The sequence below is a fragment of the Aplidium turbinatum genome, chromosome 11 (assembly GCF_918807975.1).
Source record: "Aplidium turbinatum chromosome 11, kaAplTurb1.1, whole genome shotgun sequence".
Lineage (NCBI taxonomy): Eukaryota > Metazoa > Chordata > Ascidiacea > Aplousobranchia > Polyclinidae > Aplidium > Aplidium turbinatum.
Window position 1 is genome coordinate 18,432,353 of NC_137482.1, and position 72,089 is coordinate 18,504,441.

The 72,089-nt window shown below is 37.5% G+C and overlaps 4 protein-coding genes across 4 annotated transcripts; all 4 read right to left on the reverse strand.

Moving 5' to 3' along the window:
* Positions 1 to 7,741: 7,741 nt before the first annotated feature.
* Positions 7,742 to 9,516, reverse strand: LOC145780288 (ribitol-5-phosphate transferase FKTN-like). The gene has a single exon (XM_082591990.1). It carries the CDS (start codon positions 9,514 to 9,516, stop codon positions 7,972 to 7,974), a length of 1,545 nt encoding a protein of 514 aa, XP_082448116.1. The 3' UTR covers positions 7,742 to 7,971.
* An 11,523-nt stretch (positions 9,517 to 21,039) lies between these two features.
* On the reverse strand, positions 21,040 to 27,275 carry LOC145779650 (CCR4-NOT transcription complex subunit 11-like). Its single transcript, XM_082591288.1, has 8 exons — positions 27,094 to 27,275; positions 26,438 to 26,683; positions 24,722 to 24,935; positions 24,095 to 24,292; positions 23,586 to 23,715; positions 22,310 to 22,439; positions 21,547 to 21,654; positions 21,040 to 21,363 (listed from the first exon to the last, which is right to left on the reverse strand). The coding sequence occupies exons 1-8, from the start codon at positions 27,211 to 27,213 to the stop codon at positions 21,175 to 21,177; spliced, it is 1,335 nt and encodes a 444-aa protein (XP_082447414.1). The 5' UTR covers positions 27,214 to 27,275; the 3' UTR covers positions 21,040 to 21,174.
* Positions 27,276 to 28,005: 730 nt separating this feature from the next.
* On the reverse strand, positions 28,006 to 36,377 carry LOC145779648 (uncharacterized). Its single transcript, XM_082591286.1, has 9 exons — positions 36,271 to 36,377; positions 34,693 to 34,901; positions 33,487 to 34,208; positions 32,916 to 33,082; positions 32,429 to 32,513; positions 32,043 to 32,213; positions 31,407 to 31,570; positions 30,952 to 31,155; positions 28,006 to 30,233 (listed from the first exon to the last, which is right to left on the reverse strand). Exons 2-9 carry the CDS (start codon positions 34,861 to 34,863, stop codon positions 28,021 to 28,023), a joined length of 3,897 nt encoding a protein of 1,298 aa, XP_082447412.1. The 5' UTR covers positions 34,864 to 34,901; positions 36,271 to 36,377; the 3' UTR covers positions 28,006 to 28,020.
* A 14,673-nt stretch (positions 36,378 to 51,050) lies between these two features.
* LOC145779902 (uncharacterized) lies at positions 51,051 to 62,891 on the reverse strand. Its single transcript, XM_082591575.1, has 4 exons — positions 62,738 to 62,891; positions 57,237 to 57,380; positions 56,857 to 56,959; positions 51,051 to 53,094 (listed from the first exon to the last, which is right to left on the reverse strand). The coding sequence occupies exons 1-4, from the start codon at positions 62,869 to 62,871 to the stop codon at positions 51,886 to 51,888; spliced, it is 1,590 nt and encodes a 529-aa protein (XP_082447701.1). The 5' UTR covers positions 62,872 to 62,891; the 3' UTR covers positions 51,051 to 51,885.
* Positions 62,892 to 72,089: the final 9,198 nt, after the last annotated feature.

The window sequence follows — 72,089 nt, forward strand, 5'->3', positions numbered from 1 at the left end:
TTAGTGGGAATAAAAATATTTGATTGAGGTAGGCTAGGTCGCATAGGTAAATGAGAAAGGTTATACTGTATTTAGCATAATTTTACCCAGGGATATCTAGAGAAGGGGATATGAAGGCTCGCAGCGATTGCCTTATTCTCGTGACACTACCAGCAGGGGCGCCGGAACGATTTTTGACTGGGGGGGCAAGATTACGAAAAAAGGGCACTTTTGTTTACTGAAAGGGCAATTTTTTTTCAAGTTTTAAGATAAGATATAGCGATAATGCTAATTGTATCAGCTCACTATGTATTGAGTAATGATAGTCTACAAGCGTCCGGTATACAAAGAAGGGCATCATGCTATGTTGTAATGATGTAACCTATTGTCAAGCCTTAAAGCAACCTGCGGCCATGGCCGCTAAGTAGTGCTTGAATGACCGCCGGTGCTACCTCCTCAATCGGCCAAGTTTGGCCGCCGGTCTCTTCTTAGCCAATTATTTAATTTCGCAATAGAATGATCGTGGATTAACTGTCGAAAATATGTAGTATGAAAGAGTGACGCAAAATTAGGTCAGCGCGTCATAACCTCCACTGTTGCATTGTGCGGGAATGTTTGTTATTGATGGAATATATCCATCTGCGATCACCAGCGCTGTAAGTCTTGTTTGTAATTTCCGACGTTTATTTTAACAAAGTCTTAATCCGAAGTGCTAATTTACATCGGCTGGCAATATTGTCGTTTTTATGTCGATTCGATGTTGTCGGACATTGAATCGTTGTTAAAAAGGAGAACTAGGTTAGACTGGTTAGTTTGACATCGGAGGGGAAAACATTTTTTGATCATTGCAAATGCTTCTTTTAGTAATGTCCTTCACATCATTGAAATACTTATTTTATTACCTTGCCGTCATCGTCAACACAAGTCGAACGTTGTTTTTCGTTGCTAAAAAGAATTCTAGGGGAGTGGCGAACTTCTTTAAAATCAGCTACATTGGAGACACTCGTGCGAGTGTCGTTAGATGGTTCCGCAGCAGTAGCGTAGCCAGGATTTTTGAAAGGGGGGTTTTGACCACCCAACGGCGGGGTGTCTGGGGGGCCTCCCCCAGAAAATTTTGAAAAATTACTTTGAATTTGGTGCATTCTGAGAGCATTTTCAACAAAAATGTGGGTACGAATATTCCCGTAAAATGGTGCTGTCCGGTAGCATAGCAAAAGAATAAGATCATGTTTTCTTCAGCACTTTTCGGAAAAAAAGCTAAGTCTCTGTGTTTTCTTGTTGCTAATTCCTGGCTGAGATGTTTGAATGTTTGGTATTGGCAAAACTCGCTCGTTTAATGCAATTTTGTTTAAAATTAGGCAATTTTTTTTTAGACTGAAAGCATCATTCTCAATATCGTGACGTCACACACGTGCCAAAGGGAGGGGATGTAACCCCCAACCCCCCCCCCCCCCTTGGCTACGCCACTGTCCCGCAGTACTGGATTACAATCCCGATAAAGCAGTTATTGCGTGGTGCAACGATTCTATAATTGTAAGACGTCGCCCAGGCCCAGACTTCAATAACGCTAAGTGATTTTAGCATTTGTTGCAAGTTTAATTCTATTTAAGCTTACTTGTGCTATCGTTGTTTTTATTTTGGCCTCCAAGCACACAGATTTGGCCGCCGAGAAGGAGCTCCCAGTAGGCCACGATGGCTGCCGATAAAAAAACGAGGTTTAAGGCCTGTACTGTGTTGCAAAATTTTGTGCAGTAAATATTATTTTGAGGCAAAAATGAAAGATTATAATTAGGCTAAAAGCGAAAAGCAGAAATTGTTATATTGCAAAATGTGCAGTAGCTTACATGACTTTAAAAGGGCACCATTGCCCCCCCCTGCCCTTCCATCTGCAGAAAAATTGAGGGCAGGGGGGGCATTCGCCCCCCCTGCCCCTGACTACCAGGGCGGTAGTTTGTGGTGCTTTAAACATGTGGTTCTTTTCAAAATTGCAGAAAGTTTTGTAGTGCAGCTGGTACAATGAGCTACAGTAAACAGTTAGCAAATGTTACGTAGTGCATATTTAAAGAGTAGCCTACTTGTTTACAAATACAGCTAAAAAGTTACCAGTAAGCTGTTTTTTTTAACAAAGCCTTTGTAGTAGGCTAGATGTAAAGCAAGTATATGGGTAGTTGAATTAACAAGCAACCATGAGCATGCTGTGAATATCCAGGCGTGATGCTAATAGCGCAATGCAAGTTATCATAACAAGATTTATTAAACTACTATCGGTGCCAATTGTCATTTTACGATAAACACAGATTATTTACGATAAACAAAAGCCCTTCTATTGTCAGACGTTATAAAAGCCTTCGTATCCCCTTCTTTAGATATCCCTGATTTTTCCACGCAACTCGATGCGCCTATTGTCATGCAAAAACTACTACAAGATGCAAAAAATGTGATGTCGGTCTGCATGTCAAATGCTTCAAGCAATACCATATTCCGCAATGACTTGTTTCAGTGATATTGTGTTACTTTGCTAATTTTCATCTTCATATTTTTTGAACTTTTATTTTAATAAAATGCTCGATGACAATAATGACATGACAAGACATGAACAAGACATTTCCGATTTATCACTTTGAGCGATAAGTAAAATATAATAACGCTTAAGCATTACGCACAAGAAACTTGTGAAATTTGATAACGGATTTGCCTAGCCGCCGGCACTTGCAGAAACTCATCACTTATTGTTTTAATTAAACAGGTTACATGACAAACTATTATTCCCTTTACGAGGTGTTTTTCTCTTCACTTTCAGTGCGTAAAAACACACACACGTCAGTTTGAGTGCGTAAACACACACAAGCATTCAATGTGATTTTAGTACCAACATAGTTGATGAAGAGTGGAGGTTGGACTTTAGGTTTGCCATTGATATCATGGAAAAGTTGAACGAATTGAATGTAAAACTTCAGGGCAATGGTTTATTTGCACACGAGATGTACGTCCACGTTAAATCATTCCAAATGAAGCTGCCATTGTTCCTCAGACAAGCTGGTAACAACAGGTTTTGTCACTTTCCTTTGCTGCAAGAAGCAAACATTTCTGGTTAACTTGCAGCAAAGTATAAAGTTCAGTTGGATACCTTGGCTATCGAATTCGACAGAAGGTTCCAAGACTTAAAGAACCTGGAACCGCAGTTTAATATGCTCACCTCTCCATTCACTACAGAAGTTTATTCGGCTCCTGAGAATTTACAGCTGGAACTGCTGGACTTGCAAGCAAATAATGACTTGAAAGAGAAGTTAAGTCAGATTCACTGCATGACTTTTACAAGTCATTGTCTGGCGATTTGTTTCCAAACTTAAAACCTTTGCTGCTAAGTTTTTGACACTGTTTGGATCCACATACATATGCGAACAAGCATTTTCTTGTTTAAAAATAAACAAGTCGAAGAACAGGTCTTTGCTGACAGACACCAACTTGCATGGTGTTATGAGGATATCTACCAGCAAACTTGCTCCCAATTTGCAGAAGATTGTGAAAAACTGTGAACAGTTGCACAAGTCTCATTAACTTTTGTGATGATGATTGCATAGCTTTAAACGTAACTGAGTGTGAAATAAAAAAATTGTGTTTAATATGAATATGCGTTTATTTACACACCGGGTAAATTTTCCTACTTTGTAATGAGAGTGTGCGGCCCCCCGGCTGCAACATTTTTTCAAATGTGGCCCTCAGTACAAAAAGTTTGCCCACCCCTGTTATAGTCTATAACCGATCTTGTGTTGTTATTGTGTGTGAATTTTGTCTTTTAAACTGAGTTTGTGACGTAACCGCACGTCTCAAGGCAAGTTTAGTTAATCTACTCATCTAAAGATTTAATGCGTTTAAACAGTAAGTCTCATGTTTTGACGAGAGGGATTTTATTTTTTTACGACAATTACTAAAAACTAACACTTCCAACGAAAAAAGAAAACACAAGAATAAAATAGTTGATCGTGAGGTGGCGCGAAAGACCATGTTTCCGATGTAAAAGCGGCCTCGTATTGCGACACTTTCACAAACCACTTGCCAATTTCTTTCGCTTTGCTTCAAAGGAATCTGTACTGTCTGTGCGCTTACATGTTAATTGTAAAATTCACTCGCGATTGCCCATTGCAGCAAAACAACAAGAGACTTGTTGCATGCATTTCATTGCATTGCAATTTGCAACTCTAAAAATTATTGTTGTCAGGGCCGTCGCTGCAGGGGGCGTGCCCCCTCCCTTGACAACGACCTGTGCACATACGCTTTAGGCACTGAAGAAGAACTGGTTTTAATTTTAGTTTCATTAACTAGGTGGCTAGTAAAAATATTACTTTTCATGGTCTTTCCACTTGTGCGATGATCCGAAATAAAATTTATCGGCGATTAATTATCGGCGATAATCAAATATTGCCTTTGGCGATAACGATAACTGAAAAAATAATTGAGCGATAACGATAGGCGATAAAAATTTATCGTCGATAATGCCCATCACTGGCTATGATAAACCTGTCATCTTCCCATTACCAGAAGTAAGTAAAATAAGCAATATTTTCACCTAGGCTTGTTTAACTGGAGATTAGGTATGTACTTTGAGCACAGTTTACACAATAATAATGTAATATGCAAGACTTTTCAACTGCACCCTGGAGGTAGTATCGTTTGGTGTAATTGCATGTTCCATTTAAAATATCAAGGATTTTTTGTGGCTTCTATGTTGTAAGTTGTTCATTTGATGTGTCAATTTAAATGTTAATTCCTTTGTTTTTCGCCAAGTTTAGTTTTGCAAGTAAACTATGGCTATTGGCGAAAGATCCTGCTTTACAAAAAAACCTAACGACTGTATTATGAGACTACCTCCAGGATGCAGTTGGAAAGTCCTACATATTTTACATTATTATTGCATAAATTGTGCTCAACATACATATCTAATCTTTGGCAAAACAAGCCAAAAATATGTCTAGATACAAATTATGTTGCTTGTTTTACATACTTCTGTAAGTGGGAAAATGACAAGTTTGTCATGGCTATGATAGTAACAATTCAGACTCTTAGAAATTTTCCCAAATAGCAACATATTTGGCCGTGTTTTAGTAGGCCGTGCGCCAAGGTTTTTTTTTTTTTAGATGAAACTATCTGAAAATAATCAGTAGGTATGCAGGAGCTAACCATGTCAAATGTAATTAAATTTATTCCAAAATAAAGATGCAATTGAAAGTTTTGTAGTAGCCTATCCATGAATTTCCCCAACTGTGCAATTACGCATTAGGGATTTTTCCGTAAACCGCGAAATCCTTGCTCTCAATCACGATTTTCGTCGGTATGTTTAAAGTTGTTGCAGTATTCAGCTGAAATTAATTTTTTGTAAAGTAGACGCAAGTAGCTAGAAGTGATTACCACCTACAAAAATATATATACAGAATTAAAGAATGGGTGAAGAAAAATATTCGTGTTTATGAAAAAAATTCGTGGTTAGGAAAATCATTAATACTGTAAAATGGTGCTGTCCGGTGGCATAGCAAAGGATAAGATTATGTTTTCTTTGGCATTTTTCGGATTACTGCATTTTCTGAGTAAATTGCAGGCCCCTAATTTGCGGGCCCTGTGCGATCGCACAGTTCGCACACTCCAAAGACTGGCACTGGTTGTAACGACGGTGAAAACATAGAAAGTATCGCCATCTCAAACGATGCGTTCACAAGCTGTTCCTACCAGGTTACTGTGTGCGGCTACTAAGACTAGGTGTTCACAAACTGTTGTTCCAGACTAGAGTCTAGACCAGTGGTTCCCAACCTTTTTATTGTCACGGACCCCTTTAGACAAATTATTAATTATGCGGACCCCTACCTAAATTTTGCTTGAAACTCAATTAACATACTATTGACTATTGCAAAGAAATTCATTTTTACGCGAGTCAGTTCAATCACAGTACTATTGACTATTGTAATAATTATGCTACTCAACTACTGTTTACGGTGTCATATTGCATTGCCGCTGTGGCTCATGCGGCAAATATCAGGTCAAACAGTTGCTCAAAAAAGAAAATGAATGGATTGTTCAAGAAATGTCAGCAGTGTTTGAATATTAAGGTGGCCCAAAGTGCCATGCCGAAACTTTTTCAACGTAAGCAAATTTATTGAGATGGTTGTTGTTGCTTTTCCTGAACTAAACGACTGAACTGCGGTTGAGTTTTTCACAATGCAACACGCATGTCATCTTCAACGTCTAGGCTACTGTCCAGGTGATTTCGATGCTGTTTTTATTGTAACAAGAGCTGAGAATCCTGCCTCGTAAAGGTTAAGTGGTTATGAATGGTAACAAAACAATAATCGCTTGCTTTGCCAAGAATGAGTAGGTTTGCAGTTGTGAGCACCAAAATTCTTCCACAGTTTTTGAATGAAACTCAATGCCTAATAACTCTTTTGATCTCAAATCAATTAGGTCATCTTTTCTGAGATCGTCATCGCTAATGTTGTTCAAGTCAAAAAGAAAAGGATTTCGAATCCATGTTTCAACTTCGTTCGGCAGGTGTTCTAAATTAAAATAACGTTGAAATGAGATTTGCAGGGTTTCAAGTGTGCGCAAAATTTTTCTCTCATAGAGATCAAAAGAGTAGATTCTCTTTGAGTTTCATCCATCAAGATAAGATCTTCTAACATTGGAAAGTTAGCGTAATTATCTGCTTCCAATCTGCGTTTCCAAATCGGCAACTTGGCTAAAAACGCTTTCAGTTTTTCAGCTGCATCAATTATTGTCACACCTGGTCCTTGAATACCAGGATTAACATTGTTAATATGACCGAAAATATCGGCTAAGTAGGCCATGCCGTATAGAAAACTTTTACTCTCGAATAATTTTGAGAGGGGACTTCCTTTTGCTTTCAAAAGAGTTGATACCTCATTTTTTTAGCTGCTGCAGTTGTTTTAAAACTTCTCTAGATATATAACCAACGTACCTCAGAATGATACAAGTTTAAGTACTCCGTCATCTGACCCTACTTCTTGACAGAGCGCTTTAAAAGTACGGTGGTTTACAGCTCTGCTTTTGATAAAACTAACGACTTTCACGTAATTCGTCAGAATTTCTTTGAGACTTGCTGGTAAAGTTTTTGCTGCTAAGGTGTACCTGTGCAAGAAGCAATGGGTAACAACCACGCGAGGAGCTTCGTTTTTTACTAAAGCAGTAAATCCGGATTTGTTCCCGAGCATAACTGGTGCTCCATCCGTGCATATAGAACAAAGTAGTTTTTTTCTTCCAAAAGTCATCAAGGTAATCACGGACCCCCAAATGCTTTCTCACGGACCCCCAAGGGGTCCGCGAACCCCAGGTTGGGAACCACTGGTCTAGACTAACTTTGGGTAACGATTACTGCTCAATCGGTGTGGCAAAAACTGAGCAAAAATGTGCTTGACTTCACCTTTTCTAATAGTGCCTGCTTGTTCGTATCAACCACAATGTTCGTACCACAATTGTAGCCTACAGGTTCTCAACCACGGCATTTAGACTTTAGAGTAAACTAGGCCATGATTGAACCTACATTGGTTATGCGATGGAAACATTTAACAGATCCAATTGCGCGTAGCCTACCTTTGTACTAGAAAATAAATTCTCCAGTGACCTCACCATGATGTCGCCAATAGCGTTAGCGAAGTCACCTCAAACTCTTTGATTACATAACAAACTAAAATAATGTATACATAGCAGATGCCATGTAAGGCATCGTTGCAACACTCATCATGCCCACAGTCCAACGGTGGAAATTAGCATTTTCCGCAATAAAAAAGTGATGAATGGTTTGAATGTTGCCCGAAAATATGTTTCAAACTGACGAACGTGACAGATGTCACATGATAAAGTGTCACTGTTGTCATATATACAGCACAATGCAATATAAAAATCCGTACCGTATAGCCTACCAAGCAGACACGCTACGTGGACGTAGTTGAATGGGGCTTTCGCCCTTGCTCCAGTAAAGTGAGAAGACTATAGATTTCCAGAAGGTTTCATTGTGGTATTTTGGTACATCTTTGCTGTGGTTGAAACATTGCTTCGCTGTGCAGCTGTTTGAAAACGTTGAATGACTTGTTTGTCACCCAGTCTCCACTTTCCGTTAAGTTGTAGATTTGGAGGGTTCTGATTCCATATCCACGTTTTCATGGGAAATGACCACATCTTTCCATAGTTTGCTTCAATGTACTTTATAGGATTGCATGGAACTCTTACTTTCAGTCCTAAAAATTCAGTCCAACACAATTTAAACTTAGGAAATTTGTACTTGTATTTTTGTCTTGTTTTTACGTCTACTCCACCAATCCAGGCATGATCTACGCCTTCGTAAACAAAAAACATATCCAATTTGTTATGATTGTCTCCAGTGAAACTGAATTCAAGACTGTCGTTCAGTCTTCCAAATTTGTACAACAAATTCAATCCTACTTTTTCCATTTCTTCAATTATTTTCGGATTATAGTCATTAACCCGCACCTCAATGTCAACATCAGTTGTGTGTGGGATGATGTCACACTGTCTGTACCAGCCCAAGCAAGTTCCGCTACTTAAAGAAAACGGGACATTTAAGCGATCTAAGGCTGATTTTGCACTCGATATTAATCTTAAAGCATATACTTTGAATTCCCGTTCCTTTTTTGATAAACTTCCATACTGGTAGTAGTACTTTCGTTTGTATGCTTTAGCTCTACGGTGATTACATTCAATAAAATGAGAAGTTTTATAATCATCCAAAATCGTTGGAATACCACAAGGCAGGTTTAATTGGTAACTATTTACCGTTATTGACAGACATTTTAGGTCATGTGATGCATCAAATATTTGGGCATATGGTCCGATTCTTTCCTTTATTGTTTCTATTCTTTGCCAACTATCATTTGAAGCTGATTGCAGCATGCTTGCAATTGTTTTCCAGTCATCACCTTGCACAGGACCCATCCATCTACTAGTTCCTAAACGTTCATACAAAAATGCTACTCGTATGACATAGTCATCTTTTACTACCCAAAGATAAGTTTGAATCGGTCTAACAGTTATTTTCTTGTTAAAAAACACTGCATCATTGTCTACGGACAGATGAACAGCATATCCGTTAAACATTAAATCATCTAAAAGTGTGTTATTTTTATAAGAAAACTTTGTAGCTTCAATTGCAAATGTTACAACTGTTTTGTTCATAAGGCTGAACGCACACGAAGATTTACACGGACAGGTAATAGTCATCCAAGATTTATTGTCGGAATAAAGAAGTTCAGATAAGATATCAAAATCAAACAGCACCATTGGAACGTGATGCTTTTTGAAAATGGAGAGAAACTGATCTAAGCAACGTTGTTTCTTTGCATCAACTTCCTCATAACTTCCTTCAGAACGAATTTTATTTTCGTAAAATGCACAGCTTATCCAAGATACAACGGCGAAGCAAAACAGAACACACAGCAACTTTTTAGCTTGTTTAATCTGAAGGCCATTAGCACTGTTAACACGTACTGTTGATTCATCAACTTTTTTCTGCATCATTCTAGAAGTTCTTAAGCTTACTGATTAAAATAGTAGCGTACGTAGTTGTCACAACTACATCTGGAATATAGCAAACAGAAATGCGGTTAGAGTTAGACATTTATAAGTTTAACTTCAGAAAAAAGGAATATATATCGGGCTTCCCAAACTGTAGTCCGTAACGACTGCACAGGTGGTCCGCGGCGACATAACAAAAAATTCTAACGTAGGCTATGCATTGTACAGTAAGCTACAAGCACTGTCAAAAAATGCCGATTAAGGCAAAATACAGGTCCAGAGTTAGGCTATCGTGGACTTGACGAGTTTGTTTGTCAATGGCTCCGAAAATTGACAATTGTGCAATAAGACATAACCCATTCCGCCTCATTGGTGTTGTCAGTTTTGTTAATAAATATAATTCAATGTTTTTTTTTAAATTTGTGAGCCAAAACTGAAACTCATGGTTCGAATGCTTCTCTTCGATAGGCCTATTATATAGGCCAGGGCTTCCCAAACTGGGGGTCGCGACCGCCAAGGGGTCGCAGAAACTATAGGCTACCAATTTGCACAAGGTAGTGCATGTTAACACTTCTGTGCGAGATGCTGTGACAGTTATTAACTTTATGAAGAGTCGTGCACTCAATAGGCTGCCCGTATTTTTGAAAATTTATGAAATGAAATGGAATCGGAGTTAAAAATCTCTTTTACTGCATCGTGAAGTGAGGTGACTTTCAAAAGTCAAAGCTTTAAAATTGCTAGCCTTCAATTTATTTCATTGACGCGTACAACACTAGCAAATGTGTAAAGTTTCAATTTTTTACTCAGCCTTCATTATACAGTAGAAATCATATTTTTGTTATGGTAGCCTACACCAATTTATTTTATTATTTTTAGAGGTTGAGCAAAATATTTTTCTCTTTTTATATCTAATAAGTTTACGAATAGCAAGATGAGTTGGATACAAATTGGTTTAGACTAATTTTATTTAACCCCAAATGTTGAATAATTTTAAAAGGATAAAATATGTGAAAATACAACTTTAAAATAGCATTTCTACTGGATTTAAAAAAACATCTGACAACATTAGTCCGTCCTGATAGCTCAGTGGTTACGCGCTCGACTCAAAATCACGCGTGCTGGTTCGGCTCTCGGGGTGTGCGCTTGAGCAACGCATTTCAGGACCGCTTGAATTCAGCAGTACCTTGTGAATGGAATAATACCCCGGAAACAACATTTCAACAATCGCAAACTTCACTCTGCCAATCTCTGTAACCGCCCTGCGTCAAGGGAATAAACTATCAAAGTTTTGTCAGTCCGAGAATAAATATTCAAAATCAAACCAAACCATTTTTTCTCAACGCACCTTCTTGGCAGTTGAGGTAATCTAGTTGGAAATCCCGTTCTTCTGACTACCGGTATCTGGGTTAATTGTTCATTTTGCCAACAAAAGGTTACAAAACCTTCTGTTTGGTGTAACGAGTTTGTGGTGCACCCTTGTATACTCTTTCGTACTAGTGCACCCCATGAATATTTTGGTGCATCCAAGGGGTTGAACTGTGCACACTAATTGAAGAGCACTGATCTAGATACCACAACAGACAGGAAGCAGCGAAAGACTATATCAGTCATCTCGAGTCAGCTGCTTCCCTGTTCTTGATGTGACAAATGTCAAGCATCGGCAAATTACGTTGAAACAAGATAGGCTGATGTTCAGCAAAAAAGAAGAAAAAAAAGAAGTCATGTGCTGCTGCGATCCTTGAGTGAAGTGAAGTCCTGTGGTTTTATTCAAATATAAACTTTATTTCGGGTGTTTAAAAATAATAGAGAAAAAAGAAAACTTTTGAAGTCAATAAACTCTTGTGGCAAGGGCGTTTAAACTGCAGTACAACCAATAAGAGTTCAAGCCAATAAATAGTACAAGCGAACAGCAAAGCAAAAACATTTTCAGTACAGTTTACAAAAATAATTATAATTTAAAAAATGAATAGGCCTGTTGTTCAGTCATAAAAGAAATGGCTGAGTGACTCTCAGTGTGGTGTGTTATGCTGCACGAGTGCACGAAACTAGCTCAATGTGACCGTGTAAATTGAGAAAGAAATTAAATAGAATGTAAATGAGAAATAATTGGGTATAAGCAGATAGCACAATAGGTCAATAATGTTTTCTTCAGATCATCAACAGTATCATAGCCGATGCGGCCTTTGATGAACTAGATGCTCAGTTCGTAAATTTTTCCAGTGTTCCCCTTGTCGCGCAGTGTCCCAAAGTGTTCTTGGTTGGCTGATTGATGTATTGAAATTAGATATAAATGTTGTTCTTTGTCTGCCACGAGCACGTTTCCCGAGAAGGCGGCCGCTTAGAGAGAGATTTTCGAAATCTTCTTTTCTGATAATGTGACCGAGAAATTTGAGTTGCCTTTGAGTTATGTTGTTCAATAGTTCCTTATCTTGATGTACCTGGTTTAAAACTTCTGCATTTGTGATGTGATCAGTATATGAAATCCTGAGCATTCTTCTGTAAAACCACATTTCAGCTGCTTCAATGTTACGCCTAGTTTCTGTGTTGAAGGTCCATGTTTCACAACCGTACTGGAGAACAGACCACACTAACACTTTGAGAAGTCGCACCTTCAGAAGAATAGAAAGCTTGCGATCCAATAGAATAGGTCGTAGTCTATTAAAAGCGTCTTTAGCTAGGCCTATTCTTCTTCGTATCTCTTTCTTACATCGTGCGTCCGCTGTTAAGAGAGAACCAAGATAGTTGAAAGAAGACACCTGTTCAATTGTGTTGCCTCTCTGGTGAAGTACAAAGTGGGGTTCAGGACTTTGTTTGGAGATAGTCATGCATTTTGTTTTTTTGTCATTAATTTCAATTCCATATTTTGCACTGATGTCTGAAGTTTTGTTAATTAGTGTTTGTAAACCATCCGGGGTTTGTAAACCATCCATTCTTCAGATAAAATTTAACAAATCAAGTCCAGGTAAGGTATCATAATCATATCAAAGTTTGAGCCCAAAATAACAATTTATGGCGATTTAAATGCATGTGTCACTCTTCCACTGACGTAAAGCAACAAAATTTAATTTCAATTAAAAAAAGTTCAAACACTTGGCATTGAAATAAAAGCAAAAAAAGAAAAGCAGTTTTGTCGATTTAAGTGAAAATGATTCAAACTTGTCTGGCAGCCTTGCTTAAAAACTCGCAAGGCACGACTGCTGGCCAACGTTCGAAGTTTCGAACTGCGATTTTCATGACAAAAACTAGTAGTCCTAATTTATCATTGAAAACTCTTGAGTTGTTTTAATTAAATTGATTTATATCGATACAACACACACCAAGCCAGAAAAGTTTAAAAAACGACTGAGTTTAAAACAAAGAATTTTAGGACAAACTTTGAACCGATTTGATAATCGGCAGCAAACAAGATGCAATAAAGGCCTTAGGCCTACTAATCGTTGTTTGATAAATTTTGCACTGTAGGCTACTTCAATTGCTTAACTGGGTAATAATGTTAATTCCCTTATCCCGAAACAAAACTTATCTAATTTGGTTATAAACCTTAAAGTTGAAAAAAAATAGAATACCAGTATACGTGATTTTAAAAAAAGCCTTTAACGTAGGCTACTGTTTATATTTCCATGCTGTTTGAAGAATATCCACTGTATCGTTTTTGTTTAGTCTCGCAAGGCCTGGTGCGTTCAAGACCATCAACACTTTTGATACGGTAACGGATCAAGGTCGATCAACATAGCGTCTGTCTTCTTTTTTATTTTATTTAGGCTACTCATATAAATTGTTAAAAAAATTCACTTACCTTTTTTCTCTTTTATTGTTAATTATTATAAGTTCTAATACTGTAAGATGTTGCGACCGTGCTATATTTTAAACTGATTATCCTGGTTTGGTATCATGCACGTTATAACGTCCTCATTTTATCGCTTCTACCTTTTCTAGACCTCTGCTATGCTTGGTTTATATTGTTTTTCGTTGTGTTGATCAGAAATAAAAACAAACTGAACAACCGAACTGGCAACTCTGAGGAGTTTGAAATGTAGCAATCGAATGTAGGTCTACCTGTTGAAACGGCCAAATGACATTATTACGTCACCAAAGAATGAATAATTGTTGTGTCATACAAACGAATTTATTGACACCTGTGAGAAGATATTTCATTTTCTTGATTGTTGTGTCACACAAATCAGGAAAGCTCTGAATTTGATCGATTTTATATTTATTGTAGCCTAAAAGACAGAACCCTTGACCTAGGAGTGACGAAAAAGATTCATACGAGAAAGAAGTTGGTCTGAAGAAGTCCCTCTTTGGAAGCTTAATCCTTAATATTTTCCCTCTTCTCTTTCTTTCAGGAGGGGCTGCAGCCCTATGGCACGGGCCGCAACTGACTGTAAATATATTCGCATCTCTAAAGTCGTTTGGGTGTTTTTGTTTCCCATACAATAAGAAACAGCTGCATTAGGCGGTCCTTTACCTGAGGTCCTCCGTAAAGAAGAAACCAGGGATATCTATAACTACGGGATTGGAAACTCTTTTCAGTGCTTTTCATCAGTAGGGTCAACATATTACTATGACTGCAACAGAAGAATTATTAAAATAAAACACTGTTTGTATCAACTAAAGAATGTGTAAAATTAAAGTTTGCAATAACAATATAAAATGTACACTCACATCAAAACTTATTTGATGTACAGTAGAATTCGCCTATAACGGCTTCGTTTATAACGTCAATTCGCCTATTACGTCACATTTCGCTCGGTCCCGGCAGAATTCCTATCTTTTACATACCGTACATTGTAGTTCGGCTACAACAGCTTCGCCTATAACGTAAATTCGCATGTAACAGCTAACAGCACCCTTTATTGGTCCCCAGACGTCTTTTGTTCGTTTATTACGTCACTTTAAGCCATCACCTTCACCACGAACGGTCAGTCTTTTAATCCAGTTAGCGCTGCTGCCAGTGATGGGCATTATCGGCGATAATTTATCGGCGATAAATTTTTATCGCTTATCGTTATCGCTCAATTATTTTTTCAGTTATCGTTTATCGTTATCGCCAAAGGCAATATTTGATTATCGCCGATAATTAATCGCCGATAAATTTTATTTCGGATCAACACACAAGCGTAAAGAACATGAAAAGTAATATTTTTACTAGCCACCTAGTTCATGAAACTAACATTAAAACCAGTTCTTCTTCAGTGCCTGAAGTGTGTGTGCACAGGTCGTTGTCATGGGAGGGGCACGCCCCCTGCAGCGACGGCCCTGACAACACAATGATTTTTAGAGTTGCAAATTGCAATGCAATGAAATGCATGCAACAAGTCTCTTGTTATTTTTCTGCAATCGGCAATCGCGAGTGAATTTTACAATTAAAATGTAAGTGCACAGGCGGTACAGATTCATTTGAAGCGAAGCGAAAGAAATTGGCAAGTGGTTTATGAAAGTGTCGCAATACGAGGCCGCTTTTACATCGGAAACATGGTCTTTCGCGCCACCATCACTGAAACAAGTCATTGCAGAATATGATATTACTTGAAGCATTTAACATGCAGACCGACATCACACTTTTTGCATCTTGTAGTAGTTTTTGCATGACAATAGGCGCATCGAGTTGCGTGGTAAAATTATGCTAAATACAGTATAACCTTTCTCATTTACCTATGCTGCATAGCCAAGTGGTGAGAGCACTGGAACGGCAATTGAAAGGGCGCCGGTTCGACACCGCTCATGAGCATACAGTTGCGTGGTAAAATTATGCTAAATACAGTATTACCTTTCTCATTTGCCTATGCTGCATAGCCAAGTGGTGAGAGCGCTGGAACGGCAATCGAAAGGGCAGGACACTTAAAGGCATGCCTGGAGGTGGACATGAAGATTGGCTTCCTTGCCTTCCGTCCACTTAATCCAAGTCTTCAACCACCGGGCGTAAGCCTGGATACGACGACGATTTACCTATGCGACATAGCCAACGCTTAATCAAATATTTTTATTCCCGCTAATAATACAGTGCCTATATTGTAATTCTTATCTCAACAACTCAGCATTCTGCCATTGCTTTAATGATAGTGTTCACAAAGAAAACAACAAAAATTATCTGAAATTATCAGTAAATTACGATAATTATTATGTTATTGTTCTTGAACAAACACGCCTAATTTGACAAGCTTGATGGATTTCACAGTATGCACATTTTTACTACCAATAACGCTTAAGATTACTGATATCTTTTCAAGCATTTTGCATTTTTTGGAATTTTTTCAATTATTGCTGACTTTGCTGGAAACAGCCGGTAGAAAGCAAAATACAAAGTTTGGAATTTTTTATGGTATTTTCATTTGATTTAATTATTTTGCCTACTGCACGTAAGCGGCAGTGTAACTCAATTGATAAAAGCATCCAACTGGTATCTGAAGGTATAATTATAAGCACTGCGGTTACCTCAGTGGTTTGATTCTGGATCAAGAGGTTGAAGATTCGATATCTACTGCCGCTGTTGCGATTCTATTCATGCATAACTTACAAAAAGTTTTGTCCCTTTACAGTACATTATGTTCGATTTTTCGTCATGTTGATGAAAACAGTTCGTGCTGCATGGGGTGGGGCAGCGCTAATCAAGAAAAAAAAAAATATCGTTATCGGACATTATCGGCGATAATTTATCGTTTATCGTTATCGCTTAACTTTTTTTTGATTTATCGTTTATCGTTATCGCTTTAGGCATTTTTCGTTTATCGATTATCGTTATCGCTTAACTGAAAAATGAGTTATCGCGCCCAACACTGGCTGCTGCTTGCAAAATGTCTTCCCTTTATTTTGCTACGTCGTTCTCAGCAGGGACTTTAACTGAATTAACTTTTTTCCCGCGTGAAAAACTATCACGTGTAAAAAGCAGCTCTACAGCTGTGTCAAATCCGTGTCAAAACCGAAACAGCTCAAGATCAATGCTTTTTTTGCTAATAAACAATGAACTTTTCTACTACTGTATGTAACGAGCTGTATTGCGCAAATTTCCTGTACCTTTTGCTGTAGGTTATTTTTTTTAAACAATTTCTTTGTTTACTGTATTTTCTGCGTGCCTTTTGTCAGTTTTGTGGTACACAGTAACCCTGATTGGATTATACACCTCTTTCTTTAATCAAAAGACAGTTGTGGAATAGTTTGCGGTAGTTCGTCTATAACGTCAATTCGGCTATAACGTCAGTTTTAGCAAATCCCCTATAGGTGCCGTTATAAGGGAATTCTACTGTATTATATTATAAAAGCTTAAAACCACGAATCCCAAAAAATAAGTGAATGCAAAGGATCCAAAAATTTCCTGTTGTTCTTAAGCATTTTGCGTATTGCAAACCGGATCAAAAGTAAACGAGGAGTGTTCAACAACCAGTAAAATGTGTTGTCGAAGGCTTTTATGATAAACTTATTCACAGACCAACCCAGTATGAAATCAATACATTTAAGATGTCATAAGAACTAAAACTAATAGGGCAAAGTGGGGTGTGTTGTCACAATTTTTACAAATCAGCATAGCCTATATCTCGTTCTGTGCCAATGGTATCGAGATGCTAGATAGTGCAATTGAAAAAGGTATCATTTGACTTCTTTTAGCTACAGCTAAAGTTTTTCTAGATTATTTCGTTTTTACATAAATGCATGTTTAATGCAAGTAAATGGGCTGTGACAACACGCCCCACCCCGGGGAGTGTTGTCACAAAATTTCTGCACATAGCCTACTTTATGATTAAAATATGACAGAAACCAATAAAAAATAGTTTTAATACAGGCTGAACGAATAAAAAAATACACGAAATGCATAGAAATTAATCTACAACATATTGGTAAAAAGTTTATAGCCTACCCATTGTCAAAAGCAATAAAAATGTCATCTTGAGAATTATGTGTCACTATCGAATATATGTGTGTATCCTTTATCTAATATTAATTTTAGCGTTGTATTTTAACAAATACGCATAAGTCGCATATTACCTCGTTGTGTAAGCAAAAATATATTTCTTAATATCAAAAATGCACACCATGGGGCGTGTAGTCACAGCTGTGACAACACGCCCCGTGGTATGAAATCACGTGGTTTCAACAATCATGTGTAGGCCTACATTTCTACTTGCATGCCTTATCTGTTTGGTATGATGAAAATAGCAGGCTTAAAGCAAACGAATGGTATCTTTCCTGATCAGTTATGATCATACCTTAGTTTGCCAGACCATTTTTTAACTTAGTTATAAAACCTGATTTTGCCCAAAATTCAATGGCACTCCTCATAATTTCTGCTGTGGTGACAAATTTATTAACCTTCACTGCTTGTACGAAAGAGAATTGAAAACGCGTAGTTATGCGCTTGGGTTAGCCTATCACATGGAAATCGTGCTGTGACAACACGCCCCACTTTGCCCTACTCGGTTTTGAAATAATTTAGCAGCAAACAAAATAGGCCTACGATAGAATTGCACAAATGGAATACAAACAAACAAGGCAAGTAAGACTTACTTGCCTTGTTTGTATTCCATTTGTCTGTTCACTACTTGCTATTATTTAAGGTCATCTTATGTAAACCTTTATCACAGCGACGCAAAGAACAGTGACCCTACTACTGGTGTATAAAAGTGTTTTCAGTTCCATGGAGTTTCCAATCCCGTAATTACAGATAACCCTGGAAGAAACTCTAGCGGAATATTGTCTGGTCCAGGAGCTTTGTTTGATAGCTTTATTGAGTTCATTCAATGTAGGTGGTGTGGACAATTGGACATCCAGTCGCGAGTGGGATATTGCGAAGGTCACTGTGATGAGTGGTTATTTAACCTGTGATTTCTAGGTTATTTTAACTCATTGGAATGGTGTTAAATTGCAAACAAATAAACTAAGAGTTTATTGTATTGATTCATGGCGCTATCGCTATGTCTTGATGTAAGTTAACCAAAAACGTTTCGTGATTGATTACCCTGTAATATACAATCTTAAAGCTAAGTCGCATTTCAAGGACAAAAAGAGTGAAAAGTTTAATGCGGCCTGCGGCTACAAAACTATGGGCACCCCTTATTTAGGCTACGGTAGCCGATAAAAACTGCCCTTCATGATGTAACAAAAAAATATGAAAATTTGATCAGCAAGAATGATCCTAGCTGATAATTAGCTAATCATTAGGGTTTTCATTTTTTCAACATTTTTGAAATTCAAAATGCCTGGGGTCCCATCTGGTGGTATTTGGGGAAAAAAGTTTACACCTCAAATTTTTTTCAATTATGACGTCATATTGAGGTGGTCCACGAGGTTTGAAATTTTTGGGCCTCAAAATCTCGAAATTTGGCCGTATCTCCGGAACTGCTGATCATAGATCGACAAAATTAGTATCAAAATGCGCAGAAGGGTCGGTTTCCTATACCTGATGTAGAGAATATTAAGGTCTATCTGCTTCAGAAAAAAAGTTATTTCAAAAAGTCTGATTTTCGGTCTATTTTCTCCTGATGAACAGAGATCAGGTGATTAAGATAAAAGTTTTTCTGTATTTTTCCATCTTGGAAGCTGTTATTGCGTAATAATAGTTGGTGTTAAGGTTTCAGTACTGGGCTTGTCTGGTCTTGCTATCTGGTAAAGCCCCATCTTGCAGTGCTCCGGGACTCTTCTTGGCGCCGTCCACAAAAGAAATGACATGGGAAAGATATATTTCGTTTATATGGTACATGCATTAAAGGGTATGAATATCATGACCAACTTCATCATTAAAATAATTGACCAGTCGAGTATTGACTCCGGACTTTTTTCCTGTGTTGAGAGCAGTTATATCAGCCATGACTGAATATATTTGGGATAGTTGAACTCTGCAAGCCTACTGGATGATGGTGCCAAAAATCAGTACTGCAGTGACCGACACACCTTGGGAAAAGATTTAACAGCAAGCACACTTTCGTGCTTCATGCCATTATCATCAACAAGTTGGCCCAAGAAAACGTATCGACCTACTTTATCGACAACGCGCCCATCATAACATAACTGCATGGCAGAAGCTGAGTTGAGAAGGTTCTCACTTTCCATCACAGAATTTTCTCTCGTTGGCGGTATACTGTCGAAGGTGATGCAGCATTACAGCTACTTGATCTTTTCCAAGAACCGACCTCAGAAGGTCTGACTGCTGGCGTACCGAAGTCATCCTACGATCAGCAAGTACACAACTTCTATCATTTATGGAAAAAGAATGTACTTTCTTGTACACTTTTCCTCAAACAGCTGGTTTCAGAGGCTCGTATTCCTTATGATCTTCCCAATTCAAGTCACCATCAGAGTCGCTTTCGCTACTGTGTAGACATCTAACTACTTCATTTCTTTTTCTCTGTTTCAAACAGAGTAGTGCCGATGCTTTGGCAGATTGTATGCCAGAAGTGCTAGGTTTCTCTGTTTGCTATGCACTGGAAGACCAGCTTTGTTCCATATGCCAACTACATCTTTCATATCTTTGAAATGGGGTATTTTCTTCAAAAACTTAGGATTAGTTTCGGCTACTTTTTTCCTCGAGTAAAAATAGTGACTGACTATGTCTGAATTCAGGAGAAGCACATTTCTCTCCAATTCCTTGAAGTTTTGTATCGACTTACAAATACCTGACCTCAATGCCGTAATGACACTTAATCTAAAGCAGGTGAGCAGCATACCTCTTTCTCAACGGTTACATTAATATTATAATAGTAATACCTTCAAATTACCATTTAATCTCTTGCTAAACGAACAAGGACTAATATTACGCAATAGCAGCTTCTAAGATGGAAAAATACAGAAAAACTTTTATCTGGATCACCTGATCTCTGTTCATCAGGAGAAAATAGACAGAAAATCAGATTTTTTAAAATAACTTTTTTTTTGAAGCAGATAGACCTTAATATTCTCTACATCAGGTATAGGAAAGCGACCCTTCTGCGCATTTTGATACTAATTTTGTCGATCTATGATGAGCGGTTTCGGAGATACGGCCAAATTTCGAGGTCCAAAAATTTCAAACCTCGTGGACCACCTCAATATGACGTCATAATTGAAAAAAAATTTGGGGTATAAACTTTTTTCCCCAAATACCACCAGATGGGACCCCAGGCATTTTGAATTTCAAAAATGGTGAAAAAATGAAACACCCTACTAATCATCCTAGATAAAAAATAATAAAAAATCTAGAGCGTTCGAAAGGTATGAAAGCCCTGGGCAGAAAAAAGCATGCGCCCTCTTGATATACTGTAGATCAGAAATTTATGATAGATGCTATTCACCGCTATATGGAGGTACGGTACGGCCTTTTCTAAGATTTTTTTTAATTTTTGGGTGACTCGCGATGATATAAAAGCTTTTTGTTGTCTTGGAAAAAGCAGCAAAAGTGAGAAAAATTAAGTAAAACAACCGTTTAATCAAGCTGATAGCAAGCGGAAGAATGCAAATCAAGCCGCATCTCCAGGTAGTCATGATGTAATGTAGCCAATTGACGCGCTAGAAAGTGGCTTAAATGGACGCTGCAATATGAAACTATCTATCACTCGCATGAATACTAAAGTTTTATTTCCAGACCCACTTCCTTTACGTTAAAACAATAAAAATGTAAGCGGTGATGAAAGATGGTTTGAGGATACATTGTTTTGACAGCTTCGACAAAATATCAGCTGTCTTCGAAACGAAACTTCAACTTTTAGCAGCTTCATTTTCTTTGCTGTCAAGCTGCTTCAGTAACCGGAATAACCCAGCAGCTTCTCTTATGCGGCTGAATTCGATGCAAAACGCTTGGACTTCGATGAAGATTTCTTTGACGTTGATAATGTGGTTCCGGATCAATGACTGGAGGAACACACAGACCAACCTCACTAAACGATTCTAAGATAACACAAGGAATTATGAACAAAAAGCCATGGTTGAGGTTACTTAGACATCACAAAGCGTTATTTTAAGGTCCCAACTCAATTCAATCGTGGATTACTGATCAATCTCAACACACGTTTTCACTTTTAGTGCTACTGTCAAGAGTCGAATCCATATCCTATCTGTTACATGACTTACTTGAGTGTATTTTTCTTTGATGGTTTCACAAGTCGAAATGCAGTTTGAAATGTAGAGATGGATGAATTCTGTAGGAAGCTCGACGGTTGTTGTCAATCTGTTCACTACCTATGGTCGTGTGGAAATACGTTATGTATTTTCGGTGGATCACTGTTCGAAATCAATACGATGCAAATCACCTAAATTTCCCACACAACTTTCGATTGCCCAGTCTTGAAATTAGTCGTTTTTTATACAGACGTTAAATCGATGTAAAAAAAAACACTGGTTTGATGGCTGGTACTGTAGCCTAAGGCAACCAGCAAAACAAAGACATTTCCTTTACTCTGGCCACAGTGCAAATGAAGGTCCTTTTAAACTTCAAGAAAATGAAATATCATCTGACAGGTGTCAAACCCACAACAATGCTTGATATGAACGACTCGGCTACATGTCTTTAATACAAAGGAATTTATTTTCACACGAGTCAGTTCAATCATAAATAGCTAAAAATCAATCTCGATCAGTTAGCAGCTAGATTTTTAGCCATTTGTGACTGAACTGGCTCGTCTAATAGTAAATTCCTTTGTATCCTTTTAAACATTTTTTTTTTCGATATAAACGTAACTTTTAACTTCTTATTTTATATGTTTTGTTCACTGATACCTAACATGAAGCATGGCTGAGAAAAGTAGCTTCTATTTCGAATGCACGTGTCACTTAAGAGAAAGATTTAGTCAAACATAGACAATCTCAATGTAAACGCAGCTGGTAAATCTCTCACCTCCATTGAGTGCAATGACATTTCCATGTTAACTAAAACGCTGAAGTACTCGGTTATCTGGCTGGATTGCATCAATAAGAGAAGGACTTCTACAGCGACCAGCGGGTTATTTTCGACAAGTTCAGGCAGTCTAAAAACAACGGAAGCGTTGTCCAATAATATAATTGTTCAAGAGTGGAAATTCATGTCAAATGAGTAGTCCAAAGTGGGGGATGAACAGTTCCACGTAGGCTCTCATTTTAGGTCTCAGTCATAAATTTTATCCGAAACACAAAAGCTGTACTAGGCGAACGCGAAGATTAATTTTTCCAATGGATTTAATTGATGAAATAAACTTCACTCCATGATAAAATACAGTTGGTGTATTATTTTATGACCAGTGCCTTGCTTTCTGTTGCAAGTTTTAAGTGCATGTGTATCGACGCGAATCGAAACTGGGACGCCAATTTAGCACAATCAGTGGGTGAGAATAGGCGTGACATGACAAGAAAATTCTAATCCCAACGTACAACTTTAAACCAGTGTGAATATATCTTGGATCGGTTTGTTGCAATAATTTACAGAAAAAGTCGCCTTGTGTGTTAATGTCTTTCATTAGACTTACAAAATCGGAGATGTGGTAAAAGATAATTATCATAACCTGATTTTTTTAGTGATAGTAATTCTTACTTGGCAGGGAAATGTAAACTTATGGCAACGGACTGCTAACTAAATTGTTTTTCTTTGTATTCGCCTTGTTGAACTGCTGTAATTTACTTGATGGATGATGATAATGGTCATGTATTTCTTGAGCTTTGTACCAGTAGACCTACCAGTATATTGTTGGAAATCGTGACAGAACATCACTGTAAGATTTAGGCTTGCAGCTTTTGATTTTAATTTTATGTAACCATCTACATCACATCTTGTGATGTCGAAAACGTTCGATATTTAATAGTTGCGTAGCTTTGTGTTTTTTGTAAATATAATAATCTTTAATATGTTAAACTTGATAACGTTGCGCGGCTTCGTATGCCTATGGTTCAACAAGACAAACTCTCTACCGAAGCTGTATCATCTACATATAAAATAAAATGTCTATGAATGTTGATAATATCGGAGTTTGCTTTATTTGTTCGTTTTACGTATTTTTCAAATTTTCTTTTTTACATGTGCTAGCTGAAGAATAAGATGCTATTACTATAGCGAAATCGACTCTTAATAAATTACACTAAGAAGTTAGCTTGTTGTGCAAATGCCAGCATTGGATGAATGCAAAATAGCAGTACCATCTTACTTGGCAGGAGTTAGACCGACGTGATAGACAAGTTTATGATCATTGGACAATTCCGCTTGCAATTGTTGCTGCTGCGCGTTGGTTAGTGTGCTTCGAAATGCTTTCGCCATCAGTCGTTTCACTTCTACAACTGTAAGTGTAAAAGCGCAATATCAGCAATAAATGAACGAACTGTAAACTATATTTCACTGTCAGTATGTCAATTCACTTATCTTCCATTTTAAAGACCTTTGAATGTTTATTGTACTTGTATACAGAGAACTTGGTTTGTTTTCATGGGCGGTAAAACCTTTAGAGCCTGTGATAAGTATATCTTCTGCCCATTTATAGCAGCATATACTTGCATCCTACCATGTTTGTTAGTGATTTGCAATGAAATTTTGGTCCCTAAAATCACTCTTGAAAACCACTGCTTTAACCGAACCGCATGAATAATTTCAAAATAGTTTATCAAGAATATAAATTACAAAGTTTAGTCAAAAATAAATCACTTAACTAATGACTTGTACCTGTATTAGTATTTTGTGTCATGCTAGTATCCCACTCAAAAGTGTGTCTTGAGGGGTCTTTTGGGTTCATCCACAAGAGTTCGTCGCGACAGGGGTGAAGAGGTGGGGCAGGACGGATAAAGTTGGGACGGAGATAGTTTTTAACTGGGGCCTTACTACCCGTCAACACACTTTCTTTAACACTTTGGGGTGAAGTTTCTAAACATGAATTGGTTGGATACTTAATCTCATGGTAAAATTGCCATTTGCAAAACTATTTTAATAAAAATAATAATCAAGCTATATTACGAGATTGTGTGCATAAATGCTACATCCAACCGGACCGGCCACTTAAAGTTATCATTTTCACATTATTTCAACGTAATAGCGACAAACACGGCAACTTTTGTTGGTTGGGGTTGAATTGAAGCGTCTCACGTCACACAGTTTTTAACTGGGAAAATGTTAATCCGGACAAGTTATCTCTCTCAACGTAGGTATCAAATTAGATCGATCACGTGCGTCTTGCCAAAGTTTAATAGGGCGTTTAAAGATAAGCTAACGTTCATTTAAAAAGTAAATACTGATCAGAGCAGCAATAGAAAAGCTATCAGTTTCTCCGCAAAGTTTATGAAAGCTTTTACGTACCTGCATCAGGTTCAAGCGTGTCAGGATTTGGTATCACGCAGGACACACCAGCCTTGTTCACCGCTGGCAGTTGCGACTGCTTTTCCACCAAAGATACTTGCAGTCCGCTCACGTCATAACTGTGGTTGTTTATTATATCTGAAGCTCCACTTTCACTGGTCAAAACTATGTGAGGTGTCTTTTTCAAAAGATCTTTGTGTGGCGTAGAAATAAGCTGCGAAATGGTTGCAGAGAAATTTTAAAACCGATTTATTGCATTTTTTTATTTGTTGGTGTAATTGATATATTATGCAAGTGATGCTGTTAGTTTTCCCATAACCCTTTGTCCTTAACGTTACAAGTAGATTTTATTACACATAATCTAGTCTGGTACCCCTGCACAGAATGGCTCGTTTCGGCGAGTCCGATTCGGCGAGTGCCCTATTCGGCGAGAGCCCTTTTCGGCGATTTTTTTTTTTTTTTTTTTTAATTTTTGATTAAATTTTAAAAAATTTTAATTTTTTAAAAAATTTTTTTTTATAATTTAAAAATATCCTAAATTATCATTGCCGTTTTAGGGTTAGGGGTTGGGGTTAGAGGTTAGGGTTGGAGTTAGGTGGTTAAGGGTTAGGGGGTTAAGGGTGTTAAGAGTTAGGGTGTTAAGGATTAGGGGGTTAAGGGTTAGGGGATTAAGGGTTAGGGGGTTAAGGGGTTAAAGGTTAGGGGGTTAAGGGTTATGGGGTTAAGGGTTAGGGGGTTATTTGAACGTTTAGCGACGTTAAAACGATGTAAAAGCGGCAATGCTAATTAGGCTACGGTACCCGATAATTTTAAAAACAAATTTCGAAAAATCGCCGAATAGGGCACTCGCCGAATCGGTAGCCACTTTAAAAAGTCGAAATTCTGCCACTGAAATTGACTACAATGCAACCGCCAACCAATCAGAACATGTTATAAGAGGCTACCGTCCAATTGTGATCCTTCTCGCACTCATCCAGAGAGTTAATGCTTGCTTTGAACTTTATTTGGTAATTACAGAAGAAAAAGAGCAATAGCAGTAGTGGGAATCGAACCCGCGTCAATGAAATGACTACTTTCTAGCCCTAATCATAACCCCTAAGCCAACCAGCTGACAAAAAAACCATCACTTAATTTTCTTTCTATTATCTTCTTTTTGCCATTTTTTACGTCACTTAAACCGTAGCTTGTGATTGGTTGGCGGTTTCATTCTAATCAATTTCAGTGGCAGAATTTCGACTTGTTAAAGTGGCTACCCGCCGAATCGGACTAGCCGAATTGGACTCGCCGAATAGTAGCAGACCCATCCCTGCACATAATACATCAAACTAACATTAGAATATGGTAAAAATGTGCAATCCATCATCTCTACTGTGATATTGCCAGATTTAGCAATAAACTTTCTTCGGAAACTCGATCCTGGATGTTGTAAAAGCAATTGTGAACGCTAATCACTGGCTCAGATCACGTCGTTAGGCTATTGCTTGTGGTGAAGTGGTATCTATTCGTACCACTAAGTGCCAATAAATGGGAAGCTATTTTTAAAGTGTTCTTCAAACGCACATGCTTACAATTGAAGCATTGTCGCGACATCTTGATTTTTCACTTGCAGAACCAAATGTTAGTGCACTTTTTTGCTCAATGTGGAGCTTACTGCGGTGCGCATTATGGCGCGGTTTGGTATTATCCGCCATGTGGTGCGGTAGTTTGCAAACTTACTTGCGATAAAAAAGCCTTTTCAGGTGGAGAAATAGGAGGAATGTGACCAAAATGTGTCGAGTGCTTATTCTCGAGGGTGGGTTGCAAGAGATGCACAAAGACCGGTGCAAATGGATTGGCAGCGACAGGCTCCGAACGATACATATCATACAACAGGTAGATGGCTGCCAAGCGCTGGTGAGGGCCGGGAAGCAAGTCTTTGTGTTGTAGCAGGATCACTACCGAACAACCAACTTTAAAATGGTCCTGCAAATAGTATTAAAAATCCCAGTCTCAAATCTCATTCGTGAGGACAAAACTCGTGCCTATATACAGATTTTACATGAATTATTTTTCTATGTTAGTCTGCTGTGACAACATTCAATCGCAAGTACGCGGTTACAGTGCAAATTAGCTTCAACAGATATAAGAAGTAAAACGGTACGTCATCGGGTCAGCTGCTCGCCTGACCATGAAGACTTCGATCACGTGACTCAACAACAATGGGTGCCTGCTCACTGGCATGACCATTCTACAACCCCCTGCCCCTGGCTACATTGGTGGCAACGTTTCTGGCAATGGTAAACTAGTATTAATAATATAAAAAACAAACAATAAGATGATAACTTTTGAGCAATTTTATTAAGGTTCTTCAGCAACGAAACCCAATCCATCACCTGCTTACTGAAGCCTGCTTTCTGAAGGGCTGGTGTGAAGGAATCGAAAGGTTGGTTGACCAGTTCGTCTTCTTGTAGAAAACCGAGCAGATTGTTCAACTCTTTCAGTGATAAGGACATCTTGCAGAGCAATGTCTCACAAACTTTATTATTACTCCTACCAATAATTTATTCTAAAACAGATACAAAAAAGATAATAAATGGAACTGACTGGCAGCACTTGCTATGAAGTACAAAGGGGGAATAACAACGATTCATGAGCAATACAAAATAAAAACAGTAAACGTTTATGAAACAGAGCACACATAAATCTATTACCACTATCTTGTAAACAGAATGATATCTTTCAATGCAACTAACTATGCATTCGTAGAGAACTACAAGCATGGCAGCGCAACAGATAAAATTGTAATTTTTAAGAAATTTCCATGATAAACCTTGCCACAACATATTACCAGGATGCACATTATTTCAATTCACTGAAAGTCTAAAACACAAACCACAATAATAAAAAACTTCTAATTTTTGGAAATCCCAGCAAAGATTTTGAGCTCAATATTGAACGATGTGCACCACCATGACGACAAAGATGGGCAGAGAGTACACTTTGTTGAGACACAAACACATAAAACTGCAACTATCTAACACCACGTGGTTTAGCGACATATTGATGTTGAACATGATGGTCGATATAGGTTTTTTGCATTGATTTGATGCTAAACTATGTGGTGTCACTTGGTTTTATATGTTTGTGATACGCTAATGGCACTATGCACAAAAGTTTATCGGCTGCATTAAATCAAGGTTTTGGAGAAGATACTTTCTAAATACAAACCTAGCTAGAAAAAGTAAACACTTTTAAGTCCCTTCAACGTCCAGCAAAGGTGAAACAAAGTAAAATTGATAACATTTAACATTATAAAATTATCAAAGATTTAAGAAAGAAAATAGATCTTCGGAAAAATCAAAAACGTCAGATACTAGTTCTTTCGTTTCTGAGTCATTTGAAGCTAGATTTTTTGGCGACATAGAATTGATGCTTAAATTCATCTCCAGTGGCAAAGAGTCAAGTAAATCTTCAAGATCATTTGACGTTGAAGGAGGATTGGATTGGGATGAAAGATCCGGGGCAAGGTGGGGACAACTAATAGTTGGTCCAGGTTGCACGAGATTGGCTGGATGTAAGTCACGTGATGGATTTGTGAAAGAATTAAGACTTGTTTCGGGTAGATCATTTTGCTGATCTCCAGCAACAGAGGAGCATCGGGAACCATTTCCTCCATAACCACTGTCAAAATCCTGATGAACCAAGTTTACAGCATCACTAGTTGATTCGGATGACATCTTTTTCTTTTTTAACATTCTGGAAGTATTTTGGTTGTCGGGGATAATATAGTTTGAACGTGTATTTAATTGAGCTTTTGTTTTTCTACTTTCCTGTGATTCTGACTTCAATGCTCTGTGGTGTATGTTAGAGACCTTGTGTTGCGTGTTTGTACCTTTGGAAACATATGATTTGAAAATCCCATCAGGAACGAGTAACTTCGATTTAACTGGCTTGGTTTTCACTGGTAAGTTCAAAAACGTCACAGTCTGTGTGCTCGGTGGTTTAATGAATCTAATTTGTCTCTCCAACCTTTCTTTTGCCTCCTTTTGGCGTCTCTTGTCCCATGAAGGTTTCCACTCATCAACATCATCTTCATAATCATCTTCTGAAGAGTCTTCATCTCTATTGATGTTAGGAAAGGCTTCTTTCTCATCAGGTTGTGCTGGTGTCACTTTTTCTGAAGCTTTACAAACAGAATCTTTTACAGAAGGTGGGTTCACAATCAGAAGGGATTTCAGCGGTTGATTTTTATCGTAGTGATGTGTTAATAGCATGTTTGAATTAGACCCTAAATCAAGTTGAGAATTGACCTCTTTCAGGGGTAAGAAAGAGTGTTTGGTGAAGTCTTCTTCTGAACCAAGTTGGGGAGCAACACAGATATATTCTGCTGATTTACAATCAGAAGATGCGGACTCCACTGGGTCATTTGATGAAAACTCGTGACAAGTCCTTGCGTTATTTTGACTAAAATAGTTGGCTTTGCCTGTGAACCGATATGGCTCCACTGCTGTTGAGCTTTTCTTTTTAAACTTTAACACATTAATGTAACTTTCCGACAAATTCGTTGAAGGTTCTGTTTGTTCTTGTTTGACAGGAGAGTTAGCAGATGACACACTGGAGTCAAAATTGTGTGAAACTTTCTCTACTTCTTCTTCGTGATTAAAGCTTAATTGTGTATCTGGCAAATTTAAAGGCATGCTATCATGTTGAGACATATCGCCAGATACCTTGCTGGGTGAACACGCAGATCTATCAACACTTACGGGCGAGCTGCAAGATTGTTCGTTGTGGGAACTTCTATGCTCAAAAGAATTATTTGTACCTGTTGAAAAGTCATGGTCGTCATCACTTGTTGAAAGCAGACGATTTCTTGAAGATTCGCTCACTGTCTTCAGGCAATCTGTCATCACAACAACAGGTGAAAGAATGGACTTCAACATAGAAGAAGGAACATGAAAATAATCCTCAAGGCGACGTGATGAAGAGTCTTCGGTTTTGAGTTTTTTATGGGGAATTTCATCACTCTCACTAGATGATGAAGAAAACCATGAATCCTTCTTTCTTTTTCTTCTTAATTTCTCTAAACCTGTTGGGCTGTAAGATTCCGGACCTTCTACGTTTGAGCAACTTGTCTGATTGAAAATCGGGCTACTCAATGTGTTAATAGGATTAAGGTGAGAAGATGACGTCAAAGACTTCTTACTCGGATGGGTGACAGATTCATCACCGGATTTATCATCGGAACGCTCACTGGCAATATGTTCTTGGAACTGATTTTTGAGCAACTCTGACATGCTGCAATCATTGTCTTCTTTGTTATTTAACTCATTGAAGACGTTTGTCAATCCAGCATCTTCATTAACGTGATGAGTCAAAGATTTGGGATTATCATCTTCAAAAAACGATGATTGCATTGTTGGACTCGCATCCTTTTCATTGCACTCCACGTCCTTGTTGGATGATGTGGATGCCAGATCGGTCAGATCAATTGTTTCATCCGGGTCTGTAAACATCTCAGGAGAATCATCTTCATCTGAAAAATTGAATGACATGGATTCAAAAAAAATAGTTTTCGTGAGGACCATGAGAGCATTTACGACCACTTTTTTCAAGGACTTCTATAAATCGTATTTGTTAACTTAAACATTTACTCTCTTTTTCTATTAGAAAAATATTCTCATACTCTTAAGCGTGTAATAATTTGGTGGTATTGTTGGGTGCATTAAAATTACAATAGCACATTTTGTGATTGCAGTTTTAATTCCAAAATGCGTCCTAACACTAAGTTTGTCATTCTGGCAGAATACTGATCCGCCTTATAAACCGATCCTTAAAAATTGCGCGGGAAATAATGCGATGACAGCAACAACATGCGGACCCCGGTAAAAGCACTTCTCGTTGACATATTTATTTCTTATGCCGCTTGAAAGCCCGGATACCATTTTTGTTATATATATATATTTCTTTATAAAAAATGGACTTTTCTTAAAAAGGTAATCTGAAAACACCAAAGTTAGCGTAAACAAAAAGATACAACTTACATAGCCACTTAGTCAGCATATTCCAGAACGACAGTATGCTTGGTGTCTCAAAAGTTGTCTAGTTTTAGTTCAAAATGTTTGTTGTCTTAAACAAGTCGTAATTAGCAATTAAACTCAAAGGCTATAACTTTTTTGTTAATCAGCAGTTTAACTCCACTTCGCACACCATTTTACATCTACCTACTACAGCCTACTTTACGTTTTTCTTACCAGATGTAAAGACAGCCTCATTAATGATATTTCGTAGATGTTTTTTCCTGTCATCTGGGGCACCATTCACAGGAGTAAGTGTTGACACAGCAACCTGCTTTTCCCACATGAGCATGTGGATTTCCTCAGCTGGAATCTTTGGAGTTCCCATCCTCCAGGAACAGGTAGGATCTTTCAAATCATCACAGCAAAGCCACTTATTCGCTGAAAATAAACATCCTCAAGTCATTTGGGAACTAGTTTCCTTCAGACGGAAAATGACTCTTAAAAAGTTAAATCACCGCAGTTTTGGAAATTACTTTTTTAACGTTTTCCAAAGAATTTAACAATTAATTGGAAAACAACAGTCCTCTCCATTGTAGCAAATACAAGTATCCCCATTCTCGACAGACATACTTTCAATTCAGAACGTTTTTGTTTCTAGATTTGCCTAGATTTACATATTTTAAACTTACCTTTTGTATCGCGAATCCACACTATAAAATGGTTGCATGGCTTTGTAGTGTATTGAATGAGGGCGCAGACCGAATACAGAAATCCTTGTATTCCAAAATCCATCACCTGCACTTGGTTGTGCGGTAGCCCTCGTAGGAAGTGCATCATTAAACAAGGAGGTATTCTAAATAACAGAAATATCATCGTACTGTTGCTACAAAATTTATCAAAAGCAGCTTAAGTGTTTCAAAGAACAGCAAGTTATGGTTGTTACAAGTTGGTTGTTGATAAACCGCCATTCTTTTTTTGGATGGTATTTTTGAAAGATTTCTACAAATGAGACGTGTACTCGTGTAGCAACTAAGTAGGATATCTAACGTTTGTTTGAACTGGAGTAAAAAGTAGGAGTTTCAGTTGCATCTTTCTTTAGCTGTTGACCAACATGTGGAAACTTCCTCATGTCGATAAGGTTGTGCAATTTTAAATAATAAACACAACAATCCAACACGCGTTTTTCGCTATTTTGTAGAAACAGAGAAATGTGGTAAGTTATCAGGAGCAGTAGCCGACGTATCAACTTGTCATACATTTAAAAAAAATGCAACAAATTTCGTATTAAAGTCCACCATGAAGATTTTTATATTAAACCAACGTACCTTTCCATAGTCATGGTCATGGATTCGTCTTTGGCCTGGCATTTGAAGCAAGGTCTCAAAAATGTAGCATTTAATGGATGAAAGTAAGGTGTAGTAGAAGGAAATGATACAATGGGCGTTGTTGTTCGCCGATTTTGTGTATGGCCACACTTGCCACAACGAAATCCCCACCTAACAAAGGAAATTATTCTTTGTAATTTTTGTCCAGTAGAAACATTTGATATTTAAAAACTAAGATTTGACAAAACATGCAGGCAAGGTAGTTTTCTGATATTTTGAACCTGTCCTCAACACAAGCCCTTTTCTTGCACAATACAATTTCACACAAAATGTGCAATTTTACAATATGCTTACTGAATGATACAAATAGGCAACATACTACCTACCTAACGTCGACAGTGAAGAGATCTTTCAAAGCAGAATCAAGTTTGATAATAGCGGGAAATAACTCCATGGCACTTTCTGGAGTACCTACAGGATTGGTTTCAAAAAGATGATTAAATGAGGATTTTTGTGTGTCATATTAAAATGCATAAAGTTAACAAGCACCAACTTTCATGAAATATAATACATTATTTTAAATTACTGTTCTTGCTGCAAGTGACTAGCGAGACTGAACGATGAACGTATATGTAGCCTACTGTAATCTAAACAATTATAATTTCAAATAGTGGTGTTTACACTATGTTTGAGCTTTTAGCGGTAAGAATGCAATTGTGGTAATTTATTTGAGAGTTTGCAAGTTGCTACAGAAACAATACTAAAATAACTTTGCAAAATTGATCAGCATCGTTTTTTTTTTTTGAATAAATTTTCATAAAAGTTAAGCAGTCAGAAAATCAATATTGTCATGTAATGATGTGCAGAGCATACCTTTCATGTGCTCACTTGTCTCTAATAACTTCAACACGCCAATTCGAGCTTGAGAAAGCTTGCAGCGAAGATACAAAGTCTCATAAATTGGGATTTTGCTTAGATCAGCATACTTGGCAGTGAGATTCTGATAATCAGCTTGAATTTCATCAAAAGTTGAACACAATCTATAAATGCAAAGCAGTCAAAAAGTTATATGGTATCGTACTAAACATGATAATAAAAGTATTTTATTTGAACAGATTGGCATATGAATTTTAAGTACAACGATAAACAATGGTAGCATGTGAAATCCTAATGTGGTCCAACCATGTTCAATGTTTCTATTTCGTTTGCCCTGGAAGCGATATAGCGTACTTCGTCCTAAATGATTTCATGGTGGGTTTGTGGATGAGACTTCAATGACCAACTGCACAGTTTCACAAAAATTATCACATGTACATCTCACACTGATGCGACACACGCTATTGGATCAATACATTTATCATGACATTGATACTACTACACTTTATACAATAGCATCTTCAAACAGTCAAACCTTCAATTTTCTGCAGCTAAAAAATGCACATACCTGTAAAATAAAGCGCTGTTGTTGCTACAAACTTGTCTGTTGCAGTTGATTGTCATACGTATCAGGTTGCTGTGCACAATGCAGTGAAGTAACACATCCAACCAACACAGGTTGCTTTCATTTTGCCACTGCAACATAATCGATTGCCGTGATGGTGGTGGCAATTCTGCTAAATCAAGTTTGTTGTGACCAGGATTGCTTTGGATGTTTTTTTTCAAGTTCTGAGTTGTGTCCACACCTAAGCTTTTGCCAACAACAGAATTTTCTAACATATTCTCTTTGATGCAAGGATTTTCTAATATAATTTCTTTTTTACATTTTTTATGCAATGCAGAAAATGAATTTTCAGACTGAACTGAATGAGCAGGAGACATGGAGGCAGTTTCATCAGTTGGATCAGATTTCAGTGACTGGGCAACAATTGAAACTCCATCGCAACACAAATTGTTAGCAGAACCTGTTGAAGTCTGCATGCTGTTCACAGTCAGGTAACTGGAAAGGGAAAAACTTGTTGCTAGAACCTTATCATATTCAGTCTGTTGTTTTTGGAGTTCCAGCAGATTTTCTTCACTAAGAACATTGCGTTTGTGAATTTGTGACAACTTCATATCGTTTGGTGGGAAATAGTAGGTTGAGGGATTTTTCATACTTGACAAACATTTATCTAGTGTCCGACTGGTGATGTAAGACTCCATATTAGCCTCCATGAGAGGAAAATAACACTGAAAAAAACAACAAAGAATAGAACACAGAGAAGAAATCATGTTTAAAATATGCAATATTTTCATGGTATATAATATGACAATTGACAATATATAAATATAATTTTGAAATTATTATATATTTTATTAGATTATTCTAAATTTTTGAAGCAATAACTCATCTATGGTAACAATTAATAAGTTATCTTTCCAAAAAGAAACTTTCTTTTGACATTGTTTTCCATTATTTGTAAAAATTTTAATATAATACAGTTTTTTCAACATTGAATTGGTAGTTGGCTAACATATGTTATTTAACAAGTGCTTTAACATCACCATTGTTACTGGAAGTAACTTTATTCCAATACGGTACCTAAATAAAAATATGTAATATGTAAAATTTAAGACTGTAAGTATATATTAAGAGTAATGATAAGTTGTATTTGAGAACATAATTTCTCTGCTTTGTTAGAATAAATGCTTATGTGCTTTATGAAACACTCACCTCGTGTTGAGTACAAACGTACACAGATTCATTAAGATTGATTTGAAGTTCCTTCAAATGAACAGGCAAACCATTTTTAGAACAGTTGCGACAGCATTGATATGGTAATGCCCCTGCAATATGTGATCTGGGAGGACAGGAAGTTGTTTTTGGTTCACTGTCAGGTTGCATTGATGAAATAATACAGGAATGGCAGCTTAGTGGGGCACCTGTGAATAATTGCAAGCATATGTAAGAAATTCAATTTTACAGGAACAAAATCATACTTGAAAACAAACGCATAGAAGTGGCTTACATCTGAAAACAACATTATGATGCCTTTCAAGACCTCTTTTAAATGTATTATTGTGCTAATATCACTCAACCATCTCATTCAGGTTACCTTTTCAGCCAATAAGACAAACTAATACTGTATGATTAGACATGTCAAGGAGTATATTGCAGTAGATATAATCCAATCAAGTATGGTTAGTAGCTGAAAATGATTTTTCTGATTCCATTTTATTTGTGAAATACTAATCCCACAAAATTCTAATAACAGAAGCTAAAGGTGCTCAACAAAGATGACAGCAAAAACAGGAGGGAAAAAGTTTTTTCTTTAATCCTACCCAAAAACTATTGCAACAATATTGCAATTACTTAAAACCAATCAAGCACAAAAAAAAATCAGCATTGGATTTTTTCTACAAGTTTTAAACCCATATTAATTGAACAATTTCATTCTCATTAATTTTGTAGCCATACCAGCTATGACTTTCAAAAGTAAATTTTCAGACAAAATGATTGTAAAAACAGTGAAGATTCTGGTATGCCACCATCAGCATGGGGGTGCCAAAGTTAACTTCTGGTGACAACTGACCCAATTACAAGGTTTCTTGAGGTTTTATATCCATCACATGTATTAACAAGTAATTTCTTATAATGAAGAAAACAGTTGTCTTTTAACTTTCAAATGGGTGGACTTACTAAAACAGTAGTTTCAAACCAGTATGAGTACATAATCCCTACTGCAGTTCAAACCAAAACAGAACTTCTCCAACTAACACTTTATAATAACTTTTTTCATTATTATTCTTGAGTTATTAAAAATAGATATCTATCTCCATCATTGATCTTTGAAGTCGGCCAATACGTTGGCTATTAATATAGGCCTATCCTATATATATACATTTTGGCTGAGGTTTTAATGCAAAGTGACAATGCTCGATCTACATTGAGAATAAGTTTATTGACAAATTTGACAAACAGGTCCAGTGGCCCACATAATATTGGATTAAAGGTACAAAGTTTGAAAACTAGTGAACCTATGAAATTGAAAGTGACAGTACTTTTTATACCCATTTTAGTATAGCCTACTCCAGGCAATTGACCTCCGTTTTTCATACTCTGTTGCAGAACAACTTACCTTCATAAAGAATTAATTCAATAAATCACTTTTCAATGCCAAAAGTAGGTCAAAGTCAAAGACTTTGCAAGATTAAAAACATGAAAACAAAACGCAATTGTTGTGCCTTCTACACAAGTAACACCAGTTGTAGATGAAATACACTTAGATAAAAAGTGTTTACCAGGACTTACTCGATCGCAGGCTACTTAGCCCAAGCTATCGACAGTCTCCTGGTTGGCAGTGATCAAATCTGGATTATACTTTCACCTTCCTTGTTAACTTGAAGTTGCTATGTAGATGTAATTATTGTTGTGTCTGACAAGTGGGTTTTTTGAGGCCACACTTGCAGAAGAAATGTTAGTCTAAAGTCTAAAACAATCTGCTGAATGATTAAATATTTTTGTACACTCACACTGATTGCAAATTTAAGACACCTAAGGAAAATAGTATAATTATGTCTAGGGTAATATTCAGTTTAAAAACAAATGTTTGAATTTTAAAGTGTGAAATACAATACATTAAAAATTAAAACAGTATATAGCCTAATAAAACAAATGAAAAATTTGCAAGTTACTCTGAAATTAGGGGTGTTCAATACCGGCTCCGCGATTCGATTTCGATTAAGGTGATATTCGAAATTTGTTTTTCGTATCGGACATATTTGAAATTATAGCAGCCCTTTCGGCTGAACGCGGTTGAAAGTAACGCGAGTGGCGCGAAACCTGTCTTGTCGCATTTTGCAAGCGAAAAAAGACTTCGACGCATGCGCATCGTCGATCACGTGACTATCACACGTTCTCGCGGGTCCAACAGCCAGTCCTGCACCAGTGATGCCAGGTTGGCATTTTTAATGTCAAATTTCACAAATATCTCTCAACAATGAAGATAGCTACAAGTTGTGCAATAGCAGAAAGTGTAGGCTGAGCTTTGTCGCAGTTTTATCCATTTTTTACCGAATCCATAGGCGCCTAAGCCGTGGAGGCAGAGCCGTAGCCAGACCGTAGAGCAAGGGGGGGCAACTTTTTTTAGGGGGGGGGGGTGAAAAAATTTAAATGGGCAAAATCATTATAATTGTAGCTGTTGCTTGAAAATGTTGAGATTTTGCCAAGGGGGTGAATTTTTTTTCAGGGGGGCGAGGCCCCCCTGGCCTGCGTGGGTGCCAGGCCCCCACGCATATTTCTGTGTGTGGGCAACTGTTTATGCTGTATTGAATATTGATACAGTAGAACTTGGATAACTCGTCTTCGGAAAACTCGTCAGTTTGCCCAAGGTGTCAATGATTGCCAGGTCCCGGCAGAAAGCCTATCTTTTATACACAATCAAGTTCAGTTAAGTGGTCATCGCATAATTCGTCAATTCGAATAAGTCGTCACTGTTTTTCTTCCCCTGGGACGTAAAATTCGTCTAAGTTGTCATCCACCCAAATGCTGGCGTGGCATTTACAGACTCTTTCGAGAAGAAATTACTGCGCTAAGACGTGCGCACGCACACACTCTATCGGGCCAGACGCACATGCGTGGAGTATGTAGGTCTGGTCGATTGCGGGTGTGCGAGCATCGCGCACGTGCTCTGTTGCCGATAAGAGAAGCGCTGTTCACCACGTGCGTGATTCATTTGCGACAGTACCGTTTCGTGTAAACAAAAGTTGCAGCAACGCAGGATGACAAAGAGAAAGGTAAAGTGCTTAAACTTACAAGCTAAGTATGAAATTGTAATGAAATTCAAAGAAGGCGAAATTAGGAACAAGACTAAATTTTCTGAAGAACATGACCTACCAAGGATGACGTTGAACACTAGGGTGGAGTGAAAAAAATTTTTTTTTTCAAATCAAAAAATCAGATTAACTAAAAGTGGCGTATGGACCTAAAACCAACTTCTGAAAAGGTTTTGGGTTTGTGCCACCTACACCCAGGTGGCCCATAATTTTTAAAGGTTATCCGAGGGTCAAATTTCATGAAAGTTCCCTAACTTGGAAACCAGTTAAGCTAGAATGTTGGTTTTTGGCTTAAAATTTCGAGAAGGCCCATGTTTATATATGCTCTAATTAGGGGTAGGCTGTACATATGGTTAAAAAAGTTATCATTCTGGATCATTTTGGTGACACCCCTATTTTGAAGTATCTTGTCTCCTGAGCATTTTAAGCCATAATTCAATAAATTTGGAGAAAAACTGAGGCAGTGCCGGCAAAAACAGTGTCCGGAATGCATAAAATCGAAAATGACACTTTTAACGTTTAATAATGCATTTAATACAGTATCTAATGTCGCCATAAGCCAGCAATTGGCTTTACTGTTTACAGTGGTGACATTCAAGATGGTCATTGTTTACAGCAGTGGTTCTCAGAGGGGCGGAATCAGCCCCTGGAGGGGGGGGGGGGGGGCGTTTTGATTTTGCAAGGGGGGGTATGATTACCTCGGCTTAAGGGTAAACGATTTCGTCAAAGAGCTCGTATCTTCGTGGTAGCATTTCCTACCTCATACCTGGTGGAAAAGGGATTCAGCTGTGTTGTTCTGCTACATACCAAACAGGGAAACTCACTTGACATATCCATAAGAGGTGATCTTCGAATGTTTCTCACTGGCTTTACACCGGATGTGAAGAAATTGGCACTTTGTCACCGAGCCCAGGATTCATACTGACTACCAGTAGGCCTATAGGGCTCGCAAATATATATTTGCTTTTTATCAAATATAGTTACTACTTACTAGTCTCAAAAACCCTTACAGCCTGTTTCACCCTAAAAGGGTGAAAACAGAAATATAATTATATTTGAATAAGGACCTTCTGATGATCCCCTTTTAGGGTAAAACAGGCTTTAAGGGTTTTAGAGACTGGTAACTAGCCTATATTTGATGTAATTATATCGTTCTGCTTGGCTTTTTGCTTTGCATTGAGCACTTTTTGTAGTATTAATAGTATATTGTTTTATATTCGCTTTCGTAATTAACCGTTTTTGTTGGGGTTAGTAAAATTTTGCCAGTTTATAAAGGGGGCGTTGGGCCAAAAAGGGTTGAGAAACACTGGTTTACAGTCTTGCAAACTCGAAGAGAATATTAGAGCCGCACTTTCGCCGGCACTCACGTAGTTACTCCGCCAGATTCCAACTAGACTTACGCAAAAGTGATATTTTTTACTTAAATAAACAAATATAGACTCTCGCCAACATCTTCGTTCCTGGATCGTTGTAGATCAGCATCTCTCAGTTCTTGATTAATTATCGTTGTTATATGTAAAATGCAATGCAATCAATATGTCTTCTTCTGATGGAATTTCTAGAAGGTCACTCACGGAGTCACACTGTTTAGTTAGAATCAAGGTCAGGTTCAGTTTCGCCTTGTTCTTCCGTGATAATCGGATTTACTTTGAGCAAATTTGGCCCAGTCACTCATCCAGTCCATCCAGTCATCATCATCCAATCTTCCGCATGTGGAGTTTTTGTTCGTGTTCCAACATTACATTTAAATTACCACGATCAAACACTTTGCAAGTATGACTGACGCAAAGCGAATGCAAAGGTATATGGGTCTGCTACTATTCGGCGAGTCCGATTCGGCGAGTCCGATTCGACTAGTCCGATTCGGCGAGTTCCCTATTCGGCGAGAGCCTTTTTCGGCGAGTGCCCTATTCGGCGAGTTTTTGAAATTTTTGAAAGGAAATTATCGGGTACGTAGCCTAATTATAAATGCCGTTTTTACATTGTTTTAACGTCGCTAAACGTTGAAATCGTGCAGAAAGGAATAAAAATAAAATGTTTGAACTATTAAATTAAAATTCGTCATGTCAATTCAGTTGTTTTTATTTCTGACCATTAATGAAAAACAATACATGTCAACATAGCAAAGGTAGAAGCGACAAAACGCGAACGTTAAAACGTGCTTGTGACCGAAGTAAGGTATTGAGTTGAAAGAAATTTGGCACGAAAATGTTACAAAAAAAAAAAATCATGTTTATGTCTATAAGTTAGTACTTTTGAATAGTTAAAATGATTAGTTTGGATCAACAAATGTGTGGCCTGCAGCTTGGATTGAAAGGAAATTATCGGGTACCGTAGCCTTGTTATCCCGACCAGCAAAAATTTGTTCCAAAAACACAGTTCATTTTTACATTGTAGTAACAGAATGAAAAGGCTAAACAAATGTGTGGCCTATCGTGTTAACGTCGCTAAACGTTGAAATCGTGTAGAAAAGGGAGCTTTTGCTGACTAGGATACTTTGAAACTTTCACAGAAGCCTTTCGATTTGTTCCAAGAACCCAGTTAGCCTAACAGTTCATTTTTACATTGTAGTAACAGAATGAAAAGGCTAACCAAATGTGTGGCCTACAGCTTGGATTGAAAGGAAATTATCGGGTACCGTAGCCTAGTTATCCCGACCAGCAAAAATTGCCGTTTTTACATCGTTTTAACGTCGCTAAATGTTGAAATCGTGTAGAAAAGAGAACTTTGCTGACTAGGATACGTTGTGTTGTAAAATTACGTTTAGTCTACATTATGTTCCTACGTTCTGGTTTCCTTGCCTAGAGCGCTTCACGTTGATTGTTTTCTCAGTTCGCGTTCAGTTCTCAGGTTAGCGCTCAGTTCTCAGTTTTCTCATTGTGTGAAACAGATCTACTTTGTTCGCTTTATATTTATGGTTTGTGTTTTGTAGGTACACTTCGTTTCTTAGTTTTTTAAAACTCAATAAATGGATGTTACACGTTGAAGCTGAGAAACATTCACAGAAGCCCTAAGATTTGTTCCAAGAACCCATTTAGCATAACATTTGATTTGTACATTGATTCAACGTCTGAATACATTATCTTAAAAATGCAACGTATCGTAGGGCTTCTGTGAATGTTTCTCAGTTTCAACGTATCCTAGTCAGCAAAGTTCTCTTTTCTATACGATTTCAACGTTTAGCGACGTTAAAACGATAGGCCACACATTTGGTTAGCCTTTTCATTCTGTTACTACAATGTAAAAATGAACTGTTAGGCTAACTGGGTTCTTGGAACAAATTTTTGCTGGTCGGGATAACTAAGCTACGGTACCCGATAATTTCCTTTCAATCTAAGCTGTAGGTCACACATTTGTTGATCCAAACTAATCATTTTAACTATTCAAAAGTACTAACTTATAGACATAAACATGATTTTTTTTGTAACATTTTCTTGGTTTTATTTTTCTTTCATATCTTAAATTTTTCTGAAGGTGTTGCGACCGTGCCAAATTTTTTTCAACTCAATAACTTACTTCGGTCACAAGCACGTTTTAACGTTCGCGTTTTGTCGCTTCTACCTTTTTCTACACCTTTGCTATGTTGACGTGAATTGTTTTTGATAGGATGGTCAAAAATAAAAATAACTGAACTGACATGACGAATTTTAATTCAATAGTTCAAACATTTTATTTTTATTCCTTTCTGCACGATTTCAACGTTTAGCGACGTTAAAACGATGTAAAAACGGCAATTGTAATTAGGCTACGGTACCCGATAATTTCCTTTTAAAAATTTCAAAAACTCGCCGAATAGGGCACTCGCCGAAAAAGGCTCTCGCCGAATAGGGAACTCGCCGAATCGGACTAGTCGAATCGGACTCGCCGAATCGGACTCGCCGAAACGGGCCATTCCGAAGGTATATATATGGTTTGACCCTAGCGTAGCTGCAATGGATTCCTCGATGCCAAGAGTTTTGCTGACATAATCTGTCTTTATTGAAGTATATACCGTAACTTTTTTCCATAAATCAATTGGTGAAACATTTCTATTGCTTGCCAAACACAATCGATGTAACTGCTCCACAATTAATCTTGTGATATTTTCTCTGGTTTCCACTGCAAAAGATAGAGGTCTTAATCGAAATGGTTTACCACCACTGAACTTCATTATTATGGATGTCCGTTCTCCTGTAATTCTTCTTCCTGTGGTACTATCATAATGTATTGTTATTGTTTCTTCATCATGCGCATCCAACATTGCAAGGGCACAATTTTTCTTGCTTTGAATCGCTTGTAAATGTTTTATACCATCAATGACTCGTAGAGAAGGCAACACATGCTTGTAGGATTCATAGTCCGTTGATAGACAAGATGTTTTTGATATAGTTCCATCTGTTGGAGGCACATATCCTGGAACATCATCGACCTTGAGGTAATATGTGTGGTTGTAAAATGTCATTGAGATGGTTTTGAAAGCTTGCCATGATTGCTTAAATGTGATGCCCGCTTTGCTACATGTGGTTGCAAGTACCGATTTAATATCTGCAGTGAAATTGCAAAATTTGCGTATGGGTGTGTACTTTTCTCAGGACTGCATTTGGCTTTTTGGCCTGAAATCTGGGATTTTTCATAGTGTGCAATCCGAAACACTGTTTTTGTCGTCACTGCCTGGAAAATAACTCAAATAACCCAGTTGAGGTCTTAAAACAATCAGCTGAGCATACTGAATAACTTGAAGGTGTCACCAATTGACTTTGAGATACCCCATATGTATAGCCTACCCCTACTCTAATGCAACTTTTGTCTCTATTTTAACTACATAAGCTGATAATAATAAAAAATGACGTTTTAGTTTGAAAGCTATGTAACGTGAAGAAGAGAAAATGCTATATTTGAACTATTTGCACCAATAGTTATGTGTTAAGGCATAATAGGTACAAACTGACTAAGTACTGCTTAAAATACTTTCTAAGTAGTTAGTACAAACTCAAAGGATATGCAAGCAACAGTCATGGATATGTGACAAAAAAACTAAATGACAAAAATAATGTAGCAAAAACTCATATGCAGTAACGTTACAATACAATGTTATTTGACATTAAGTTTCAAAATTTACATCTTTGGTTTCCATGAAATTTATAAGAAACTACTTACAATCAGGGTCGCATTATAAAAATTATCATGTGGTGAAAAAATATTGAAAACCTTCAACCTGAAAACATATCCAATAGCAATACACAGCTAGGGGCTCCGAGAGGGGGGGAAGTCAGGCAACTTTCCCCCCTAGCGTAACATTAAAAAGGAAAAACGAGTAGTTTTTCGTTTTTTCACGTTTTGAGGGGGGCCCATTTTTGCCACTAAAATAATAGTGTACCAACTAAAAAAAAAACAAATTTTTGAATGAAATAGGCAGTTCCAAGTATTTTTCGATCATAGTATATGTAACTTCAAATGTATCTCATCAAAAACGAATCATTCTCGTATTAAGGTAGGCGATGTTAAACTGCTTCAAGACGTAAAATTTGATGCTGGCCTACTGATTTCTGCATCATCAATTTTCTATTGTTTTACCTTGAAAACTGGTGCTGCTAAGCGTGTAACCTACTATTTTTGCTTGACCAACGGAACCTTGACTTCAAAAACTGCGTTGGCCAGGCGTAAGTCCGCCCTGTTAGCTCAGTAGTTACGCGCCCGGCTCAAGATCACGCGGCGCTGGTTTGACTCTGGGGTTTATATCAGTTTTGGAATAATTGATCTACTGTAGCTTGTGTCATTTTCAAGTGTAACCAGGCCAGATAGAAAATTCAAAATAAAGCTGCCTCATTCAAGAAGCCTACTTGAGCAGTTTCAAATCCATGCTTCTCTGCATTTTGTGGATTACAATTCTAAACAATATTCACTCGAAAATGCCTTATTTCAGCTTGGTAAAATGTTAGTGAAACGGTTGGTTTTAAATCTTCATCCTCAGGCTGACAAACCACTGAGCTAACAGGGCGGACTTACGCTTGGCCAACGCAGTTTTCGAAGTCAAGGTTCCGGTGGTCAAGCAAAAATAGTAGGCTACATGCTTAGCCAAACGCAGCAGCACCAGTTTTTAAGGTAAAACAATAGAAAATTGATGATGCAGAAATCAGTAGGCTTAACAGCATTAAATTTTACATCTTGAAGCAGTTTAACATTGCCTACCTTAATACGAAAATGATTCGTTCTTGATGAGATACATTTGAAGTTACATACACTATGATCGAAAAATACTTGGAACTGTCTATTTCATTTAAAATTTTTTTTTTTTTTAAGTTGGTACACTATCATTTTAGTGGCAAAAATGGGCCCCCCTCAAACGTGAAAAAACAAAAAAACTACTCGTTTTTCCCTTACAATGTTATGCTAGGGGGAAAAGTTGCCCGACTTCCCCCCCTCTCGGAGCCCCTAGTTGTGTATTGCTATTGGATACGTGTAATTATAAATGAGTTGATGTCATGGTTTCTGTAACACTCATTGCAAACAGTGGTGGATTGAGGTTGGCAAGGGTCTTTAGTCTTTACCAAAGCCCAGTCAGCCTTGCCCAAATTTGCAATGGATCAGAGTCGAAATATATTTTTTCTGACTTTGATAGTCCTGATGTTTTCAGGTTGAAGGTTTTCAATATTTTTTCACCACATGATAATTTTTATAATGCGACCCTGATTGTAAGTAGTTTCTTATAAATTTCATGGAAACCAAAGATGTAAATTTTGAAACTTAATGTCAAATAACATTGTAACATTATTGCATATGAGTTTTTGCTACATTATTTTTGTCATTTAGTTTTTTTGTCACATATCCATGATTGTTGCTTGCATATCCTTTGAGTTTGTACTAACTACTTAGAAAGTATTTTAAGCAGTACTTAGTCAGTTTGTACCTATTATGCCTTAACACATAACTATGGGTGCAAATAGTTCAAATATAGCATTTTCTCTTCTTTACGTTTTATAGCTTTCAAACTAAAACGTCATTTTTTATTATTATCAGCTTATGTAGTTAAAACAGAGACAAAAGTTGCATTAGAGCATATATAAACATGGACCTTCTTAAAATTTTAAGCTAAAAAGCAACATTCTAGCTTAGCCGGTTTCCAAGTTATGGGATTTTCATGAAATTTGACCCTCGGATGACCTTTAAAAATTATGGGCCACCTGGGTGTAGGTGGCACAAACCCAAAACCTTTTCAGAAGTTGGTTTTAGGTCCATACGCCACTTTTGGTTAATCTGATTTTTTGATTTGAAAAAAAAAATTTTTTTCACTCCACCCTATTGAACACCCTACTAAAAAATTCAGAAAAAATTATTGCGGATTATGAATCTGGTAAGAATAGCACCTCAAAAAGGAGAAAAAAACACAACGCTTTCCACTTCGTCTCACTTTACCACTATCGCATTTAATTAGGTCGCGGAGCACCATGAAATTAATGCGACACGAAAAAATGGCAAAATTTGGCAGTTTGCATTGGTCGTTAGTTCGCGTAAGTCGTCACTTTTTCTGTTCCCCCTAGAGTGACGAGTTATCCAAGTTCTACTGTACATAAAACAATAGATGAACTAGCGATCGGCAGCAGGAAAACACTTTTTGAATGCAAACGCAACAGCTTCGCGATAAATAATCACTATGAACGAGTTGTGATGCTACAATCCAACACCAGACAAAAAAATCTGTTATTTTTACATTGATTTAATGTCTGCGGACGTTGAATCAATGTAAAAATGACTGATTTTGTTGCCTAGGACATAGCAAAAGTCTACCATTTTGTGTCGATTCAATATCATCAGATGTTGAATGCACCCAAAAACAACATAATTTGCTACGTAGACAGAGCGTGCGTTTAGCTTTATGCGCTTGCAAACATACTCGATGTCGCTTTCGAGTCGAAACCTCTGCACTCTGCAGTGAAATGTCGCGGCAGTGAATCGCTCGCTGTGAAAATGAACTTGAAGTTTTAGGTATCCCGGCTCCAGCGGAGCGATCGTTTTCAAAACCTGGCCTGACCTTCACGAAGCTGAGATCCCGACTGACGGGTAACCATGTTGATCAGCTTGTGTTCATAAACACCAACATGGGCCTGGAGCTGTAGACGTTATTTTGTGTTCTTTTTTCGCAAATTATCATGGCCTTTTTTTGCGTTTTCTATCGAATTTTCATGTCGTTTCTTTTAATAAAATCTCATTTTGCAGTTTGGTAAATAGTTGTGATATTCGAAATCGAAATTCGGAAATCGAAAACAAATTGAATTTCGAATATTCAAATAATCAAAATTGAACACCCCTATCTGAAATATCATACTATTATTTAATTAACAAAGCTTAATGTTTCTATTTAACAACTTACCTATTTAAAAGATGACCCATTTGTGCAAACATTCTCAAGAAAATGATATGAATGTGTAATGGAGCCATCAGTAAAAAATAATCTAATTTCTTTGTGCTAAAAACATAGGCTAGCTGGTTAATTGTTTATAAAGATAGCCTAGGACATTTGACTTTTTATAGCATTAGGCTAAGATATTACACAAATTAGGTTTCAATCAATAACAATTTTTGTTCATCATTTCAGAAAACATAGACTGGGCTTACTCAGTACAAGCTGAAGGGATGCAACCTATTCCGTCCCCTGAACACTCTGTTCCGCAATTTTGTCCCCTGAAAACATTGAGAAAAAAATAGAACAAAGCCGATGTCGCTGATCGAAGTTTCCGTAAACATTTTAAATTTTCTCCTCAAATTATTCATTGAATTTTTATGGGCCACCACAAAATAAGTGTGACAAACCTAAACCTTAATTGTAACCCTAATCTTAATTCGATAACCCTAACCTGAAAGTGAGGTTCAGTTTATTAATCGTTTTTTCAAGATACTTATACTTACGGTACCCTAACTCTAACCCTAATCTTAATTTGATAACCCTAACCCGAATGTGAGGTTTGGTTTATCAACTATTATTTCAAGACACTTAGCGTGGCCAACTGTTTTGGCAACTCTGCGCTTCTGTATTTTCTCTCTCAATCTTTTCAAAAGAAAAATTTTGAAATGTTTGCGGCAACTCCGATCAGCGACTTCAGCTCTGTTGCATTTTTTCTCAATCTTTTCAGGGGACAAAGTGTTCAGGGGATGGAATAGGTTGCACCCCAGCTAAAGTACTGACTACAGTACCCTACACCATGTAAAAATCACAGGTATGAAACCAGCACTAAAACGCAATTTGATTCTATTCCATAGTGCTGACAGAACATCTAAATTCAATTAGGGTTATACACAACTTCAATCAGCTACATGTATGGCAACAAGCCATTTTTCTCAGTGTGCAGAAGTCAGAAGCCCATCTGATGTGAAAGCAAAACCAGTGGAAAAGGGTTAATTTTAGGCAGTGGCTATTTGACCGGCTCCGCAAGGCTGTAGGCTACTAAAATTAAAAAGTGATCACAAAAATGCAGCAGCCTAGCGATTAAGTCACTTCAGGTTAAAATTTAGTTTAAAAAAAAAGAAGAATGCTTTCGGGTAGTACCGTATCAAACTCATTCTCTCTGGAACACCAGCCCGAGAACTATTGTACGCGTCACGAACCCAGTTGAACATGGTTGTCAAATTTAGAACTTATATAGGGACTTTTTCTTCTCTTCATTTGCTTTGAAGGAAAAAAAGAAAAAAGTGCACGTATAGTGACCTCATGACCAGTCAAATAGTGTTTCAGATTCAAAGACCGGAGCCGGTCAAATAGCCACTGCCTTAATTTTAATGATTTATTTTTGTGTGTTGTGCCATTAAAACTGAAAGTCACACTGTTGTAAAGGTACAACATCAAATTTTCTAACTTAAATAATACTGTGGCACTGTTAGATAGTTTTCCATCATGCAGTGACAGATTTTCTCCATACGGTACGGTAACCTAAATAATCTCAGAAATTTGTATGTATTTTTTTGGGGGAGTATTGATTGAATCTTTATCCTCGGACCGGGAAAGCTTTTTGCAGAGCTTAATCCTGGCAGTTTCGCATACTTGTAGAGGCTTTGAATCACTGACGCAGACCCAGTCACCGAGATTGACAGAGTGAAGTTTCCGATTGTTGAAGTCTTGTTGTCGGGGAACTACGGTATTCCATCCATTAGATGCCACTGAATGGAGAGCAGTCCTTAACGTGCGTTGCTCAAGCGCACACCCCAAGAGTCGAACCAGCGCCGCTTGATCTTGAAGCTTCTTCGTTCCAGAAGTGACACGCTACCTAACTAATTGAGCTATCGCTAACCAATTGCGCTATCGGTATTGGCAGAAAAAGAAACAATTTGACTTACTAAGGTCTATGAGTTGAATGAATTTGTTTAAAAACAACACTTCACGAAAAATGAGGATAAGTGATTGCTGTGAAAGGTGAAAAGGTGAATCTAAGACAATTACACATTACACAACCCGACTACCCGAGTCTCGACTCTCGAATCGCGATGTCAAAAACTGTACGATTTGTAGAGTTGCCAATACTTAACGTTTGAAATATTTTAGTTATTCAGTGAATTGAAAAAAGGAGTTTGTATTTTGAGAAAGGACTGGTCAGGACTTAAAAGAATCTTCCAGAATAGTATCTATGCCACAAGATGGTAGCCTACAAGAAATTAGGCTAAAACCAGATTTTTTCTTCCCAGGTTTGAAACAAATGTTGGAAAAAACACTCCATTTCTTGGGTGGCGACGATGTCGTCCCCTCATACATCGGCACGCGCAATTAGTTAACAACCAACAGAAAAAGCTTCATATGCGGTTGTTGGACTTTAGCTCGAGAGTCAATGCCCATTGCCCATGTCGTCCCCGGTGAGTGATTATGAAAAACACTGCCGAATAGACTTCATATGCGGCGAAGCCGTTGGATTTCAGTTTGAGCGTCAATGCCCACAGTGAGTGATTATGAATAAAGCTGCCGAAAAGAGTTCATATTCTCTGAGAACACGCTTTTTTGCGGAAGAGCGTAGGCCACAAAAGCAGAATTGCGAAAGTAGGTTTTTACATTTTAAATATTTAGGCTATTGTGGTGTTTGTTAAGTTATTCTTTCAGTTTGGTACAACTTGCGGGATTAGTTCATAATCATAAATAAACAAAAAATACAATCAATTTGGTAGGCTACTATTTTTAAAAATCTTTGAAATTTTATTTGATTAGGCCTACATTTCAAAAATAAGAATTAATTTCTAAGCTAATTGTTTTTTTTAGATGTTTGCTAAAAAAAGGAAAAGGTGGCAAAAATTTCGTTTTGACTTGAAAAAGTTTGTTTCGAATAACCTCAATTTTTACCTACATTTAAGTGGACAAAAAAAATGGAAAATTTTCACTGGTTGGCAATCATGAAAACACAATGCATAAACGATTTAAAGTATTAGGAATGCAGCAATGTTATGGGGGGTCTGGGGGCATCGCCCCCAGAAGTTTGATTAACTTTGACTGCTGTGCCTTATGGGCCCACCTGCTTTTAAAATGGTTTCTCCATGCCTGCTCAAGATCACGCGGTGTTGTCATTAGGAGAGCTGTCCTGAAATGTGTTACTCAAGCGTACACCCCACGACTGCCGAACCAGCCTGCGACCCTGCTGTCCTACAGCGGCACCAAGTGATTAAATAATTTTCAGGCAACAATACGGCAGGCACTTTAACATTACCCACTCGTCGAAAAGGTACGCAATCATGCGTGACATGTTCATTCGCGATTCAGCTGATTTCAGTCATGTGACTCGACACGTGATATTCTGATCGAAAAATTTTGATAGAAAGAAATTTAACTGAATGCTTCACCACAACCACCGTTGCCTAATGGTTAGGGCAGAGGAGTAGTAATTTCGATTTCGTGGGTTCGATCCCCACCCTCTGCTAATACTATTTTTTCTTCTGCAACTGAACTGAGTGCAAGAAAAATCTTAATGGTTAGCCACTTTAACAAGTCGAAATTGTGACTAAAACACAAAGCAATTTTACATTGAAAAGCAGGCACTCTTCGACGAGTGGGTGATGTAAAAGTGCCTACCCAACAATAGTTTAACAACAATCGAAAAACTTCATTCTGTTCATCTCGGTAACCGCCCTGCGTTAAAAGTGTCTACAAGTAAGTTAGGCTATGCGAAGCTACCGTGAATGAGCCCCGATAGCTCAATTGGTTAGCGCGTCACTTGTGGAACGAAGAAGCTTCAAGATCAAGCGGCGCTGGTGCAACTCTCGGGGTGTGCGCTTGAGCAACGCACGTTAAGGACTGCTCTCCATTCAGTGGCATCTAATGGATGGAATAGTTCCCCGACAACAAGACTTCAACAATCGGAAACATCACTCTGTCAATCTCGGTGACCGGGCCTGCATCAGTGATTCAAAGCCTCTACAAGTATGCAAAACTACCAGGATTAAGCTCTGCAAAAAGCTTTCCCGGTCCGAGGATAAAGATTCAATCAATCAATAAGCTATCAAAGGATTTGTCAGTCAGCAGATAAAGATTCAAAACCAAACCAAACTTTACTAGTGTGAGAAACTGTTAGCAAAGAAGTTTTCTTAGTCCAAAAAAGTGAAACCCATAATCAACTAAACAATTACTGATATGGAACTACGGGTAGGAATCTAGCCTACCCTACGAACTGGAATCTTGCAAGAGGTCGCTGCAGCAGATGGGGTGTTTTGACCAATAGACATTGTAACATAAAACATTTTCTCTATGAACCAGTTGATTGCCGTTATTATGACTCTTCTAGCACTCAATCAGATTTAATTCTTGCTTTGTTTGGTAATTACAGAAAAAAGTAATGGCAGGGGTGGGAATCGTACCCACGTCATCAAAATGAACATTCCTTAGCTTTAAACCCTATGGGCCACGCTGGCGACGGCAAAACGTTTATTAGTTTACTTTCTAACATGTACGATTACAATCAAATGATTTAAATTTTGCCTTCTGATAGATTAATGAACCTTATCTGCTGCATCATTATTGTTTCCGGGCAATCAAGCCATCCACTAGCTGCTGAATGGTGAGCAGTCCTGAAATGCATTGCTCAAGCGCACTTAACCACTGAGCTAAGTTTTTCTAAGTTAAGCTAATGCAATCTCTGTGGTACTGAAGCTCAATGGAAGGTCAAAACATGTGTCAATCACTATTCTTGCAACCGTACATCACCGGTTCGAGTGTACAACACATTTGAATGAACTCCATTAAATGAGATGAAAAGCTTGTTCCTTCCTCGAAACCTTTGAAAGATGCAGAGGATTTTCTATGTTATTTATATTTATTGGCTATAAATAGATATAATTATAGCGACTTATGTCATAATAGACCTAAGTTTGAAACATCGCTATAGTTTGAAGGTTTGAAATTAGGAGACAATTCCTAACATCATGCATTGCATTATGGCAGTCTGACAGCAACAACAAAAACAAGTTGTGCGTTTCTCAAAGAATTGTAATCCGCTCGCATTAATAATGCGTAACAAGCACTCAAACGTACTGTATAAAACAGCCAAGTGATAAAACGCATAAAACTGGCGTAAGACAATAAAAACAATACCAACATTGCAACAAATCATGATCAAATACATTATATATCAACGGCGGCTCCGCGGGCTACTCGGCTGAATACTGCACCAAGAGCAAAAAAACAAGCTGTATGATTGACGTCAAAATTCTCATTGAGATTGAGTTATGATTGGTCAGGGTATATCTATCATTGCATAAACAACAAAAGGTAAAAAACTGTACTTGAAGGTGAGTTTCATATTTAAATCCAAGCATCGGGGGCATAAGATAAGGTTTTCATTACACTAAACCCTCGACACTAACGAAAGTAAGGTGGCCAGTTCCTTTCTCTTGGCCACCTTTCCTTCAACAACTACGCCCATCCCATTCATTACACTCTGGGTAGTGGGTAGAGGTGAGCAGTGTTTTTCAACAACAAGCATAAGCCTGAAGACGAACCAGGAATGCATCAGTGGAAAGCGAGCGCCTTATCTGCTAAGCCATCCCACCGCTAACAGTCAAAGAAGAGTAAGAATGATTGCCTACGCATTTACTGTCAATGTCAGACAAACTAGTACGAGTGGTGACACGAGTGTTTTGAAGAATAGGAAGGTTACAAAAACATATCATTCGAAATGTCAAAATTTAATGTCTTTGGAATAACTTCATCTGTGCGCTGCTCTTTAACCTTTGATTTGCTTAAGGAAAATTCGTGAGTATGTCCAAACATATCTGGTGACATGCAAGATTCTGAAATTGCTGGCCCTGTGACCAGAGGAGACAACAAGACTCTTTTCTTGATTATACTTTCTTTGCCAGTTAGTTTAGGAGTGCTAGATATTATTGGAACTGCCAGGTTTGAAAAAACTTTTGAATCACTTTTTCTAATGTTTGGACTAGAAAAGACATTGTACCGGCGTTCGTGTTCAATATGAGAACGGTGAACAACGAAGTTATTTCTTTCTTCGGCTTCAGAAAAATCATCGAACATATCCACGTTGAGACCACGTAGCATCGAATTACTTTCGTCAAAAACATCTCCATTGGCATTGGGTGAACAAGAAATTTCAATGTCTTTAATGTCGTTCATCAATAACCTGCCGTCTTCTGTTAAACTATGACAACGCCGTAGCTTTGGGAGTCCAATCAAACTAGGAGGCGTGAGACATATTGCAGGCCTTTTTAATTTTGTATTTCCGGAATTCTTCAATATTGGCAAAGTGACATCTAAAATATCACATGTCATTTCTGAACCACTGCTTTTAGTATCAGATTCATGCAAAACAGAATTATGAAGAAATGCTCTTAAACTGCTATTATGGTTCTGCTTGCCAAATTGATTTAATGAACAATGGTAGTTCGTTAAAGATCGTTCACTTCTTCCAACAAACGAAAGCTTATTTCTGAGCGACTGCGATAGTGCTTTTGATGGAGAGTGATGTTCATTTCTCCGCTGAAGGTTGGGCGTGTGAAACAAACTAGAAATTAGCGAATCTTGTAGAAACGCAAAACTATCTGAGAGTGAACGACGTAATTTAAATTCAGGTTGACGGGTAGTTTCAGGAAAGTTATCGTGTTTATGTCCACTTTGTTGTCTGAATGTATCTCTGTTGTTTGGAAGAACAATGTCCTCAAAGCTTTGTGAGCAAATTGCGGTGTCTAAACGTGTCACTCGATTTTCAACATGAGCTTTAGAAATGCCAAACAGTTCATCAAAAATAACACTGTGTGGTTGGGATCCAATACGTTCCATTGTTTCGGTGATCAATTGAGGTGGTTCTTCAAGTCTCTTAATTAAGCCTCGATTGGGACATTGATCAGTCTGCAACATATAAAACATATATCAAACATACATATATGATAAAGCTTTGGTAGAGAGTTTGCTTTGTTGAACCATAGAGAAATAAAACATAGTAACTTTAGCGGGTTTAGCATACTTTATTTCACACAAAATATAACATAATTAAATAAAATAAACTCAAACGTTTTCGACACGTACGTGTGTCCTCATCAGGAATTAAATCTGCAATACATAAAATGAAAAATCGTAAGATAAATTTGACAATGCACTGTAACTGTAACGACACTGGACTGAAAGCACAAACTGAACAAATGATACGACAATGATTGCGAGTAAATTATACGGTGGGAAACAGATTACGTGAGGTGTAAACTACAGGCATTGGACAAAAACAATTAGAACACACACAAAAGGAACGATGAGCCACAGGCGAATAACTGCCGGTTGAGAGATGGATTGTTACGTTTGATTCTTAAGGCTTCCATGATCTTAGTCTGAAAATCAAATCTGCCTCGAGAGATGATTTTAAATTGGTCGATCGAGACATTGTCAGTGCACGCTTCACAAGAGGCGATGTGCTCTTTAATTGCACTTTTAGTTGTTAGGTTTGGGTTTAAGTGCTCCCCGGCCCTTGTCAACAAATGTCTGGTTGACATACCAATGTATGTCTGGTTTGCGTCACGCAAACAACTAAATTTATACACAACATTTGAAGAAAGAGCAAAGGGGGTAGGCGACTTCAATTGAAAATATTGGTGCACTTTAAATGTTTTATACACAGGATGAATGTCACATGAAAATTTCTTTTTTATAAGTTTAGCTAGGTTTTTCGCAAAAATTGTTGAATCTTTTCCTAGATAGGGTATATTAATGAAATAACTAAAATCTACTTCTTCAGGCGTGTCTTTTGGTTCATCAGCCATGAAGGTGTTTAAAATTATATTGAAAAAGTGAGAAGGATATCCATTTAAATAAAACATGTGTGGTAAAAAAAACAAAAGTGCACCCAATTATTTCTAAAGAAAGGTCAATTCAATACTACATTCGAAAATATTTAAAAGAATTTAATCAAGACGTGGTAAAATCTCTTATTCCAACCGGAAGCTGTCCTGGCAAATTATATGGATTAATAAAAGTGCACAAGCCAGGCAATCCCGCGAGACCAGTCGTTTCCATGATTGGCACTCCGGAATACAAATTGGCTAAATTTTTAAACAAAATTATAAAACCGTACATACCCCAGAACTACATGCTTAATTCAACTAATCAATTTATGGAAAAGTTAAAAGATTTTAAGTGTCCACCCAATAGCCGCATGGTGAGTTTTGATGTTGTGTCTCTGTTTACTAACGTGCCTCTGAAAGAAACTATTACTATAATTGCTGACCATATTTTTAGTGAAAACCAACCAAATCGACCGCCCATTGCGAAAAAATACTTCATAAAATTATTACATTTAGCCACAGAAGGCATGTTCCTGTACAACAATAGTTTGTTTCAACAGATAGATGGCGTCACCATGGGTTCCCCATTGGGCCCAACAATGGCAAACTTTTTCTTGGCACACATTGAAACCAAAATATTTGAATTTTATCGTGATTTTTATCCCAAACTGTATTTACGTTATGTTGATGATATTTTCGCCATTTTTGATGATGATGAATCGTGCTCAAAATTTTTAAACCTTTTAAATTCGCAACATAAAAATATCGAATTTACACTTGAAAAATCCAATGATACCATCGCTTTTTTAGATGTTGAAATTGAAATTAAACGCAATTCTTTTGACACCTGGATTTGGCGAAAACCTACCAACACTGGCTTGCTTTTAAATTATAACGCTCTATGCCCTAGGAAATGGAAATCTGGTTTAATCTTGTGTCTGTTATCTCGTGCTCGTTTGGTGTGTTCTGATGATCAGTTGTTTCAGAAAGAAATCAAGAAATTAAAAAACATGTTTTATTTAAATGGATATCCTTCTCACTTTTTCAATAAAATTTTAAACACCTTCATGGCTGATGAACCAAAAGACACGCCTGAAGAAGTAGATTTTAGTTATTTCATTAATATACCCTATCTAGGAAAAGATTCAACAATTTTTGCGAAAAACCTAGCTAAACTTATAAAAAAGAAATTTTCACGTGACATTCATCCTGTGTATAAAACATTTAAAGTGCACCAATATTTTCAATTGAAGTCGCCTACCCCCTTTGCTCTTTCTTCAAATGTTGTGTATAAATTTAGTTGTTTGCGTGACGCAAACCAGACATACATTGGTATGTCAACCAGACATTTGTTGACAAGGGCCGGGGAGCACTTAAACCCAAACCTAACAACTAAAAGTGCAATTAAAGAGCACATCGCCTCTTGTGAAGCGTGCACTGACAATGTCTCGATCGACCAATTTAAAATCATCTCTCGAGGCAGATCTGATTTTCAGACTAAGATCATGGAAGCCTTAAGAATCAAACGTAACAATCCATCTCTCAACCGGCAGTTATTCGCCTGTGGCTCATCGTTCCTTTTGTGTGTGTTCTAATTGTTTTTGTCCAATGCCTGTAGTTTACACCTCACGTGATCTGTTTCCCACCGTATAATTTACTCGCAATCATTCTCGTATCATTTGTTCAGTTTGTGCTTTCAGTCCAGTGTCGTTACAGTTACAGTGCATAGTCAAATTTATCTTACGATTTTTCATTTTATGTATTGCAGATTTAATTCCTGATGAGGACACACGTACGTGTCGAAAACGTTTGAGTTTATTTTATTTAATTATGTTATATTTTGTGTGAAATAAAGTATGCTAAACCCGCTAAAGTTACTATGTTTTATTTCTCTATGGTACATACATATATGTAAACTATTACCTAGACTTTAAATCTTCACGCTCGCCGACGACGACTAGTTGTCTTATGTTGTTTGAAATTTGTGAGATGTGAAGATATTTTTATGGGCACATGTTGCTTGTGGTATCCATGGGATATGGATATGGTGTTGCTATTATTATGTCAATTTTTTGGTCTTGACGAGCATTTTGTCGTCGCTGTCTGGAAGAGCCAAGGTTTCCTTCCACGACTGTGTTGAGTTTCGACAATGCCACAATTTCAACATATTTGGCACAACAATGCCAAATATGCAGCCTTCCACATTTTCACTTATATTTACATTCTTATAAAAACATTGATAGAAAGTTAATATAGAAGATGTTGCCAAGCAAAAACACAAAATATCTTTCTTGGAAAATTAAATACTTTGGGACAAAACGAGATTATTAAAACCAATTCACATAATATTAAAATTGAAGGCCTGAGTTGAAAAACTACTTGTGTCCAAAATACTACTTTTGAGATAAAGCAAGTTCAGTTCTTGCAACCATGTTTAATTTCTATACAAACACCATCGTGTTTTATATCGTCGTTTTTAAATTAAGTTGTTTTTAAATCAAATTTTGCGCGTGGACAGGCATTGACTAGCATACCACATATATTTTAGGTGATAAGTCACATTTCGTAGAACTTGAGTAAAGTAGTTCTTCTACTCAGGACTTCAATTATAAATATACGCATGAAGTTTGTTAACAGAAACTATTGCAAAGATTTAATTGAATGGTAGACACAGTAGACAAGCATAATTTAATACAGAAAAATTGTCAAATACATCGATTGTTTTGAAATCATTGTCAAATCTTATGACAAATCTTGTTTTTGATGTTATTTGTCATTTTTATTGTGTGTCAAAAAAAAACAAGCAATTAAACAACAAAGCAAGTTATGTATTACTTACACCAAGAATAAATAAATGTGATGTCCCAACAAAGCAAGCTTCAACACACTTTAAAAGACACGAAGAAGCGTCAGTGAAAGTGTTGCAGAATGCATCAAAGTCCCTTTAAAAACAATAAAAATATTTATAATTCTAAAAGTGTTCTTCTTGAGAGAATGAGATTGGCATTTCCATTTCGAGCTCTGTAAATGGGATAGTATTGAATGATGTGTAGTGCGATTTGGGAGGTTAATCCAAATTAACAGGATGAGGAAAAGACCCATCAAAACATTTTGTAATTAAAACGTCTAAAGGTGTTAAAGAGTTAATCTTAAATAAAACACAATTTTTTCATCTTAAACTTTCATTGTAATTTCTCCAATTGGTAAAACTAACCTAACCTGGCAAAAGCATTGCAATCTTTTCCAAAATATTTATCCAGACAACTTCCATATACTGTAACTGATTGTAATCCAAGATTTGTATCAATTTCAAGAAAAAGTTGATATCGTAGAGTTGACAGAGCACAGCCACAAACTTCACAGCTGAAAATGAAATACAGTATGTTTATTGTTGACATTTATGGAATGATAAGCAGTAAGTTACAATATCTTTCTCCTCTGGTGACATTTTCTAAATTTTTTGTGAACTATTTTTCAAGGACCTCAGAAAATCGTATAATTTGTTAGCATACACAGTTACTCTTTCTTTACTAGAAAAATATCTTCATACTCTCAAGCGTGTCATAACTTAGTAGTATTGTTGTTTGTATTAAAATTACAATAGCGAATTTTGTGATTGCGGTTTCAATTCAAAAATGGGTCTGAACACCACTGTCATCCTGACAATAATTCTGTGCAATCCGCCCAATAAAAAGATCTACAAAAAACGCGTGATAAATAATGCAATGACAGCAACAACACGCGGATTGCAAACCCTTTTAAAAGCACTTCTCCTTGAAGTAATTATTTTTATGCTGCTTTAAAGTCAGGATGCCATTTTTAATTTATTTTTTATAAAAAATGGAGCTTCTGCTAAAAAGGAGCTTGAAAACCAAAAAACAAGTCACATAGTTAGCGTAAAAAATAAAACAACAAGTTATACAGTAACATTATTGTTTCTAGCACTAGTTGCAACGTTCATCTGATAAAATTGAAAGTAAAAGTAACAACAAACAAGATGGTTTATTGCTTCACTGACGTTTCGCGCACCATGACAATGCGCATTGCGCATCCTCAGAGCGAATTGTCATGGTACGCGAAACGTCAGTGAAGCAATAAACCATCTTGTTTGTTGTTGCTTTTACTTTCAATTTCATCAGATGAATGTTGCAACTAGTGCTAGATACGATAATTGACCTGAAGAACATCCAAACTTTTCAGTATTCAGTAACATTATTGACAAATAAACTGTTAAATTTTTTCTGTAAAATTATTTTCAATTGCAAATATTTATAAATGTGTGAAATGGATGTAATTATGTCAATCTTGTCAGTGGATGTCACGCTGCTAAATGCAAAGGAATCGGAACAGTGACTGCATTGAGTAAGTCTCCCGTTGTTAGTTTCCACCAACAAATTGAGAGTGCTGAAAGGTGATATTATTCATTTTCAAAGTCATCTTGACTTCACAAGGTACGGTACCGGTACTCGAATAGAGCGTCCCAGTGTTACTTGAAGACACAAGTAGTACAAGTAGCACGAGCGGGTGGCGACGATTTTGTCCCCTGCCGATGTCGTACCCCCGTTGTCGTCCCCTCATACATTGGGACGTGTAACTATTTACGCCGGCAGAAAAAGCTTCATATGCGGCAGGCTGTTGCATTTCAGCTCGAGCGTCAATGCGCATGTCGTTCCCAGTGAGTCATTATGAATAACGCTGCCGAAAAGACTTGATATTTGCTGAGAAAACACTTTTTTGCTGAAGCATAGGCTACAAAAGCAGAATTGCAAAAGTAGGCTATTATATTTTCAATATTTATTGCGATGTTTGGTACGTTATTCTTTCAATTTGGTACAACTAGTGAAATTAGTTGATAAAAAAACAAAAAAACAATCAATTTGGTAGGCTCCCCGGGTGCAACCTAATTCGTACCATGAACAATTCGTACCGTCAGTTCGTACCTTGAAAAGATCGACAGAAAAAATTAAAAAAAGCCGAAGTTGCTAATCGCAGTTTCTGCAAACATTTTAAAAGGGTTAGGGTTGATTGGAGTTTCTGCAAACATTTTAAAATTTCTGGTAATGATCCTAAGAGTTTTTGTTTCTTTAAGGAAATTTTTTAAATGTTTGCGGAAACTGCAATCAGCAACTTCGGCTTTTTTAATTTTTTCTCTCGATCTTTTCAAGGTACGAATTGTTTATGGTACGAACTAGGTTGCATCCGGCTCCCCAGGCCTCAAAAGTAAAGGCAGCCATCGCTGCGATTAACCTACAAAAACCGACATTTTGTCCGCCGGGTCTCCCCTTTCCGTCGGCCATATTTGTCCATGAAGTTCCAAGAAAAATTTTACGCAGGCGGCCTTGTCAATAAAGTGCTTTGCCACTTATAACCACAAAGGATTAGAAAGCAGTCAAAGCACCCGATAAATCACAATACACACTGTCTATGCTTGAATTGTTAACATTATTGATTGACCAAGTGTTGCGACCATGCCATATTTTAAACTGATTGTCCTGCTTTGGTATCATGCACGTTGTAACGTCCGCGTTTTGTCGCTTACTACCTTTTTCTAGATCTCTGCTATGTTTGTCATTTTATTATATATATATATATTGTTTTTTTGTTGTGATGGTCTGAAATAAAAACAAACTGAATTGATGTCAGATGATAAGCAGGATGCAAGTGACATCATGATACACTTTATTGATGCGATAAATCATTATTGATGCGTGTCGAAGTTCCGATGGCCGCCATGTGCTTGCAATTGGCCACTGAACAGCTTGCTATAGTCGGACACGTTTGGCCGTCGGTTTTGAGGCCTGCTACCATTTTTAAAAGTCTCTGATTTTATTTGATTACTACATTTTAAAAATAAAAATTAATTTCTAGGCTACGGTAGTTGTTTTTTTTCCAGATATTTGCTAAAAAAAGGAAAAGGTGGCAAAAATTTTATTTTGAACAACCCTAATTTTTACCTACATTTAAATAGACAAAAATTGAACATCTGGCAACACTCAAGGGACAAAATCGGCATGGGACGACATCGGGATCGGGGGGCAACGTGTATAGGGGACGACATTGGTGGCACCAAGCATGACCTACTTTTGGTTCGAGTAGCAGTAGCAGGGTCCCACGAATTACCCATAAGCCCCATAAGTACCCATAAGTACCCATAAGCACCATAAGTCGCGTCGAATTACCCATAAGTCGCGTCGAATTACCCATAAGCCCCATAAGTCGCGTCGAATTACCCATAAGCCCCATAAGTAGCGTCGAATTACCCATAAGCCCCATAAGTCGCGTCGAATTACCCATAAGCCCCATAAGTAGCGTCGAATTACCCATAAGCCCCATAAGTCGCGTCGAATTACCCATAAGCCCCATAAGTCGCGTCAAATTACCCATAGGCACCATAAGTAGCATTGAATTACATAGAAGTAACGTCGAATTACCCATAAGCCTGTAGAGTGTAGAGTGTAGTCTATAGCTGTCTAGAAGCCTAGTAGTCGGCTGCATAGCCGAGTGGTGAGGAGCACGGGCTGGGCGTTCCAAAATATAGTTCGACACCGCTCAAGAGCAGGACACTTGAAGGCATGCCTAAAGGTGGACACGAAGATTGGCTTCGTTGCCTTCCCGTCCGCTTATGTGTAATCTGCAGTTTGCTGCAGCAGATGGAGTGTTTTGTCCGATAAAACACCTTAACATTGGGCAATTTTCCGTATGAACCAGGTGACTGCAGCATAGCAATCGTTCTCGCACTCAGCCAGAGACTTAATTCTTGCTTTAAACTTGATAATTAAAGAAAAAAAAGAATAATGGCAAGGGTGGGAATCAAACCCGTGTCACCAAATTCAATAGCCTTTGCCTTAACCACTCAGCCACGCAAGCGCTCGTGAAATCGTCGCTTAATTTGTTTATATGCGTAATGTTTCGAGAACGCTCACAATATTATCAGTTTAGTTTGTTTTTATTTCTGACCATCACAACGAAAAAACAATACACGACAAACTTAGCACAGATCTATAAAAGGTAGAAGCGACAAAACGCGGACGTTATAACGTGCACGATACCAAAGCCTGCAGATTACATATACGCTGACATGAGGCGTAAGTAATTCCACGTTGCTTATGGGTAATTCGACGCGACTTATGGGGCATTTGGGTAATTCGACGCGACTTATGGGGCTTATGGGTAATTCGACTCGCGTCGAATTACCCATAAGTCGCGTCGAATTACCCATAAGCAACGTGGAATTACTTACGCTTTCATGTCAGCGTATATGTAATCTGCAAGTCGCTGTTGCGACTTGCGATCGTGTCACTTAAACTGATTGTCCTGCTTTGGTATCATGCACGTTATAACGTCCGCGTTTTGTCGCTTCTACCTTTTATAGACCTATGAACCAGGTGACTGCAGCATAGCAATCGTTCTCGCACTCAGCTGGAGACTTAATTCTTGCTTTGAACTTGATAATTAAAGAAAAAAAGAATAATGGCAAGGGTGGGAATCAAACCCGTGTCACCAAATTCAATAGCCTGACGCGAGTCGAATTACCCATAAGCCCCATAAGTCGCGTCGAATTACCCAAATGCCCCATAAGTCGCGTCGAATTACCCATAAGCAACGTGGAATTACTTACGCCTCATGTCAGCGTATATGTAATCTGCAGGCTTTGGTATCGTGCACGTTATAACGTCCGCGTTTTGTCGCTTCTACCTTTTATAGATCTGTGCTAAGTTTGTCGTGTATTGTTTTTTCGTTGTGATGGTCAGAAATAAAAACAAACTAAACTGATAATATTGTGAGCGTTCTCGAAACATTACCCATATAAACAAATTAAGCGACGATTTCACGAGCGCTTGCGTGGCTGAGTGGTTAAGGCAAAGGCTATTGAATTTGGTGACACGGGTTTGATTCCCACCCTTGCCATTATTCTTTTTTTTCTTTAATTATCAAGTTTAAAGCAAGAATTAAATCTCTGGCTGAGTGCGAGAACGATTGCTATGCTGCAGTCACCTGGTTCATACGGAAAATTGCCCAATGTTAAGGTGTTTTATCGGACAAAACACTCCATCTGCTGCAGCACACTGCAGATTACACATAAGCGGACGGGAAGGCAACGAAGCCAATCTTCGTGTCCACCTTTAGGCATGCCTTCAAGTGTCCTGCTCTTGAGCGGTGTCGAACTATATTTTGGAACGCCCAGCCCGTGCTCCTCACCACTCGGCTATGCAGCCGACTACTAGGCTTCTAGACAGCTATAGACTACACTCTACACTAAACAGGCTTATGGGTAATTCGACGTTACTTCTATGTAATTCAATGCTACTTATGGTGCCTATGGGTAATTCGACGCGACTTATGGGGCTTATGGGTAATTCGACGCGACTTATGGGGCTTATGGGTAATTCGACGCGACTTATGGGGCTTATGGGTAATTCGACGCGACTTATGGGTACTTTTGGGTAATTCGACGCGACTTATGGGGCTTATGGGTACTTATGGTGCTTATGGGTACTTATGGGTAATTCGTGGGACCGGCAGTAGCATGTTACTTTTCATCGACTGGTAGCGAGTACTAGTGCCAATCTTTTGGCACATTGTAACAGTAGACTAGTGATAGCACACTACACTTAAAGTAGCTAGCAGATACTCATCTCTATATATATGCCTAACCCAGGGATATCTTGACGATATCTCTGGTCTAACCTTAGCCTAACTGAAAAGAACAATTATTATACCCAGCATTGCTCTTTACTTCCACATAGCATATTCTGCAAGCAGTATACCAAAACACCTCATGTTTAATAGCCAGTACAGTACCATATAATTTTGAAACAAAACATTTTTTTTCTGGCTCTAAGCACTTTGGCATATTCTACAAACTCTGACAGTCATTTCTTAAATATCCTACATGTGGAAAAATATGATTAATTTACTACGGTACATAAAATAGGCTAATCTGTGTAAACTTACACTCCATGACTCAAATTGGTTTGGTTTTGAATCTTTATCCTATCCTCGCACTGACAAAGCCTTGATAGGTTATTCCTGGTAGTTTCACATACTTGTAACTAGGCTTTTGACGCAGGGGCTGTTACTGAGATTGACAGAGTGAAATTTTCGATTGTTGAAGTCTTGCTGCCGGGGAATTATTCCATCCACGGACATTAGGTGCCGCTGAATGGAGAGCAGTCTTGTTTGTTTATCTTTATCCTGCATTGCGGGAAAGCAGTCCTTTGAATGCGTTGCTCAAGCGTACACCACGAGAGTCGAACCCGCGCCGCTTGATCTTGAAGCTTCTTTGTTCATGAAGTCAAGCGTTAACCAATCAATCAATCAATCACTGGTTTATTTTTTTTCTCAAATTATCACGACAAATACATTGGTACATGGGCGGACTACTCATGGTGTAGCATATACAATTAACCGATAAACGTAGTTCAGCTATAAACAAACCCTCAGAACTCAGCACTCAGCAGACCACCGTCATTCTGGCAGAATAATTCTGCGCGATCCGCCTAAAAAAATGATCCGTAAAAATTTGCGCGATAAACAATGCGATGAAAGTAGCAACACTCGGAAGCTGATAAAATCACTTCTCGTTACCACATCAAAGCAAATCTTATATTTTTTCCATAGCCAAATGAACAGTGAACACAGAAATTTAAATAAAAAACTCGACTTGTCAAAGATAAAGCAACTGCAATTGCGAAAAGTTAGACAAAAAATCGTATCTATTAAGACTGCTATATGTGATATGGCAAGAAAAGTAAGCATCACAAAAACGACTATAAAAATACTTTCCCGAAATATTTTTCGGAATTTTATTTTTGAATCGTGTTCAGAATTAAATTTCCTTTCCAGGGATGGCAAGCTCGTGGTGGGGCAGACGAAGGAAACGCGAGCAGAATGGTTTAAAAATGGAAGAAATGTCTTGCGTATTTAAAAACAAATAGAGACTTTAACGTTGATAAACGCCTTCAATTAGGCGTCTATAAAAATATTTTCCCGATATATTTTTCGGAATTTTATTTTTGAATCGTGTTCAGAATTAAATTTCCTTTCCAGGGGTGGCAAGCTCGTGGTGGGGCAGACGAAGGAAACGCGAGCAGAATGGTTTAAAAATGGGGGAAATGTCTTACGTATTTAAAAACAAATAGAGATTTCAACGTTAAAAGACGCCTTCAATTAGGCGTCTATAAAAATACTTTCCCGATATATTTTTCGGAATTTTATTTTTGAATCGTGTTCAGAATTAAATTTCCTTTCCAGGGATGGCAAGCTCGTGGTGGGGCAGACGAAGGAAACGCGAGCAGAATGGTTTAAAAATGGGGTAAATGTCTTATGTATTTAAAAATAAATAGAGTTTTTAACGTATATAGACGCCTTCAATTAGGCGCCTATAAAAATATTTTCCCGATATATTTTTCGGAATTTTATTTTTGAATCGTGTTCAAAATTAAATTTCCTTTCCAGGGGTGGCAAGCTCGTGGTGAGGCAGACGAAGAAAACGCGAGCAGAATGGTTTAAAAATGGGGGAAATGTCTTATGTATTTAAAAATAAATAGAGATTTTAACGTTTATAGACGCCTTCAATTAGGCGCCTATAAAAATATTTTCCCGAAATATTTTTCGGAATTTTATTTTTGAATCGTGTTCAGAATTAAATTTCCTTTCCAGGGGTGGCAAGCTCGTGGTGGGGCAGACGAAGGAAACGCGAGCAGAATGGTTTAAAAATGGGAGAAATGTCTTACGTATTTAAAAATAAATAGAGATTTTAACGTTTATAGACGCCTTCAATTAGGCGCCTATAAAAATATTTTCCCGAAATATTTTTCGGAATTTTATTTTTGAATCGTGTTCAGAATTAAATTTTCTTTCCAGGGGTGGCAAGCTCGTGGTGGGGCAGACGAAGGAAACGCAAGCAGAATGGTTTAAAAATAGAAGAAATGTCTTACGTATTTAAAAATAAATAGAGATTTTAACGTTTATAGACGCCTTCAATCAAGCGTCTATAAAAATATTTTCCCGAAATATTTTTTGGAATTTTATTTTTGAATCGTGTTCAGAATTAAATTTCCTTTCCAGGGATGGCAAGCTCGTGGTGGGGCAGACGAAGGAAACGCGAGCAGAATGGTTTAAAAATGGGGGAAATGTCTTACGTATTTAAAAATAAATAGAGTTTTTAACGTATATGCACGCCTTCAATTAAGCGTCTATAAAAATATTTTCCCGATATATTTTTCGGAATTTTATTTTTGAATCATGTTTAGAATTAAATTTCCTTTCCAGGGGTGGCAAGCTCGTGGTGGGGCAGACGAAGGAAACGCGAGCAGAATGGTTTAAAAATGGGGTAAATGTCTTATGTATTTAAAAATAAATAGAGTTTTTAACGTATATAGACGCCTTCAATTAGGCGCCTATAAAAATATTTTCCCGATATATTTTTCGGAATTTTATTTTTGAATCGTGTTCAGAATTAAATTTCCTTTCCAGGGGTGGCAAGCTCGTGGTGGGGCAGACGAAGGAAACGCGAGCAGAATGGTTTGAAAATGGGGGAAATGTCTTACGTATTTAAAAATAAATAGAGATTTTAACGTTTATAGACGCCTTCAATTAGGCGCCTATAAAAATATTTTCCCGAAATATTTTTCGGAATTTTATTTTTGAATCGTGTTCAGAATTAAATTTCCTTTCCAGGGGTGGCAAGCTCGTGGTGGGGCAGACGAAGGAAACGCGAGCAGAATGGTTTAAAAATGGAAGAAATGTCTTACGTATTTAAAAATAAATAGAGATTTTAACGTTTATAGACGCCTTCAATTGACCGTCTATAAAAATATTTTCCCGATATATTTTTCGGAATTTTATTTTTGAATCGTGTTCAGAATTAAATTTCCTTTCCAGGGGTGGCAAGCTCGTGGTGGGGCAGACGAAGGAAACGCGAGCAGAATGGTTTAAAAATGGAAGAAATGTCTTGCGTATTTAAAAATAATTGAAGTCTGACACAAGATAATTGAAGTCTGACAAAGTCTGACACGTATTTTGAAGTCTGACACACGTACGAGTGGTGCTGGTCCTGTTGTTGTGAGGTCTGCTAAAAGCATGAATAGTGCCGGTCCTGGTGTGAGGTCTGCTACAGGGACGCGTGATGCCAGTTGTAATCCTACTCGAAGCTTTGTTTCGCAAAATCGGTTTTCTCCACTTGAAACGTTATTTCATTTTGATGAACTTTGCCAAGAGAGCACCTTTCCGAAACGTAACAGCAAAGTGTTGACAATGAACTTTGGAGGTGCTTCTGATGACTTAGTAAGTCAAACAGCAAATGAAATTGGTAGGTATTTAGCGAAAAATAATTTGCATTCCCTGAGCAACAAATCAAACCGTGTAGAGTTTTTAACGTCTTCGAGTTTTCGTGCAAAGTGTGCTGCTTCTAAACGAGAGAAATATTTGTTGACGTTTTGTCGAAAAAATAAAAACTTAATAGATCATTTCAAAACAACTTCCGCTTCGGTATCACAAACTGTGCCCTCTCAGTTAGATATTGAATTAGCAAATTCCATCAGCAAGCATATGGACGACTTCCCTCGCGATGACTAGTATACCTTCCTGGTTCATGTGTCGCAGCAATGCTAAAGGAAAATCATTGGCCTGCTTCCTTTTTTCGCTCTGAAGTGAGAACAATTAAATCTAGATGGCGTCGTGATTCTTCTTTTAGGGAATCGGTAAAACTATTATGTTTCTTCTAAACAAAAAGATATAGCGAAAGGCGTGACATCTCAACATATCTCCTCAACGCTAGGTGCGCAAAAGTTTTGCGATGTTGGTCAACAGAATAACCCAGATCAAAACGAAACAATTGTTTCTGTTGCCTATCGAAGTGACATTTCTTTACAAAATCATGAAGACAATCCTCTCTACTGCATATGTAACAAGCCTAATGACGGATCCCTATATGTGTGCTGCGGAACTTGCTTGAAATGGTTTCACCCTCGCTGCATATTCTCACCAAATAGTCCGGCATTAGCTATAACAGAAAAACAATGGAATTGTGCTAATAGTCATCTTGTATGCGAAGGTGAACAGATAGTGTTGCATTCTTCAAATTCCGTGTTTTGTCATAAACTTGTTGGTGTAAGCAACAAACCCATTCAACATTTAAATGTCTTACCTCCAGTTTTCCAGCAGAAATCTGATTTGCTTTGTAACGTTAGTAAATCTGCCTCTCCAACTAATTCTGATGATTTACAATTGTCTGATAATAGATCAAACTTACTTCTATCTAACTGCGACAACAATTTCGTAAAGACCGAAACTAATCACCTAAAAACCGAAACTGACAAAATAATCGAAATTGATGATCTAAAAGCAAAAGTTAATAATAATAAAAAAAAATTTATTGATGTAAAAGTCAAAGTTGATGAAACCTTAAATGAAATAGATAATCTAAAACCTGATGGCAAAGCTGAAGATGATGTAGGCCTAAAAGTTGATCGCCAAAAAATATTTATTGATGTAAAAAACAAAAATAATGACCCAAACGGAGTAAATGATAATGAAGGTAGCATTTTTGGATACTCCCAAAATCAGAAACCTTGGATTTCTGATGAAACATTGAAGGAGTTAGGGGATTTTAAAGAGCCAGTATCGCAAAAGCGTGAACGACGTTGTGAATTGGTTAACATAGATAGTAAGTCGTTATTCCTCACGTTAGATGAATGGAAAGAAATGACTCCCAGTCGCACTGCGCATAGATTTTCATCTGGTTTATATCGCGATATTATATGCAAAAAAGTTAGAAAAATTTATGACAGATGTGTTTTTTGTTTCAGAAATCATTATTTGGTAGAACCAGCAGCAGTTGAATCTCTAAGTAGCGGCGATACAAAATTTTACAATGGCCATGCTAACATGTATTGCAAGCACTCGCGTTGTTGTGAATGCTCAGTAAAGGGGACCATTCGTATATTTTCGTACGTTGATAAAGTTGAAATAGTCGTAAGTGTGAAGGGGAAGCGTAGCCATGAATCGCATTGCGTTAAACGAAGGCCGGTCGCAGGAGAACAACGTAAATTACTTATGGAACAATTACAATGTAAACATCCTAGCGAAGTTGGCCGAAAGTTGGTAGATGACTTAACTGAAGATGAACTATTTTACGGAGCGTATAACTTTGCTCCTGCCTCGTCTGTTTTGAGAAATATAAAAAGTGAAGGTAAGCTTTGCAATAGATACTCAAAAAATTGGATGTATAACATCAATCGCCTGAGATACGAGTTTGAAAAGAAAAATCGAACCTTTATAAGACAAATAACTACACATCCACCAGGCGTTATAATGTATTCAAATGCACAAGTGAAACTTTATCGGGATTTATGCCCCATTGATGTAGTTTATTTCGACGCAACTGGAAGTATAGTCAGAAAACAAGAAGGTGAAAAAGACTTTCAAATTTATTCGCTTTTAGTGAGAAGCCCATACGCCGGGGGTCCAGCGCTCCCGGTGGCAACAAACATCGCAACAACTCATAATTCTGAGAGTATACGGAGTTTTCTGGGAAAATTTTTAATGGACACTGTAAAAATTTGCGGGAAAGTAAAAAAGCCGGCATTGATGATGATTGACGGTTCCATGGCTATGTGGAATGCTGTATTAAGTGCTATGTGCAATGAGACAAGGTTAGATTATTACAACAGATGCTGGAGAGTAGTTACAGGCGAGGCAATAACGTACGACTTAGAAAAAACGTTCGTTCACAATTGCTTGAGTCATGCCATGCGTGCAGCTAAAGTTATGGCAAAAAAACATTACAAACATAAACAACACAGATTGACTGCAATGCATTGGATTTCGTTGTTATTTGCATGTACAACCCTGCGTGAACTGGACGAAATAATGGAAAGCATTATTTGGGTAACCAATTGCGAACGAACGTCTTTTCAAGTGGACTATCATTTTAACAGACTGCATCAAGGCGTTAAACCTTACGAAACTAAATCAAAAGTAACAAATGAAATTGAAGAAACCGATGTAAACGACCTGACTGACAATTTTCATACCAGCATGCGTGAGGATCAAAAACAAGAATTGAAATCTCCATTTTACTTACGCTACCACAACCGACTTGTCGCTTTATTAGATTCTAATAACTTTTCGTATCACCTTAACCATTGCAATTCAAAGCTAAAGCACGAAAATGTTTATATGGACAAAACCTTTTGTTCCCAACTCATTCGAATTGTTTTAAGTCGAATTAGTACAACTTCGCAGCTAATTCTGGGAGACTTATCCCGGCATTCGTCTCATCATCAATGCCCAAATGATCAACTCTACTTTCGGTATTCCTCTTGGTTTAAAAATGTTATTTCTTCCGAATTAAGAAATATTTCTCAGGATAACTTAACTCAAGGAATCATTGAGCAGCATTTTTGGGATTTGAAACAAATTTATTTAAAAGGAAAGCGAGTTGTAAGTATCGATAATTTTGTGGAACAATATGAAAATGAAATCAGAACTAGTGAAAAAATATACTCTGCACATTATATACACCAAGGTTACAGAAAACCTCACATTTCTTCCAAAAACAAAAGCGACCAAACATTGAAAGATCAGTCAAACCATTGCACTAGTCTGGTAGTTTCTAAATTTAGAAAACCAAAAAAACGTCGTTCATCTGGGTTTTACACTAACAATGAATCAAAAAAGCATATTCGATACGGCAATGTCATAAGTGACTCCATGTCCACATCGGCTGTTTATAAAAACACTGCTTTTGCAACCTCTATGTGTGATGACAAACGGATAAATGACTATTGGACTGCTATAAAAAAAGATTTCGAGTACATGAAAGAATTTTCAACAAAGGTGTGGCACGGTTTGGCAATAAATCGTAACTGTTTATCTGATGCCGCTCTCGTAATAGACAAAAACCACGAAGTGTCTTGGCTAGATTTACTTACGGCGTGTAATAACCCCTGTAGGAAAATCAAGAGCGAATTGGAAAAGCACTATACAAATCCAACGGCCGTTGGTTGGCTAAGCAAACGTCTGGTAGACCCTTACATTTTGCTAAAAGTCAATGAACCGAGCAACATTAACGCCATATAGAAGCTTTAGACTGCGATTCCACAAGCAAGCTTCTTCAAGGAACACCCGTAAAGTCAATAAAATTTTTCAAAACGGCCATGATAGAAAACGAGGACAAACTGCGACCCGTCGTTCTTCTGCCTTTCTTGTGCAATGGTCATTTTCGTTTGTTACATTTTTCCATCCAAAAGGAGTTGTTACATTGCTATGATTCATTAAACAATGGCATGTCCAGTGATGTTTCAAAGTTCTTTCGTGACGGCGTAGATTGTTTATTAAATGTCTTGGTTGATTACGGGCTATGTAAGGACGATTGTGCCGTAGACACTAAACACATCTTGATGCAACCAGACAACAATACTTGTGGAGTGGCCGTTTCTCTATTTATTTTTAAATACGTAAGACATTTCCCCCATTTTTAAACCATTCTGCTCGCGTTTCCTTTGTCTGCCCCACCACGAGCTTGCCACCCCTGGAAAGGAAATTTAATTCTGAACACGATTCAAAAATAAAATTCCGAAAAATATATCGGGAAAATATTTTTATAGACGCTTAATTGAAGGCGTGCATATACGTTAAAAACTCTATTTATTTTTAAATACGTAAGACATTTCCCCCATTTTTAAACCATTCTGCTCGCGTTTCCTTCGTCTGCCCCACCACGAGCTTGCCACCCCTGGAAAGGAAATTTAATTCTGAACACGATTCAAAAATAAAATTCCGAAAAATATATCGGGAAAATATTTTTATAGACGCCTAATTGAAGGCGTGCATATACGTTAAAAACTCTATTTATTTTTAAATACGTAAGACATTTCCCCCATTTTTAAACCATTCTGCTCGCGTTTCCTTCGTCTGCCCCACCACGAGCTTGCCACCCCTGGAAAGGAAATTTAATTCTGAACACGATTCAAAAATAAAATTCCGAAAAATATATCGGGAAAATATTTTTATAGGCGCTTGATTGAAGGCGTCTATAAACGTTAAAATCTCTATTTATTTTTAAATACGTAAGACATTTCTTCCATTTTTAAACCTTTCTGCTCGCGTTTCCTTCGTCTACCCCACCACGAGCTTGCCATCCCTGGAAAGGAAATTTAATTCTGAACACGATTCAAAAATAAAATTCCGAAAAATATATCGGGAAAATATTTTTATAGACGCTTAATTGAAGGCGTACATATACGTTAAAAACTCTATTTATTTTTAAATACGTAAGACATTTCCCCCATTTTTAAACCATTCTGCTTGCGTTTCCTTCGTCTGCCCCACCACGAGCTTGCCACCCCTGGAAAGGAAATTTAATTCTGAACACGATTCAAAAATAAAATTCCGAAAAATATATCGGGAAAATATTTTTATAGGCGCTTGATTGAAGGCGTCTATAAACGTTAAAATCTCTATTTTTAAATACGTAAGACATTTCCCCCATTTTTAAACCATTCTGCTCGCGTTTCCTTCGTCTGCCCCACCACGAGCTTGCCACCCCTGGAAAGGAAATTTAATTCTGAACACGATTCAAAAATAAAATTCCGAAAAATATATCGGGAAAATATTTTTATAGGCGCCTAATTGAAGGCGTTTATCAACGTTAAAATCTCTATTTATTTTTAAATACGTAAGACATTTCCCCCATTTTTAAACCATTCTGCTCGCGTTTCCTTCGTCTGCCCCACCACGAGCTTGCCATCCCTGGAAAGGAAATTTAATTCTGAACACGATTCAAAAATAAAATTCCGAAAAATATATCGGGAAAATATTTTTATAGACGCTTAATTGAAGGCGTGCATATACGTTAAAAACTCTATTTATTTTTAAATACATAAGACATTTCCCCCATTTTTAAACCACTCTGCTTGCGTTTCCTTCGTCTGCCCCACCACGAGCTTGCCATCCCTGGAAAGGAAATTTAATTCTGAACACGATTCAAAAATAAAATTCCGAAAAATATATCGGGAAAATATTTTTATAGACGCTTAATTGAAGGCGTACATATACGTTAAAAAC

Coding starts and splice junctions, on each gene's coding strand:
- LOC145780288 (XM_082591990.1), bottom strand. CDS start 9,516: ATGATGCAGAAAAAAGTTGATGAATCAACAGTACGTGTTAACAGTGCT.
- LOC145779902 (XM_082591575.1), bottom strand. CDS start 62,871: ATGCCAAAGTGCTTAGAGCCAGAAAAAAAATGTTTTGTTTCAAAATTA. Junction 57,381..62,737: donor GAAGTAAAGAGCAATGCTGG/GTATAATAATTG, acceptor TTTCATTTTCAG/CTGTGAAGTTTGTGGCTGTG. Junction 56,960..57,236: donor GATTGCAATGCTTTTGCCAG/GTTAGGTTAGTT, acceptor TTGTTTTTAAAG/GGACTTTGATGCATTCTGCA.
- LOC145779648 (XM_082591286.1), bottom strand. CDS start 34,863: ATGCAACCTGACAGTGAACCAAAAACAACTTCCTGTCCTCCCAGATCA. Junction 31,156..31,406: donor GTGGATTCGCGATACAAAAG/GTAAGTTTAAAA, acceptor GTTTATTTTCAG/CGAATAAGTGGCTTTGCTGT. Junction 30,234..30,951: donor TGAGGCTGTCTTTACATCTG/GTAAGAAAAACG, acceptor TCAATTTTTCAG/ATGAAGATGATTCTCCTGAG.
- LOC145779650 (XM_082591288.1), bottom strand. CDS start 27,213: ATGTCCTTATCACTGAAAGAGTTGAACAATCTGCTCGGTTTTCTACAA. Junction 26,684..27,093: donor AAGCAGGCTTCAGTAAGCAG/GTGATGGATTGG, acceptor TACTATTTGCAG/GACCATTTTAAAGTTGGTTG. Junction 23,716..24,094: donor GACACAAAATACTAATACAG/GTACAAGTCATT, acceptor TTACACTTACAG/TTGTAGAAGTGAAACGACTG.